The following is a 72,089-nucleotide window of genomic DNA, read 5'->3' as shown; positions in this document are numbered from 1 at the left end:
TGCTAAACTGATGTAAATAAATAAATAAAACGAAGAAAAAGCTCTTCTTTAGAGTAGAAGCTAACTAATAAATGTAGATGTTATGATGATGTAAAACAAATCAATGAAACCTCACCCTTTTGTAGCCATCTCATCAGTAACTGATTCAAGAAAAAAGTTTTCTTTTCTTTTTTTTTTTTTTTGTTTTCAGACAGAGTCCTGCTCTAACGCCCAGGCTGGAGTGCAGCAGCTCAATCTCAGCTCTCTGCAACCTTCCCTCCCAGGTTCAGGTGATTCCATGTGCACCTCTCCAAAGGGTGGCTTGAGTATCCTCACGACATGACCGCCGGCTTCTCCATTGCAAGCACTCCAAGACAAGGAGGAAGACAACTGAGCCTCAAAAGTCAGACGGCATCATATCCTCTACATCTTATTGGTTATGTAAGCCATTCCTGATCGACGTGGGAGGGGACCACACAGACACGTATCAGGAGATGGGATCACTGGGGCCATTTCGGAGGATGGCTGGTGAGGAGGGAGACCTAGGCATCTCGAATCACCTCCCCGTTGACCTCCACACTGCATTTCAATAGAAGAAAAGGCTGGCCCACTGGCGCCTCCTAAATCACCTTCCTGTAAACAGCAGGTGTAGTGTGGGAGAATCTCTCGGGAAGACATTGTTTTTACTTAAACAAGATCAAACGCCCACCCCACTCCTACATCAACTAAGACCCTTTCATATGTGATTTCTAGAACTATGAACCCAAGACCCTTTCATATGTGATTTCTAAAACTGTAAACCCAAGACCCTTTCATATGTGATTTCTAAGGCTGTGAACATATAATTCTTTCATTCGTAATATCTAGAGTGTAAACACATATAAAGGCAGAGCTTTTCTTTGTTAGGGGAGCTTGGTGGTTGGACAAATTGTTGCCTCTATCCTGGGCCATAATAAAATATCTTCCTTTTTTTTTTTTTTTTTTTTGAGGCGGAGTTTCGCTCTTGTTACCCAGGCTGGAGGGCAATGGCGCAGTCTTGGCTCACTGCAACCTCCGCCTCCTGGGTTCAAGCAATTCTCCTGCCTCCGCCTCCCAAATAGCTGAGACTAAAGGTGCATGCCACCATGCCCAGCTAATTTTTGTATTTTTAGTAGAGACGGGGTTTCACCATGTTGACCAGGATGGTCTCGATCTCTTGACCTCATGATCCACCCGCCTCGGCCTCCCAAAGTGTTGGGATTATGAGCCACCGCGCTCTGCCTAAATCTCTTCCTTCTTAGCTCGGTGTCTGAGAGGTCTGTTTCTTGGGGCCGCTCCTGCTTTACTACCAGATGCTAAAATTGATGGAGAAAAGTTTGATGAGGGAGAGATATTTGTGTAGTCTCAAAGTATCTCCCCATAAGCTACATACTAATTACAAAGAGGAAATAACAGTTTTACAATGGAAAAACCTCACACACACCACTTAACTAAGTGGCCAAAATTCGTATCACCAATAACAGGACAACTGACATCATGTGCTTTTTTCATGGAAGCTTCATGACGTCAGCATTCCTTCCCTGAGTGTGTAGGGCAGGACCCTCTCTGAAGAGTCTTAAGCCCCACAGTCAGAAAGGTGGGAGGAAAGATGAGTCCTGCCTTGGGGCAACTGAAAGGAGGGCAGGAGAGAGATTCTGTTTCTTCAGGCCTGCCCCTGTGGCCTAACACACCCCGCGTTTTAAAAAAAGACTGTAGCAAGGGCTATGGGAGTTATGAACCAAAGTAAAATATCACACATGGGAACAGCAAGTGTTACAAATCAGCTTTTCTCTTCCTCCCTTTCTCCCTGGACGGTGCACCAGCTTGCCACTTGGTGACAGTATTGTAACAATGCTATCTTCTGATTTAGGTAAGTGTATTGTCTGGAGCAATGGTCTTACTCTTAGGAAGACATGGTAAAGTGTTTAAGGGTAAGGGGATCTGATATCTACAACTTAATCCCAAATAATTCAAGATAGATAGGTCAATAAACTGAAAGAGAAACTGGCCAGGCGCGGTGGCTCAAGCCTGTAATCCCAGCACTTTGGGAGGCCGAGGCGGGTGGATCATGAGGTCAAGAGATCGAGACCATCCTGGTCAACATGGTGAAACCCCGTCTCTACTAAAAATACAAAAAATTAGCTGGGCATGGTGGCGCATGCCTGTAATCCCAGCTACTCAGGAGGCTGAGGCAGGAGAATTGCCTGAACCCAGGAGGCGGAGGTTGCGGTGAGCCGAGATCACGCCGTTGCACTCCAGCCTGGGTAAGAAGAGTGACACTCCGTCTCAAAAAAAAAAAAAAAAAAAAAAAAAGAAGAAAGAGAAACTGATCAGTAGATAAAGTGAATATGGCAAAATTGTGACAACTGGTATATCTGAATAAATAGGTCTTTGTATTATTCTTGCCATTTTTCCTGTAAGTTTGAAGATTTTTCAAAACAAAACTTTTTGTTTTGTTTTGTTTTGTTGAGACGGAGTCTCACTCTTTGCCTAGGCTAGAGTGCAGTGGCACAATCTTGGCTCACTGCCCGCTCTGCCTCCTGGGTTTAAGCGGTTCTCTGCCTTAGCCTTCCAAGTAACTGGGATTACAGGCATGTACCACCATGCCTAATTATTTATTTATTTATTTATTTATTTTTAGTAGAGACGGGGTTTCACCATCTTGGCCAGGCTGGTCTTGAACTCCTGATCTCGTGATCCACCTACCTTGGCCTCCCAAAGTGCTGGGATTACAGGCATGAGCCATTGCGCCTGGCCAATGAAACATTTTTTTTAAAACCCTCCAACAATTAAGGTTTCTTGGGTTATTAAGTCTAGTAAACATGACTGACTTGCCTTAAAGTCACATAGAACATTAACGTTTGGTTCAAAGCTATCATGACATCTTGAAGTGGCCTTTTCTGAAAATTTTTAAATTTCTTTAAAATTTCTTGTGATCAAATTGCTGTGTGAATTTTTTTTATATCTAAAAAATGTTACATGTAAACTTTGCGATTAAAAACTAGCTTGGTATTTTGTTTGACAGTTTGGGCCTGATAATTCCTTGCTGTAGGGGCTGTTCTGGGCAGTGTAGGCTGTTTGGCAGTATCTCTGGACTCTGCCCAATAGATGCCAGTAGCAGAGCATCCCTCCCACTGCCCACAACCAACATGTCCCCAGACCTTGTCAGATGTACCAGGCAAGGGCAAAATTGCCTCAACAAAGAAGCACAGTTCTAGAGTCAGTGTGAAATAACAAAGTCAAAAGGAAAAAGAAATTTGGGCACAGTGGCTAAGATGGGAGGGTTGCTTAAGGCCAGGAGCTCAAAGCTGCAGGGAGCTGTGTGTGCACTACTGTGCTGCAGCCAGGTGACAGAGGAAGACTGCTTCTCAAAAACAAACAAACAAAAATAAAACAAAAAAAAAGAAAAAGAGGTAAAGAGGTTGGGATTACATGCAATATACACACATACGAAAAAAATGTAAAGAGACCAGGGTTTTTTCCAATGGGTATATCCCAAACTTTGTGTTGTGTGTGTGTGTGTGTTTAATCTTCTTGTGCTTTTAGATTCATCAATTAAATCAGTCCAATGTTCTATTTCACACATATTTTAGAGAATGAATTTATAACTATTTTTGGAATTAAAATAGTACTGCCATCTTAATGGCATTAATAAATTAATTTCAGTCCAGATATACTGGCCATTCAGATTCTGAGCCTGAATGTCAGATATTGAAGTAATGATGTAGCAGAATGGCCGTGGGAAACAGATTTCCCAAACACTGAATACAGGAGGAAAGAGTTTATTTGGCCGGAAGCCTGAGCATAATTTGTCCAAAGCCCAGCTCATCTCACAAAGGAAGGTTCTGCCTCTATATAGGCTTATACTTTAGATATTACATGTGGAAGAATCTTAGGTTTATAGCTTTAGAAATCACATATGTGAGGAGGGAGACCCAGGCATTTGGGATTCCCTCCCGCTCTGTCATCCACTGTGCATCTCAGTAGAAGAGAGAGAGCAGGCCAGCTGGCGCCTCCTGAATCTCTTTCCTGAAAACAACAGGCTGGGCCTTGGGGAAACTCTCCAGAAGGCATTATTTTTACTTAAAACAAGATCAAACCAGAAATCTTTTTACATGTGAGTCCTAAAACTGTAAACTGGAACCCTTTCATATGTAATTCCTGAAACTGTAAACAGAGACCTTTTCACATGTGAGTCCTAAAACTATGAACCTAAGATTCTTCTATGTGTAATATCTAAAGTATAAGCCTACATAAAGGCTGAACCTCCCTTTGTTAGACGAGCTTGGCTGTTAGGCATCTATGCCACCTGGCTCCCAGCTGAAATAAATTCCTTCTTCCTGTATTCAGTGTCTGAGAGATCCTTTCCCATGGCTGCTCTGCTTACAGCTTCAGGAATCACATATGAAAGGGTTCCAGTTTACAGTTTTAGGACTCACATGTGAAAAGGTTTCTGATTTGATCTTGTTTTAAGTAAAAATAGTGTTTTCCAGAGAGTTTCCCCAAGACTAAGCACTATTTTCAGGAAGGAGATTCAGGAGGCGCCAGCTGGCCTGCTCTCTCTTCTATTGAGATGCACAGTGGATGACAGAGGGGGAGGGAATCTCAGATGCCTGGGTCTCCTTCCTCACTGGGAGTTAAAATGGTGAGTCAAAACAGTACATTAACCACAATTCAAAGTAGTTCTTCAAGAGGGAGCAGTAAGTACATAGCTTCTGAAACACTGAGAATGTGCATTTCCAAGGTTTGAATGTACTATATATGGCTATGGTACCAGGCCTATGGCTTTTGAACCAATCAATTTTTTATAGACATGCACTTAGCAAAATTAAATTTATAAAGAGGGCTAGGCTGTGTAAAGCTAAATAAATAAATAACAAAACCCTCAGAAAATTAGTAGAAGAAAAACACGTTCATATTGTTCTTGGCACTTAGTTTAAAACATCTAATTTGAAGGTATCAATTAACAGACAGCCAATTAACTGATATTAGCTATCTATTTTTCCTCTAAAGCAGCCTCCTTGTCTGGGATAGCACCTGAGGTTCTTTGTCTCATGACCATAGAAAATCAGGAATGACACACAAAGGGTGAAGTTAGAGAAGTTTAATAGGCAAAAGGAAAAGAACAGCTCTCTCTCACAGAGAAGTCTCAAATCGGTTGCTGTGCTGCAGTAAAATGTAAGCATTTTATAAGTGAGCTACTGGGGAGTGGGTATCTTATCTACACATGAAAAACTGGTTAGGACCAGGTGTGTCATCTGCATAGAGTAGAATCTCTGGTAGCCACTACGCCATTCTTTTATCATGCAGGCAGGCTCTTAGCTTGGGTTACTCACACTTCTTATCTCCTTCCACCTTGAATGTGCTAACAAGAGGGGGAGTTTCCATGCCTGGTTCCAGGCACCTCCTTGCAGCTGCAGGCATCTGCACCCCACCATGCAAACTTCTACCTAAGTGTGCCCCCCATATGAGGGGAATGTGCTCATTAAAGCCTATTGTTTTTACTGCAACCCATCTATGTACATGAAATGTGGTGATTACCCAGGAAACTCTTCCTCTGTGCCAGAGGTGCTTATCAGCCAGATCTTCCAGGCTGCTCTTTGTTAGAAGTGATTTATTTGAACTGCCTGTGATTAGAAAGGAAGTAATTTCTGAGTAATTGCCGGGGACTGGGGACTCTTTCACCCTATCTACCTACTTAAATAATTTCTTTCTATCTCCTGTATCACCTCTACCCACCTTAGTTCTCTGGCTGAGGGCCTGTAAATGAGACTGGCCAAAGACAAGTTAACAAGAGAAAAACAAACAGAAGTTATTCACACTTGCATCCCACATACACACAGGAGCGCTTAGCCATGAGTAACTCCAAGGGGTTGCTAGAAGTTGGGATTATATAGCATTTTAAGAAAAGACCAATACATTTTAGAGAAGTAAGTAGGACGAGGAAAATGACTGAGTTTCTAGGGCAGCAAACTGTGAGAAGGTAAGTATGTGGGTGATACAGTTTGGCTGTGTTCCCATCCAAATATTTGGAATTGTAACCCCCATTTTAAAATTTTATTTTATTAATTAATTTTTTTAAAAAAGATGAGGTTTCACCATGATGGCCAGGCTGGTCTTGAACTCCTGACCTCAGGTGATCCACCTACCTTGGCCTCCCAAAGTGCTAGAATTACAGGCGTGAGCCACTGCACCCAACTTGTAACCCCCATTTTTAAACCCCATTATCCTCATGCATCATGGGAGGTAATTGAATCATGGGGCAGTTTACTCCATGCTGTTCTCCTGATTGATGGTGAGTTCTTGTGATATCTGATGGTTTTATAAGCATCTGGCATTTCTCCTGCTGGAACGCATTCTCTCTCCTGCCGTTCTGTGAAGAAGTACCTTTCACCATGATTGTAAGTTTCCTGAGGCCTCCCCAGCCATGTGGAACTGTGAGTCAATTAAACCTCTTTTCTTTATGAAATACCCAGTCTTGGGTATTTCCTCATAGCAGCCTGAAAACGGACTAATACAATGGGAAACTAATGGAAGATGAAGGCTAGTTAGTAACGTTTGTTGTGTGGTGTTCTGGTGCCTTCTCCAGGTTGATATGGGATCTAGCATTGTCTCTGGTGATTTACTTCTGTCCTTCCCATGCGGGTGAGTGGTGAATTTTTATCAGTTTATGTCTTGCCTCTAGGCAAAGGGGAAGGCAGAGAGTTTTTCTTCTATTTGGTTTCTCTTCAGTTGTCTTCAGCTCAAAATAATCTGTATGCCAAAAAGGCATATGTTAGGGTGACATATTCTGGTGTAACAACTCTGTCTCAGCAGATAAGGAAAAATAATTTTAAAAGCCACCTTCTCTGCCCATTGTCCTGCTGCTGCACACTGCCCCCTGGTGGCCTTTGTTTTGACTGTCTTTGGTAAAGTAAGGTAAAATGATCCTTTCTTTTTTCTTTCTTTCTTTTTTTTTCTTCTTTTTTTTTTTTCAGATGCAGTTTTGCTCTTGTCACCCAAGCTAGAGTGCAAAGGTTGCGATCTTGGCTGACTGCAACCTCTGCCTCCTGAGTTCAAGTGATTCTCCTGCCTCAGCCTCCCAAGTAGCTGGGATTACAAACGTCCACCACCACACCCAGCTAATTTTTGTATTTTTAGTAGATAGGGGGTTTCACCATGTTGGCCAGGGTGGTCTTGAACTCCCAAGCTCAGGAGATCCACCTGTCTAGACCTCTCAAAGTGCTGTGATTACAGGCATGAGCCACCATGTCCAGCCCAGAATAACCTTTTCTATCTCTTGCCTTCTGCATCTCTTCATTCAATTATTTTCTCCTAGTTTATTTAATTATAGACAATTAAATTCTATAAATATTGAAAGCAAAATATCATGGAAAGAGCATGAATTGAAAACCAAATAGATTTGGGTGGTTCATCTCAGCTGCTAGCTGTGTGTATGTGGGCATATTACCTAGCTTATCGGAACATTAACTGTCTCATCTGTGAAATGGAGTTGGTTTAAAAAACTCAACATGCTCAGATCATGAAGAAAATGAAATTAGGTTGTATATTCAAAACAGCTAATAATAGTTAACATTTTTATTGTTACAATTGAGACATTGACTACAGCCTACTATCTAGCTATACACATTCACATCTACAGTGGTTTTTATCCTAATTTACAAACAGAAAACTGAGGCAGAGAGATGTTAGCTAACTTGCTATGGTTAACATAACTAGTAAGTGGATTTGAACCCATGTAATATGGCTCTAAAGTCCATGCTTTTAACCACTACACAAAACCTGGCAAATCCTTGTTGAAATAAGAAAGCAATTTCAGTAAGTTGTGATGAATACTGTAACAAAAGAAACGTGGAATTCATCTCTTGGAAACAACAACTCTGTCTTTTGAACAATCTATAAGACATTTAAGAAAACGAATAGGCCATTGAGAACCTTATTTATTCTCCACCTCTACCTAAACTATCCTGATCTTTATAAAACCAGATAGATGACATCGATGAGAAAGCATTAATATTACTGAGTGCAGACTGAAAGACTGTCTTGATGATTCAAGACACATTTTTAATTTTTAACATTTAAGAAAAAGTGACATTCCAAGAATATGCAAGTGGAAAGCCAGAAGGCATTTCCCCTATCCTATCCTGAGTTTATTCTCATAACAATCTAGTTATTTAAGGCTGGGTGTGGTGACTCATGTCTGTAATCCTAGCACTTTGGGAGGCTGAGACAGGCAGATCACCTGAGGTCAGGAGTTTGAGACTGGCCTGACCAACATGAAGAAACCGCATCTTTACTAAAGATACAAAACGTTAGCTGGGCATGGTGGTGCATGACTGTAATCCCAGCTACTTGGGAGGCTGAGGCAGGAGAATTGCTTCTACCTGGGAGGCAGAGGTTGCAGTGAGCAGAGCCATTGCACTCCAGCCTGGGCTACAAGAGTGAAACTCCATCTCAAAAAAAAACAACAAAAAAAAAGAATCTAGTTATTTAAAAACTAAGTTACTGGAACATATTTGTGATTAATTTTATGTGTTACCTTGACTGGGTCATAGGGTGCCCAGATACTTGCTGAAACATTATCCTGGGTGTGTGTGTGTGAGGGTGTTTTTGGATGAGATTAACATTTAAATCGATAGTTTAAGTAAAGCAAATTGCCCTCCCTAACATACCAGTCAGTCTCATCCAATCAGTTGGAGGCCTGAATAAAACAAAAAGACTGAGTAAGAGAGAATTCCTCCTGCTTTCTGGTAGTTAGACTAGGACATCAGCTTGTTTTTTGCCATCAGACTCAGATTGAAACATTGACTCTTCCTGGATTTCAAGCCTGCTAGCCTTTGGAGAGGAACTATGCCATCAGTTCTCCTGCATCTCCAGCTTGCCAGCTCATTCTGTAGGCTTGCCAGTCTCAATTATCTTGTGAGTCAATTACATATATAAATCTCCCTATACACACACACACACACACACACACACACACACACACACACATACATAAATACACAGACACGTACATACATACACACACACACACACACACACACACACACACACACATATTCTGTTTCTTTGGTAAACCCTAATACAGTATTTATATTTGTTTTGTTTTTAGACAGAGTATCACCCTAACAGGTGGGAGTGCAGTGGCAAGATCACGGCTCACTGCATCCTCAACCTCCCAGGCTCAAGTGATCCTCCCACCTCGGCCTCCTGAATAGGTGGGACTACAGGCCACGACATCACACTTGGCTAATTTTTGTATATTTTGTAGAGAGGGGTTTTGCCATGTTATCCAGGCTGGTTTCAAACTCCTGAGCTCAAGCAATCTGCCCACCTCAGCCTCCCAGTGTTGGGATTACAGGTGTGAGTCATTGTGCCTGCTCAATATATTTCTCAAATGCATCCTCTTCTTTCCATGTTCACTTGTGTGATCTTAGTTGATGTTCTTCTTCTTTCCTGGACTACTGGAATAATTTCCTTATTCCAATGTCAGTACATCTAATTCATCCGTCCCTTTCTTGCTTTTGGAGTGTTCTTCCTAAATACAAATAGGCTAATGACATACTGCTTTTAAACTTGTTTAGCAAGCTATTTCACACCTTCAGGATGAAAGTCAAATTTATTAGATTGGTGGATAAAGCCCTTCCCAATCCAGTAATTTCTTCATCTCCAGCCACACCACACTACCTGCCACTTCTTGCACAGAGAAATCTGCCTTAGCCTCTTGATCTTGCACTCTTGTATGTTTGGTTAGTTCTGCCTGGAATGCCTCTTTCTTCTTCGGTCATCTGACATTGTCACCTCCTTAGAACACACCTTGGAGTTACCTTCCTGAACTCCAGGGGTGAAGGATTTGGGAGTCTTTTTCTATTCATTGCCTTCAGTTGAACTCCTTGGCACTTCAGGTCTTCCCAAAACCCAGGCAGAGCAGGCTCTGGTGGACAAAGAAATCTGATAGGCAAATAACTTCCAGATGCTGGCAGTTAAGAGTTAGCCCAATGTGCAGAAAGTCTGTTCAGGGGCATATGGGCTTAGTCTAACAGATCTGTTATAGGCCTAATATTCTGAATGCTGTTTTTCAATCAGTGCACAAAGTTGGAAAGATACAAAGCTGACCCTGAACAACAAAGGTCTGAACCAGTGTGGGTCCACTTACATGCAATTTTTAAAATATATATATACAGTTGGCCCTCCATATCAGTGGGGTCCACAACTGAAACCAAGAGTAGGTGGAAAAGACAGTATTCTTGGGATGCCAATGGTCATATCCAGAGGTTCCACAGAGCCAACTGTAGGTCTTGAGTATGTATGGATTTTGGCGTACATGGGAAGTGCCGGAATCAATCCCCCACGGATATCAAGGAATGTCTGTAATTTTACTTACAGAAAAGAATGCAAATTCTTGACAGAATAAAAATAAGAATGAAACTAACAAAATTAGGAGGGGAAGGAGAAAAGGCAAGAGAAAGTAAGAATGTACTATTTCCTCAACTCTCCTAGCAGAGAGCCAATACACAGTGTGTAAAATTCATAAATAATGATTTAGGTAAACAACTTAAAGTCATTAAAGTTTGTAGCAAACCTAAAAGTAATACAGATTTTTAAATTAGGAGTTAAGAGTTGATAGTTTGTCCCTTCAAAGGATTTTCAGTTGGTAAATCAAGATGTATATGTATTTAAGTTTATAATGAAAAGAACCAGAAGAACTAAAGCCAGAAATTGTTAATTGTATTGGGTGCAGGATATGGTAACAGGTAAGGTAGGTGGGTAGGTAGGAAGGTTGGGAGGGAAACTTTTCTTTTAATATGTTTTTAATATGTTCTGCCTTTCGTTTGGATTTTTAACCATTAGTATGCATTATTTCCATAACAAACAAATGCAAATAAACTGTAGCTTAATTATAAAAAGTAACTTTTAGAACCCTTAAGAAATATTTTACAGGAGTCAAATCAAATGAGGTAGGATGTAGGATCTATACAGTATGCATGAACAACAAAGATGATCAGGACTTCCTACGTTAGTAAACTAAAAGACAACAGGCATAGGATCCAAATTATGGAGGGGGAAAAAGTATGTGTGTATTTAACGTTATCTATGTACAGTAGACCCTTATGCAACATGAGGTTAGGGGCACCGACTCCCACAGTCAAAATTCCACATATTATTTTTGACACTCCTAAAACTGTACTAATAGCTTACTGTTGATTGGAAGTCTTACCAACAATATAAACACTTTTTTTGAGATGGATTCTTGCTCTGTCACCCAGGCGGGATTGCAGTGGTGCAATCTCAGTCACTGCATCTTCTGCCTCTCAGGTTCAAGAGATTCTCTTGCCTTAGCCTCCCAAGTAGCTGGGTTTATAGGCATGAAACATCACACCCATATAATTTTTCTATTTTTAGTAGAGATGGGGTTTTGCCATGTTGGCCAGGCTGGTCTCAAACCCCTGGCCTCAAGTGATCCACCAGCTTGAGCCTCCCAAAGTGCTGAGATTACAGATGTGAGCCACCGTGCCCGGCAATTTTGTATGTTACATGTATTACATACTGTATTCTTATAATAAAGTAAGCTAAAGAAAACATTTTAAGGAAATCATAAGGAGAAAATATACTTACTATTCATTAAATGTAAGTGAATCATCATAAATGCCTCCATCCTCATAATTTTAACATTTAATAGGCTAAGGACAAGGAGGGGTTTGTTTTGCTGTCCCAGGGGTGGCAGAAGTAAAATAAGTGGAAGTGGAGGCAGGAGAGAAAGGCACACTAAGGGTAACTTGATGTAGATATATCATAATTTCTGTTGGACTTTTTGCTTTTCCATTTTTCTAAACCTGTTTCCATTTGGCACCCATCTTTCTTCCATCATTTGCTTTAGATTCAGTGCCTGTTTCATAGAAGAGTCCATGTTATGAGAAGTCAAAAGCCATCTTGAATAAGTGGAACCCTTCTGCCAGACAGTCTAATGTCAATTTGTTTTCTGGCACTGCTTCATCTTCTTCCTCATCGTCTGGCACTGGGTTCAGAAGGAGTCATCTCCGTAAGCGGTCTTCTGTTAATTCCTCTGGTATGGTGTCTCTTAGTTCTTGAATTTCTGCAACATACGTATCTTTAAACCTTTTTTGCCATATCCACAATCTCTTTCATGATTTCCTTGATTGGCTCTGTCATAAATCCCATGAAGTAATGCACAACATCTAGAGTTTTCCCAGGCAGGAATTTGTTTGGGTTCGATGGCTTTTCATGGCTTTTTGTAAAACAATGGCATCTTTAATGGTGTAGTACTTTCAGACTTTCATGATATTCTCTCAATTGGGGTTCTCTTCCATGGAGTACTGTGTGTAATGATCCTTAAAGGGTCCTTATGACTCCCTGATCTAGAGGTTGAATTAGAGACGTTGGGTTTAGGGGCAAGTAGACCATTTCAATGTGTTTGGTATTAAACTCATAAGGTTCTGGGTGGCCAGAGGCATTGTCCAATACCAAAAGAATTTTAAATTCAATCCCTACTGGCAAGGTACTTCCTGACAGTAGAAACAAAGCATTTATATAACTAATCCAGAAAAAGCGTTGCTGTTCAGCCTTCTTGCTGTATAACCAAAAGACTGGTAGGTGGTGTTTATCTTTTCCCTTCAAGGTTCAATTTTATAGATAAGGGCAGTCCTGATCACAAATCTGGCTGCATTTGCACAAAACAGTGGAGTCAGCTCATCCTTTCCTGCCTTGGATCCTGATGTTTGCTTCTCTTCCTAATAAATGTCCTATTTGGCACTATTTCCCCCAGAATAGGGCACTTTCGTTTGCCTGAAAAACCTGTTCAGGAAGGTATATTTTATCCTCAGTGATTTCCTTTCTTTTCTTTTCTTTCTTTCTTTTTCTTTTTCTTTTTTTTTTTTTTTTTGAGACAGAGTCTCATTCTGTCTCCCAGGCTGGAGTGCAATGGCGAAATCTCACTGTAACCTCTGCATACCAGGTTCAAGTGATTCTCAAGCCTTAGCCTCCTCAGTAGCTGGGATTACAGACATGCACCACCACACCAGGCTAAATTTTGTATTTTTAGAAGAGATGGGGTTTTGCCAATTGGCCAGGCTGGTCTCAAACTCCTGGCTTCAAGCAGTCCAACCACCTCAGCCTCCCAAAGTGCTGGGATTACAGGCAAAAGCCAACAAGTCTGGTCTTTTGTCCTCAGTCATTTTCTTAATGGTGTCTGGGAACTCGTCTGCTGCATCTGGTTCAGCAGAAGCTGCTTCTCCTGTTATCTTGGACATTTTTTAAAAGCCAAACTTCTTTTTAAAATTGTCATACCATCCTTCATCTTCCTTTTGCTTTGTCAGATAATGACTTCACTTTTTCTTGAATCATATTAGAGTATATAGGTATGCCTTTCTCACAGCAATCCTGCATCCACTAAAAGCTGCATTTACAATGAGATAAAAAGGTATTTCCCAAAAAGTGCAAGGTTTTCATGCCTGATGGTGTAGCTGAAGTGATGGCTTCATAGACTTTCTTTTTATACAACAGTCCTTATGCTGGATTCACTTATCATAAAATGGCAGGCAACTTTAGCTGCAGACCTTAATACGTAGCAAGCAATTCAACTTTTTCATAATGTCATAACTTTTCTCTGCTTCTCGGGAGCATTTCCAGCATTAACAGTGGCACTTTATAAGGGTCCCATGGTGTTATCCAAGGTTTACAGCACTGCACTAAGCACAATGAGAAATGTGTGGGAATCTCAAGAGCTTACCTTTTACTGTGATATGCAATGTACTGAAGAGATCAACTGCTCACTTAGAGATGATTATGTTACTTGGCATTTTTAGCCAAGACCAGCAACACTTATGCTCACTGCAATAGCAATAGGAGGTGGCTACAAAAACATTACAGTAGTACACTTTGTACTACAGGAATTTGATACAGTTATGATTTAATATTACTTCTTTACCATTGTTTACATTTCTCTTCAACCTAATGGGTGCCATGTAACTGTATGCATAAGTTTTGATAAATTTTAACTTTTTATAACAGATTTGTATATACTTTATGATAGTAAATAATAAAATAGCCTAGTACCTACATATATTTTATTAATTCACGGCATATCTAGCTTTTTCTTGTTTTTTTCCCCTCCCATATTTCTTGGCTAAGGGAGTCATCTGAGGTTTTTCACAAAACTGTTGCCATCACGAAAAAATTTCCATTTACTGAAAAAAAACCACATATAAGTGTACCCAAGCAGTTGAAACTAATGTTCAAGAGTCAACTGTATAAAAGGTATTAGTATGTCTGGAAAGAGATACCTTTCCAATTTAACAGACACTACCAATGAGGAAAAGAATTGGGGAAGGCAGGAAATTTCAGATTTTCCCGTTTTACCTTATATATTCTATTTGTATATCAAATTATAACCTGCAGACTACATATATTAGAAGAAAATGTGGATTCCTGACTTTCTGCAGACCCCATGAGTGACAATCTCAGGGGGATGATTACAAAATCTTTTGTTCATAGATGTTTTCTTGTCATTTCTGTATATACTGAATTTCAGTCACACTGTTCATCAGCTGTTTGGGCTGCTCCCTCCTTCACCAACATATTCTTGCAAAACCAACCCAACACACACAAAGTGCAAACAGTACAGCAGTGCACTGCACCTTCATGAACCTTACCCCTTCCAGCCTCTTCCACATGTGACACGTGTTTGGAAGCCAGTGTGGATGTCCTGTCATCTGTGTGTATATATACGACACGTGCATGCACACCCACATACAGGAACAGAGAAAATCTGGAAGCCAGTGTGGATACCCTGTGATTTGTGTATACACACATGATACATGCATGCACACCTACATACAGGAACATGGAGACACATTTGGAAGCTGATGTGGATTCCCTGTGATCTGTGCACACACATGTGACATGTACGTATACACCCACATACAGGAACACAGAGACACATTTGGAAGCCATTGTGGATGCCCTGTCATCTGTGTGTACACATGTGACACGTGCATACACACCCACAGACAGGAACACAGAGCCATATTTGGAAGCCAGTGTGGATGCCCTGTGATCTGTGTGTACACACCTGATACGTGTGTGCACACCCAATAACAAGAACATGAAGACAGGCCAGGCACAGTGGCTCATGCCTATAATCCCAGCACTTTGGGAAGCCGAAGCGGGCGGATCACCTGAGATTGGGAGTTTGAGACGAGCCTGACCAACATGGAGAAACTCCGTCTCTACTGAAAATAAAAAATTAGCCAGGCGTGGTGGCCCATGCCTGTAATCCCAGCTACTTGGGAGGCTGAGGCAGGAGAATCGCTTGAACCAGGGAGATGGAGGTTGCAGTGAGCCAAGATTGCGCCATTGCACTCGAGCCTGGGCAATAAGAGCAAAGGATCCGTCTCAAACAAACAAAAGAATAAAAGAAAAAACACGGAGATGCATTTGTAAGCCAGTGTTGATGCCCTGTTTGTTCACATGTGACAGGTACGTGCACAGCCACAACCAGGAACACAGCGGGGGGTTTGGAAGCCAGTGTGGGCACCCGGGCCCTACCCCAAAGCGGGCAGCAGGCATCTCCTAAGAATGGTTCTTGGACACATGCCAGAGAAAGGAAAGTAGAACTCGGGACCGCAACTGACTGACGCTGAAAGCTGAATTCTGCCCGAAGCAGCCTTTCCGTTGGCGCCTGAGCTCAGGGCTTCAAGGAGAGGGTCGCGCACCCCAGCGCCGAGCCCCGAAGGCCGTGGCTCCCGCGGCTCCTTTCCGCCGGCCACGTGGGTCGCACCGCCCTCTCCGAGGCGCGGAGGCCCTGGACGCCGTACCCGGGAAAGGCGCGGCCCCGCCCCTGTCCGGGTCCCGGCTCCTTCCTCGGGGCGCGTCCGTCACCGCGGCCACATCAGCTTCTCAACGGCCGGAGCCCGGCCTCGGACACTTCTCGGCCTACGGCCCCGCACGGTGGCGCCCCCCGAAAGCCCGGCCTTGCGTGCCCTCACTCTCCGGGGCAGGGCTGGGTCCGGGGAGCTGATGTGCCAAGGCGAGGGGCGCCGGGCGGCCCAGGCGGCAGGACGGAGGCCTCGAGAGCGCGTCGGCTCCGGCTGCACGGAGCTTCCGGGGCCCGGGGGCGTCCTGCCGGCGGAGGGCCGCGGCCCCAGCTCGGCCAGCGCGGGGCCCACCCCACGCCCTCCTCGGCCCCCGGCTCTTCCTGGGGCCGTGCCGCCCCTGCACCCGGGCCCGGGCGCCCTTCCGGGGAGCCTCGGAGGCGGTGGGCGAGCGGGGTCCCTCAGCCCGGTGCGGGGGCCTCCGAACGTGATTTCTGGGTGACGGCCGGCAGGGCCTTCCGCCCTCGCGGCCTCTCGGGAGTCCCCGACGCCCGCGGGGCCGCAGTTGGGCCTCGGGGCCTCCTTCCCCGCGGTCCGCGCGGCTCCAGGCTGGTGTGCTTTAATTCCGTCAATCCTGCGACTCCCGCGACCCCGTGAGGCGGTGGGACGCGGCCGCGGCCGGCGGAGTCCGCGCTCCAGGCGCGAGGGCGCTCCCTCCTCGGCACCCGCCCGCTTCAAAGCTCGCGCCTCAGGCGACTGCGGCCAATGGGCTTCGCAGCTGAGGTTCCGCCCCGCGCCCGAGCCGACGCCCCGCCCCCACGCCGCGACGCCCCGCCCCTTTCGTGCCCGCCCCCGCCCTGCAGCCCCGCCCCCAGCGCCCACCCTGAGTTTCGGCACTGGATGGTCCGCTGCTCCCCAAGGCCGGGTGCCCCGCGTCAACCCCGAGGTCTCCACGCCCCGCCTCCCGACGCCAGTGGGCGGGGCTCGCGCGCTGGGCGTCGGGGCGGGGCCTCGGTCGTGTGGGGCGGGGCCTCGGTCGCGTCGGCCGTGTAGCCGGCGCGCGGAGCGGACCTGCGGCAGCCGTCGGCCGTTAGCGCGTCTTGGGCGGTTGTCTTGGAGAAGTAAGATGGCGGCGACGGCGGCCGCAGTGGTGGCCGAGGAGGACACGGAGCTGCGGGACCTGCTGGTGCAGACGCTGGAGAACAGCGGGGTACTGAACCGCATCAAGGTGAGGGCGGAGGCCGGGGCCGGGCCTGGCGGGGCCGCAGGGCCTGCGTGGACAGCGGGCGTCATAACGGTCGCGGGGACGAGGCCGGCTCCTCGGCGAGGGGCCGGGGCCGGTGGGCGCTGGGGGCGCGCCCCGGCGGGGCCTGCGTTCCGCCTGCCCCGCGGAGGGCGCGGCTCGTTAGCTCGTGTGGTCCCGGAGCGCGGCGCGGGCTGGAGGCGCCGGGCCGGTCCCCTGCAGCGTCGCGCGGGCGCGGGGCGGGGGGCCGCGGGGGCGAGCCGCGGCGTGGGCGGGGAGCGGGCCCCGGCGTCTCTGCCTCGGGCTCGGGCGTGATCCGCGGAGGGAAAGCAGCGCGTGCAGCCGGAGCGTGGGGGTTGCAGAGCTCGCGTGGCTGAGCACGGTTCGGAGCGCGTTTCTCACCTCTGCACCTGCCGGCCCAGCTCGTTGGCTTGCTGGTGTTTGTTGTGGGCTAAATGTAAGCGTGTGAAAATCGTCTTGAAATGATCGTTTCTTGTTTCTTAACTGTTTTTTCAAGGCGGAACTCCGAGCAGCCGTGTTTTTAGCACTAGAGGAGCAAGAAAAAGTAGAGGTATGAAGTTTCCAGGTTCTAACATGGCTGTATTCGTTAGTCCTGAATTTCTCATTCATTGTATTACTATTGAGAGAAAGCCAAAATTAATCTTTTTTCGTGTAGCTTTTGAATTTGGGGGTAAGCTTAAGGTAGTCCAGTAACTCCGATACCAATGCTAGATCTGAAACAAAAGGTCTTAGGAGTTTCTTGAAGAAATGGTTCCATTGCCAATGTTAAGTGCAGGTTCACTCAGAACCTTTAATTAGCTAATATACGTTATTAATCCCTATGAGATGGGGGTATATAGTATGCGACTTTTCCCCAGATTATCTGACCGCTTAGTTATTTTGACAATAAAAAGGACAGTGATTATTTTAAAACTTCAACCACGCCTCTGAACTTTGTAATTCAGAGTAATTCAGAGTAATTTAACTTTTTCCAACTCCCACCAACTATCCTGAGTAAGTATTATGGAATTTGTCAACAGGAATGGAACTAACATCAAAGTCTTAAACTCTTGCTCTATGACAAATTAGTTTCCTTTTCTCTCACTTCTTTAGACCTGTATACCTAATCTTTAATTTCATCAAACTCTTGAGTTCTTTGCCGTTTCCATGTCTGTGCAAGCATCTTGGTCTTCTCTTGATAACATTTTGCTCTGGACCTCTGATTACCTTGCCTTGCAGTCAGTCATACTTGGTCTGGAAGAAATCTCAATGGTCATTTAACCCAGCAAACTAACTCTCTTCCCAGTTTGCACGTGTGTGCTGCTGGAGAAAACTCACTCAACCATGTGCTAGGTCCTGAGCAGGCAGCAGTTCTATTTTTCACCCTGGCTGGGCAGTAGCCCCCTACATCACCCCTGCTTCCTTCTCTCTGAAAGCATGATCTTGTTACTGCCTCCACAGGGAAAATCAAAGCCTTCAGATCCTAACTTTATGTCCTCCTATTCCCCAATCTATTGCTCACCTGTGAAAAAGCTTATCTGTGTCTGTATTGATCTGTACCTCCTTCCTGCTTTAGAAGAATAGGCTTTGTCTTGTCCAGGGCTGAGGGCCCCACAGGATCGTCAGGTGAGCCTTATGCTGTGCTGAGGTGCAGGATCCGAGAAATAAAGAGACAGGACACAGAAGTACAAAGAAAACGCAGCTGGGCTCAGGGGGCCGTGCCACCTATAAGCGGAGTCAGGCGAGGCCCCGAATGTCCAGAAGCATGGGTATTTATTGTGTATAGGTTAGGGGGCAGGGCAGTGAGTGAAATCATCTTTAAGGATAGTGATAGGGTTGTGAGCAATAAAACGTGGGGTCCCTATTAGGTCACCTAGGCCAGGAGATGGATAGTGCGTAGCAAGGGGCCCGTTCCCATGGGCCATGTGCAGTAAGGGGTCCAGCCCCATTAGGTCACCCAGGCTTGAAGGTGGGCTGTGCGCAATGAAGAGGGTGCAGTGTGCAATACTTCTATCTATGGGCAGACTGCTTCTAAGAAGATTTCTAGGAGGATGATTTAAGTCACATAACAGTGACAGCTGTCAAGGTTACCGCCACCTTCTGGCAGCTTCCAATAGCTTCTATGGGAAGATGCTTTTCAAACAGCACAGTAGCAAGAGCTGATAAAGTTCACAGTAACCAAGGTGGACTGCCGTTCTGAGGGCAGCCTTCCACAAGAACTGGAGCAAGGTCCTAAAACTCCTTTATCAGGAGGAGTGGCTCTTGCCCCAAGCCTGCCTTACAGCGGGTATCTTTACGATACTGAACGCTGCCGCCTGGGCCATGGAGTCTTGTCCTGGTGTAACTGTTCTTCCCTTAAACCATGCTCTGCACTGTGTCTGCTCTAGGCATTCCTCCGACTATAAGCTGCTTATCCCTTAATTCATGCTCTGTACTGTGTCCACTCTAGGCATTCCTCCAATTATGAACTAAGATATAATTTTAGGTATATATGTAGGGAAATATTCTTTAGGCACTCATACTATCAACTATTATATCATTATATATAGAGGATTATATAAAGGGATTCTTCAAGTCCTATTTCTATAAACTAAATATGATTATGTAAAGGAAATAGCTGAGTAGTAACACTATAAAGTGAGATATTCCTCAAGCCCTAACTGTGTCAGGGTTCTGCTTAGCACTCATTCCTCGGTGCCTATATGAGGGGTTACCCACAGCTCACTGCAGTCTCAACTCCCTGGGCTGGATTTTTCCACCTCAGCCTCTGGAGTAGCTGGGACTACAGGTGTGCACAGCCATGTTTGAAAAGAATGTGCATGCTTATTCCATTTCTTAGGTTCTGCGCTCCCCTTAATCCCTTAAAATCTTAAATCTACCTCTACCACCCTAAGTAATTTCTTTTGCTACAAAAGAGTATATTTTAGTTCTTACCTATCTTAGTTGGTCATTGTGGCGTTTGACATTCTTTTTTTTGATACAAAGTCTCTTGCCCTGTCACCCAGACTGATGTGCAGTGGCACGATCATGGCTCACTGTAACCGTAACTTTGTGCCTTAGCCTTCTGAGTAACTGGAACTACAGGCATGTTCCACAACTCCCAGCTAGTTTTTGTTTTTAAAAAAACATGTTGTAGAGACGGGTTCTCTCCGTATTACCCAGGCTGGTCTCAAACTCCGGAGCTCAAGCATTCCTCCCACGAGAGCCTCCGAAAGTGCTAGGATTATGGGTGTAAGCCACCATTGCTAGGCCTATAATTGACATTCTTGATTCCTCCTTCCTTGAAAATCTCCTTGACATTTGAGATCTTTTTCTATTCTGTTTTTTTTTTTTTCCTTTTGACCACTCCTTGGTTTCTTGCATGATCTTTTTCCTGTACACCTGACTGAGACTTATCCCACAGATGTCATTCTGTACTCTCACAGGCTGACCTTATTCATCTAGAAACTCCAGTCCTGTATCTTTCATGCATTTCTCTCCTGAGTTTCAGACCTGTATGTTAAACTGCCCACTATATTGCCCTTAATGGGACCATCATTTATCTGGTAAGCAGTCTAAGCATTTCTTAGGCCTTGCTCTTCTTTCCACCTGCTCAGTTATCATCTGGCTCTGTCAGGTTTGTATCTGAAGTGTCCCTGAGGGAGTGCTCTGCTGCCTGCTTTGTGCTTGTTTTTTTCTTTTCCAGATTGCTCTATCCCCTTCCTGCTCAGTAGTCCCCCTTTACGCGTTATCCCTCGCTGTCTCCCCAGAGTCCTTTTTCCACATCGCTCCTAGATTGGCTTTTTATAGTACACATCTGATCTTGTCCCTCCATTTTCTTTAAATATTTCAGTTGACTCAGTATTTTAGAATTCCCTGAACCACCCTACCAAGTACCTTGATGATCTCTCCTTTCCTTGTCTTTTAACAACTTTATTGAGGTATAATTGACCTACAGTGAATTTCAAGTGTTTAATAAACTTCAAGTGTACAATTTGATTTTTTAATAATTTATGCATCTGTGAAATGATCACCACAATCAAGGTAGTGGACATATCCATGACCTTCAAAAGTTTTCCTTGTGCCCCTTTTATAACCCTCTTCCCCACCCCAAACCTTTTTAAGAATTATATAAATGGAATCATGGAGTATGTACTCTTTTTTTTTTTTTTTTGGTCTAGTTTCTTTAACATAGTGCATTTGGAATTCTTTCATATTGTAGTATGTATTAATAAATCATTAATATGTTGTATGGATATAAGAGTTTAGCCATTACCTGTTGATAGACATTTAGGCTGTTTCCAGTTTTTGAGTATTATAAATAAGGCCTCTGTGATTTCTCTTGAGAAAATAATGTAGGGGTGAAGTGACTAGGTCACATGCTGGGAATGTTTGTGACTTTTTAAAAACACTACCAAATTGCTTTCCAAACTGGTCATGCCATTTTGCATTCCCGTTAGCAGTGTCTATATGAGGCTGTCACTGTAGTAGTAATTAATGTGGTCTTTAGGAAGCTTATCATGTGCTACCTACCCTAGCCTGTTCTCAGCAACAGCCACAGACTTGATGGCTAGAAGTGTTTTCTCCATACTTCTTCAAATAAATGTATAATTACAAAAATAAGTCGGTCTATGGACCACATAAGATCATCTCACATTTCATGGATAAACTGGGAATTTCAAGTGTATAATTAAATTCCTGTTCATAGTAAGCTATAAATGGCAGGTATCTGAGATGACAGAATATCAAACTTCATATATTTGAAATAATAAACAGCTGTTTGCATTTAATTTTACTTCACACAAGTATTTGAAAATATCTAGCTTCAGCCAGGTGCAGTGGCTCAGCCTGTAATCCCAGCACTTTGGGAGGCCGGGGCAGGTGGATCAGGAGGTCAAGAGATCAAGACCATCCTGGCCAACATGGTGAAAACCTGTCTGTACTTAAAACACAAGAATTAGGTGGGCATGGTGGCTGTAGTCGTAGCTACTCAAGAGGCTGAGGCAGGAGAATCATTTGAACCCGGGAGGTGGAGGTTGTAGTGAGCCAAGATTGCGCCACAGCACTCCAGCCTGGCCACAGAACAAGACTCCATCTTAAAAAGAAAAAAGAAAAAATATCTAGCTTCAAAAGCCATTTAATAAACAGTTTATAAAACATTTAAAAAGTAAAAATAAATACAAATCTTCATATATAGTTTTGCTATGTTAACTTTGAGAAATTACCAAATAGCACAAAATAAGTCCTGTTGTAATCAACTGTTGTAGAATGGATTTTGTAAAACCATAATTTTATGGATGAAAGCTTTAAGTTGATATTTTGTAGTTGTTTTTAGGGTAAACACGTGACACTTAAAATTTTTTTTTTTTTTTAACAGAACAAAACTCCTTTAGTCAATGAGAGCCTGAAAAAGTTTTTAAATACCAAAGACGGTAAGAAATTCAGCTTATTCTTGTTTATCTGTCTCTGAGTTTTTGAATCTTGATACCATTTGGGAGAAATCAGGAATTTCAGGGTTTTTTTTTTTTTTTTTTAGTCTGCAATTCTTATAGGTCCTCATTTTAAAATAGTATTTCGTTGTACAACAATCATGTTGCTATTACATATTTTTGGTCTTGGGATGTTGGTTAAAGCTAATTTTAGTATAGAAAGCCAATATTAACTATTAAAAAGTGAAACACTGAAATCTAGGAGATGATAGTCTTGCAGTTAATTACAGACTGATGATCCCAGTGAAAAAATTGGGAGATTAAGATTTGCATTACTTGATCATATTATTCAAAGAAGAAATTTGTAACTTAAAAAATTTAGAAACCTTTTTTTCATTAATTTAGTGTATCTTATTCATTTCATAATGTTAATTTAAAAAATTAGTTTTTAAAGGTTTGCTTACCTACCTTTTTCTTGATCTTTATAGGTCGTTTAGTGGCTAGTCTTGTTGCAGAATTTCTTCAGTTTTTTAACCTTGACTTTACCTTGGCTGTTTTTCAACCTGAAACTAGCACAGTAAGAGTAATGATTTTTACATCTATCTTTTGAAACCTTCTTTGATACAAATGAGTTAATATTAAGCTGAAAGTTAATAAAATTTGACAACTGATAGTGTTTTACATTTAGATTATTTTTGGTAGTTGATTGTCTGTTTTTCTTAAAAGCTGTATGAACTTTCGGATAGCTGGCACCAGTGTTGCTGCTTTGTGTAACTTGAAAGTTTGCTAATAAATATGTTACTGTAGAGTTAATTTTTATATGATGTTAGATTATACCTGGTGATGGAAACTTTGAAGCAGAGGCTCTGTAAAGGAAATCGGCATAATTTATTTAAATGGACATTTCATTCATTAGTAAGACAGTTTCTCTGACTTTAGAGATGTCTTTAAACTCTGAAAATGTTTTCTTTACTTTTTGAAAATAACTTCTGCTATTTTTTGTGCACTTGTATCTTACTTCTTTTCTAGCTGCAAGGTCTTGAAGGTCGAGAAAATTTAGCCCGAGATTTAGGTATAATTGAAGCAGAAGGTACTGTGGGTGGACCTTTATTATTAGAAGTGATCAGACGCTGTCAACAGAAAGAAAGAGGGCCAACCACCGGGGAAGTAAGTGTAATCCTGTGTTACCTTTTTCTGTTTTAATTATTGGCTGCTTAGTTTAGCCATGCATATTAGCGTATATATAGTAAATTAAGTTTTCATACTAGAAGATACTCTTTAAAAAGAAAATGAAATGCATTCAGATTGTATCAATGCAAATTTTAATGAAAATTAGAAATGTGCTAACTCTGATTCTGTGGCATATCTGTTCTGATTTATGATCCTCAGGAGGGTTGGGTCATGAGCCAAACTGTCTGGAACAAATCCCAACTCCTCATTGCTTTGCTTGATCCTCCATTTATTCCATACTGCATGAAGTGGGCTCTGCCAGGCCCTACCTTGGTGTTCTGTGGCTTCTCTGCATAAGCTAACAGAAGTACTCAACTTAGAAACAGCTCAGACTTAACACTTTTTTTTTAAATTTTTCTTCTTTTTTTTTTTTTTTTTTAAGACGGGGTTTCACCATGTTGATCGGGCTGGTCTTGAACTCCCTACCTCAGGTGATCCGCCCACCTTGGCCTCCAGAGTGCTTGGATTACAGGCATGAGCCACTGCGCCCGGCCCAGACTTACACTTTTTTGATTAGTAGTACTTTTCGTGCTCTTAACCTTTTTTAAAGAACTTGTGCTAATGAGATTAATGATCTAATTTTTATTTTCATATATCAATTTTACGTTAAGATACTGTTTTATAAACATAGATAATATCTGTACCTGTTCCAGATATTTGATTAAATGTGTACTTTTAGTCAGAAATTTATAGGTAAGAATATGGAGGGCTGTATAGGTTTCCTACTTAATTATCTTTGGTGAGTCTCGGAGGATATTTTCTGTTAGAATCTTTGAAAATTGATAAAGCTTGCCTGAGTACTAATTATATGTAAGGCATGATAAATAGACTTTATGGGTACTGTAAAGTAAAATATAAGAAAAGAAACATCTGTGTCCCTGAAGAGCACAAAGCTATTTAAGATAAAATGTACTCAAATAAGGAAATTAACATTTAAGTAACAGTTTAAGATTATGGAGGAATTGTCATGTAACACATTATTTCCAAACATATTATGCATAATTAGTTTAGAGGAGGAAGTGATTGTTGTATGCCAAAATTCTGTTAGAGTCAGTTTTAAAGTGAGAGTTGGACGTCAGTTGTGGGGACGAGGATGGGGAAGGGTGTTCTGAGAAGGTGCCAGCCAAGTGTGGAAGCAGGAGAGCATAGCCAGATCCCAGGCTGGCTGGGAGTGAGGTAGCCTGCCCAGAGCACAAGTTATCACTTCAGCTTGTGCATTCTAATTTCATTCATTCCTTTATCACTATTCAGTAAGCTTTTTATCGTGTGCTTATTTGATAGATACTGTGCTGAGTACTAGGCAATCAAAAACAAACTAAAGAACCGTAGTGACCTTGGGCCAGCAGTCTGTAGGTGGCGGTGACCTCTCTATGTTGGCGACCTCTCTATGTGGGCTCTCCTCTCTCTGCTTCTGTGGCCTGAAGAACTCTCTTCTCTTTTTAGCTGTCCTTTCATTGTCTTTTCTATTTGGTAGTTGTGCTTTGGCTCACCTCATTGCAGTGGTGTTTATGCACATTTTTCTGTCTAGATTGATCTTTCTTCCTTAACATACAGCTAGCATGGACTCTGGAACCAGGTTACTTAGGTGAAACCTCAGCTCTGCTACATTCTAGCTGTGTGAGCCTGTGGTCACTCAGCCTCCATGTGCCCTGGTTTCTTATCTGCCACATGGAGGCTACGGGGCTGGAGGGGGTATAAGGAAGCAAGATATGTGAAGCTTTGAGCACAGTGCTTGGCACAGACTCTGTGTGCCACTGTAGCTGGCGTCAGTGGATTCAATTAACTGCAAATTGAAAATATTCAGATAGGCTGGGCATAGTGGCTCACGCCTGTAATCCCAGTACTTTGGGAGGCTGAGGCAGGTGGATCATGAGGTCAAGAGATCGAGAGTATCCTGGCCAACATGGAGAAATCCTGTCTCTACTAAAAATATAAAAATCAACTGGGTGTGGTGGTGCACACCTGTAGTCCCAGCTACTTGGGAGGCTGAGGCAAGAGAATCGCTTGAACCTGGAAGGTGGAGGTTGCAGTGAGCTGAGATTGCACAACTGTACTCCAGCCTGGCAACAGAGTGAGACTTGGTCTCAAAAAAAAAAAAAGTGTTTGGGTAAAATACAACAAAAGAATACAAATACAGTATAAAACTATTTACATAGCATTTACATTATATTAGATATAAGTTATTTAGAGATAATTTGAAGTACATAAATTATATGCAAGTGTACCATTTCACATAAGGGACTTGAGCATCCTTGGATTTTGGTATTCACATGGGAGTCCTATAGCTACTCCCCTGTGGATACTGAGGAAAGACTGTGTTAGTATTACTGTTTCTTGTTATTGTATGGATGACTCCTTAAGTTTAGTCTGCCTAAGTCCAGCTCAGTCCTTTATCCTAGCTCCAGACTAGATTTTCCAGCTCTTCACAAAACATACCTCCCAGAATAAACCAATAGTACATTCAAATCTTGTGTAGAAAAAACCATACTTCATTCTCTTTACCTTTAAAAAAGTAAAAACATAAAGACTAAAGCAAATCCCACCTTACTCCCCCCGGATAACCCTCTTCCAGCTCTTCTTGCTTACATCTCTTGTTTTGATTGATTCTATTCTTGTGACTCCTTGGTTTCATCCCCATGAGTCGCTTCTTCAGATGTGCTCTAGATTCAGTTGTTCTGTCAGGAAAGATTGCCGTTCCACCCTGCACCCAGTAGCTTTGGTAACAGGCTGTGGAAGAAAGAGTAATTGCTGGAGGGCTTTCTGTTCTCTGTTGGATAGGATGTGTGCCTCAAAATGAGACCCAGTAGCAGCTTTCCTGTGTAGTGGGTGTGATGTAAAAATGGAAAGAGAATCACTGTTCTTCAGTACTCCATTCTGACTTGTGGATTTGAGGCCTCTCCTGAAGTTTGCCCTGACTTTTTCATAGCTGTGATTCTGTCACATAGACCCAGGCTAAGAATTCTGTATCCTCAAAAGGTAATTGTTTTACTCTCTCAGGTTGCTGAACCACTAAGTTGAGCATTTATTCTCCATTTTTTGCTAGTTTCCCCTTTCTAATATCTGGGTATTTAATTTTAATAGTTTGTGTATATGTATGTAAACAAATAGATAAAATAATATTTAAAATAGAGACCTCAGAGATGTATGTTTTGGCTCTTCATTATTAGTGTTTTCTATTACTTTGGAAGGAAACCTGTCGTTTATGATGAAATAAAAAATTAGAGCTTTTATTGACTTTTGACTTTGACTGTAAAAAACTAGCTACAGGTTAAGCTCACTGAACTAAATCACTGATGCTTTTTACCAAAACTGCATTTTAACCATCTCAAGAATAAGGTTGTGGGCCCCACTTGCTTTAATAAGACTCTGAATGGGTTTGACTGGCTGCTCCCCGGCTGTGGGTGACTAAACCCCTTGCTTGTTTTCTGAGCCCCTCAGTGGATCATTTTCATCTCCTTCAGCACCTCTGCCATGCAGGTCCTTCTGTCTGTCTAGGATCATTTCCTTCTTAAGGTTCTCATGCTTTCAGTCTGTCATTCACTGCTGCAGAATTCTTGTTAAACTTCAGCCCTTCCTCTGTTCCTTTCTTCTGCACAATTGTAGAGACTGTGCAGTGGCAACTCAGGAGTCCCAGATTCTTCAGGCCTTCTGAAATGTTCCGTTTGATGTGGCCTTAACCCGTCTTTCTAGCCTTAGGCTTTTTTTTTTTTTTTTTTTTTTTTTTTAATATGGAGCCTTGTACTTAAACCAGATTAAACTTTGGACTTACTCCTTGAAAGTGGCTTGTGCTTTTTTGCCTTCTCTCTCTCTCTTTTTTTTTTTAAATGCTATTCTTCACCTGGAATTAGACCTGTTTTGTCTTCCTTAGCTGTGGAATTTTGTCATTCATGTTGTCTTCTTAGCTGCAACTCTTGTTCTTCCTCTCTCTTTACTGGAGACTGCACGTAATTTAGTGCCTCATTGTGTCAAGTTGTAGTAATGATCGGCATGTGTCTCTGCCCTATTACTAGATCATAAATATATTGAGGACAAGAGCTTTATTTTCTTATCTCCTACACAGTCTAAGGCAGGCGTCCCCAAACTTTTTACACAGGGGGCCAGTTCACTGTCCCTCAGACTGTTGGAGGGCTGCCACATACTGTGCTCCTCTCACTGACCACCAATGAAAGAGGTGCCCCTTCCTGAAGTGCGGCTGGGGGCCGGATAAATGGCCTCAGGGGGCTGCATGCGGCCCGCGGGCCGTGGTTTGGGGACGCCTGGTCTAAGGCCTAGTGATTTTTAACGTACCGTTCACAGTCAATGGGAAGCCTTTGAAGATTCAAACAGGAGTACCTGTTTGGAAGATTTGTGAAGGTTAGATGGGTGAAATATGGAGGAGTTAGCAGATTAGAAGGAAGTAAAACCCTAAGAAGGCAAATCTAGACAAGAATGTAGCAGTAATAATAGAAATAAGTGGACATACAGTCTGGGCATGGTGTCTCACGCCTGTAAGCTCGGCACTTTGGGAGGCCGAGGCAGGCAGATCACTTGAGGCCAGGAGTTTGAGACCAGCCTGGCCAACATGGCAAAACCCTGTCTCTATTAGAAATACAAGAATTAAGGTCTGGCACAGTGGCTCATGCTGGTAATCCCAGCACTTTGGGAGGCTGAGGTGGATCGATCACCTGAGGTCAGGAGTTTGAGACCAGCCTGGCCAACTGATGAAACCCCAGCTCTACTAAAAATACAAAAAAATTGGCCGGGTGTGGTGGCTCACACCTGTAATCCCAGCACTTTGGGAAGCCGAGGTGTCCAGATCACAAGGTCAGGAGTTCAGGACCAGCCTGACAACCCTGCTTCTACTAAAAAATGCAAAAATTAGCAAGGTGTGGTGGGGCGTGCCTGTAGACCCAGGTGCTCAGGAGGCTGAGGCAGGAGAATCACTTGAACCCGGGAGGCAAAGGTTGTGGTGAGCTGAGATTGCACAGCTGCACTCCAGCCTGGGGCAATGGAGTGAGACTCTATTTCAAAAAAATGAAACTAAACAAGAAATTAACTGGGCATGGTGGTGGGCTGAGGTGAGAGAATCACCTGAACCCACGAGTTGGAGGTTGCAGTGAGCTGAGATCTCTCCATTGTACTCCAGCCTGGGCAACAAGAGCAAGACTCTATATCTGAAAACAAACAAACAAACAAACAGAAATTAGTTGGGTGTGGTGGTATATTCCTGTAATCTCAGCTACTTGGAAGGCTGAGGTGGGAGGATCACTTAAACCTGGGAGTCAGAGGTTGCAGTGAGCCGAGATCACAGCACTGCACTCCAGCCTGAGTGACAGAGTGAGATCCTGTTTCAAAGAAATGGACAGATAAAGATGACCTTTTAAGAATCAACAAGACTTGGCCGGGCGTGGTGGCTCACGCCTGTAATCCAAGCACTTTGGAGGCCAAGGCGAGCAGATCACCTGAGGTCGGGAGTTCAAGACCAGCCTGACTAACATGGTGAAACCCCGTCTTAAAAAAAAAAAAAGAATCAACAAGACTTAGTAAATTAATATTTTGGCATGTGGCAGGGGTTATAGAAGGCAATATGAGAAAAGAAAAGCTCTCAAAGGCGAGTTTAAGGATTTTAGCATAGAAGATACTGTCACCACCAGATACAGTGGGACTGCAGAGGGAGAACCGAAGTTATGAAGAGCAGCACGTTTTCATACTTAAAAAGGTATAGTTGTTAAAGGAGTTTTGTAACAGCCAATCTTTAATATGTACACGGTGTCATAGAGCTTGTGCTGCTAGTGGATGAATTATAGGAAGTGATTTTCGTCCAAGAAACATTTTTAAAACTTCCTCTTTTGAGTTTACCACAGTGATCAGAACCTTGTGGGGACAGGGCATTGGGCAGCAGACGCAGATAACTCCTGTGGATGCTGGGCTAGAACAGGTGCTTTCAAAAATGGGAAAAAAATGTGTGGAAGTAGAAAACTGGAAAAGTGACTAGTATTTGAAAGGGGGTAAAGTATTTTTAATGAAAGTTGTTATTTGGTGTTTTTTCTTGAGATAAAATGAAGTAGGGAAGCAAATTCAAGGAGGGCAAAAAGTAGATCTTAGAGAAATACAGGATAATATTTGTCTGGAGAGAAGGGAGAAGGGGAGTGAGGAGGTAAATGTTGGCATGTTAGGTTGGGAACAGATTTCAGTGCAGACAGCAGCCTATTCAGTGTGAATGAATGAAATATTTTGCAGGTAATTAGAATCTAGGGATATGTAGAAGGTTTTTGAGGGGGTAAAATTAGAGGAAAATCTAAAAAGGATGGTTACATTAGTAAGGAAAAAATAAAATACCAACATTGTATAGTGTTTTTAAATGCTAAAATGCTATTGGAGTGTAATTGGTATATTTGTGTTTTATTTTTAAATGTATTTTAATTTTAAACTAAAATATTTTAGGGTGCTCTAGATCTGTCTGATGTGCATTCTCCACCAAAGTCACCAGAAGGAAAAACAGGTGCACAGACAACACCAAGTAAGGTGAGTTAGCTACAGACAGAGTCATGCCCGGACTCAACTCCAGAGGGCTTTGCTTTTCTCTCTCTAGTCTTTCTTGTTACAAGTTATGTTGTTTTATAACATATAGGCTCTTTAGTTTCCCATTAAGTATACATTAAAAAAACATGCTGCTTTGTTGGTAATAGTTGGACATTTGTATCATAGAAAGGAATGTGCTGTTGAGTAACAGAATCATAGAATATTTGGATTCATTTGGTACTTTGGACATTTTTTTCTCCTATTGACAAGGAGATTTACTTTTGATTTATAAATTCCTAGCTTAAGAATATTAAACTAGGAATATAATATGTATTGTAGGATATATTGATTATTTTAGACTTCTGGATGGGTGATCAGATTTATAATTGTAAATCATGATGGCTTTTAATATACCTGGGCTGTTTTGATAGAATTTCTAAGAAAATATATGTACTCTGGTTACATTTGTGTGTGTATGCATGTGTGTGTCTTTGTTGTGTTTATGAATTGTTAAAGGTAAGACTTGATTTCAGAGATGAAGCATAATGGAAAAAAATGAGCTGTACACTTTGAATTTAAGATTAAGGATATGTAGGAATGGAGAGAAAGACGATTGTCAGGAAGTTTGTTTTCTCAGGTGACTGGTTAGAGTATGGCATCAATTGTTAGTCCCAGATGGTCTTATCAAAGGATAGGTTTGGGTCTCTCTTAGTCTGTTCAGGCTGCCATAACAAAGTCCCATAGATTGGGCAGCTTACAAACAACACATTTTTTCCTCAGTTCTGGAGTCCGAAAGTCCAAGATCATGGCATCACTGTGGTCAGGTTCTGGTGAGGTCCCTCTTACAGGTTGTAGAGAGCTATGTCCTCACATGGTAGGAAGAGGGTGAGAGAGCTCTCGGGTCCGAGCCCCAGTCCCATTCACAGAGGCTTCACCCTCACGATCTGCTGACCCTTCAAAGCCTCCGTCTTCTAATACCATCACACTGAGGATTAGGATTTCAACATAGGACCCCGGGGGACACAAACCTGCAGTCTGTGACTGGTCAGGTTTGTAATCTTTGACTGTCCCTTTGATTTTTGTCCTATAGGAATAGAGTGATGCTTTGGAGTCCATTCCAAAAGTTGATGTCCTGTGTGGGTTCATGGTGGTGGATTGACTCTCAGATATAGTTGTATCTTTTTAAATAGATGAACTTCCAGAACATAGTGATTGTACTACAAGATTTCTTTCTGTTTTCAGTGGGTAGGCACAGAACATTGCTGAACAATTGCTGTTATTTATTTCTTGTTCTTGGATGTTGTTGCTCCTTTTTGTTTAAGTTTGGAAAACTAAAGGAATTTTATACTTTATTTCTAACCAAGGAAACAACTATTGTATTGTTTATCTTTGCTTCTTCTGAGAAATCTAGTTGGTGTAGGGAAGGCCTTTTTTTAAAAATATTTTTTTCCTTAATACTCATAGGAGGCTATAACCCCAATGACAGAATAAGGCCATGAGTAAGTTTTTAAAATTTCTTTAAATTAATTGCAGATAAAATAGCCTATGTAAGAAAGCTTTACTTTTCATGAAAATATCTGGCTTTAGAAAAATTAAAATTAATGAATATTCCAAAATACTTATCAGTACCTATAGCATTTCACTATTTGGAAACTCTTTTTAGCAAATTATTGTTTTTAAAGCAAATTAGCAATCTTACCTTCTACATATAAGGTATGTCTTCAGGATAAAATATTTAAGTCCATTTTACATACTCTTATTCTCTCTACATACATTTAAGCTATCAGAATTATAATGATAATCTCAATGTTTTAAGTCAGTCAGGAAATGATACTGTGAGTTTTTCCAGAGAAGTGGGGACTGTCCCGAGGCTGTTTTAGAGAACAGCATTTGTCCTAACAGCTGTCTGCTTCTCCTGCCGCCATCCCGTTATTCCAGTTTAGTCCCCATTTCTCAGCTGGCCTCATAAACCCGCTTCAGAAATACCCTAGATAGATCTTGTTTAGGGTTGCATTTGTTCTAAGATAAACCCTTATTTTGGCCACTTAAAATGCAATTTCTCTAGTCCTAAAGGACCTGGATTTGGGATCCAGTACTTTCCCTACTCTCTTCCTGCTGGCTACCTTCTAGTGGCACCTGGCAATGCTAGGAACTCTCTAAGAGTAGGGTCCACCCAACCTTTAGGAATCAGCTTTGTGTGCTCCTGAGAAGGGTCAGATGAGGTCAGGACAAGTCTTCAAGGAAGTTGCCTAGGAACTCAAGGAGGCTGATTTAGAATGCTGCTAACTGGTAGCATGAATGAGATGATTTTCCATGCAGTAGAAGCTGAGCAGGTGAAGGCTACAGTATCTGTGTTTGACCTAGTAACTATTGGAAACAGTAGTTAAACATGGGGTAGACCACTTTAGGAGCACAGTTAAGAAAGGACCAAAGAAATTAGGCCTCACAGAACCTGTTAACTAGATGTCCCACTTCTAAGACATTTTTCCGTAGACATCTTTCTTTAATAATGAGTTAGTTTATTTTTAAAGATTTCTATTTTGTGGTAAAATGTCATTTTGTTCTCATGCTCAGATACCAAGGTATAAAGGACAAGGTAAGAAGAAGACAAGCGGGCAGAAGGCTGGTGACAAGGTAACATGCATGAGGGCAGAGGACAAAAGCAGCCTGTGGGCAGCAGGCCTCGACTCTGGGGCCTCCTGGAGCACTGGGCTCCGGTCAGGTTGGGTTCTCAGTTTTCTTATGAAATGTCACTGGAGGCCAGGCATGGTAGCTCACGCCTGTAATCCCAGCACTTTGGGAGGCCGAGGCGGGCGGATCCCTTGAGGTCAGGAATTCTAGACCAGCCTGGCCAGCATGGTGAAACCCTGCCTCTACTAAAATACAAAAATTAGCTGGCCGTGGTGGCACGCGCCTGTAATCCCAGCTACTCGGGAGGCCGAGGCAGGAAAATTGCTTTAACCCAGGAGGCAGAGGTTGCAGTGAGCTGAAATTGTGCCATTGCATTCCAGCCTAGGTGACAGACTGAGACTCTGTCTCAAAAAAAACAGAAAGTAATGATGGCATGAAACAAAAAGTAAATTTCACTGTCAGTTTTTATCCAGGTGAAAATTATACTGTTGAATCTTAAAACCATGCTCTCAGTTTTATTTCATAATTAACTCATGCTCTCAGTTTTAGCTGAAATTTGAAAATTCCTGTTTTGGCAATTAAAAAAGAGTTGAAAATACCTATTTTTCTTTTGAATGGATGACTACATATTATTAACATGATCTATATCTGAGGAAAATAGAACGTCAGACTACTTTTTGGATAAGTTCCCATTGATAAATTAAAAATTAAGCTTACTTTGTCCAGGACATTTTTGCGTTCTGTCATTTTTCAGACAATTACACATGGATGAACCTTTACTCAGGGCCCTTGCTCACAGTGGGCTGCTGGGGGCCAGTGCTGCATACTGTCAAGGCCTTGGCTGCTTTTTCTTCCTCCGCTAAAGATCACAAACATTTACTAATCTGATAGATTAGCTGCTTATGAAATTTCAATATTAGAAGCTTTAGAAACATTATCAGTACAGTTTTTACATCTACTTAGGATAAAATATTTGTCAGTTCTGTGAAATTTATTAGTCCTAAGTTGAACCTTGGTTATGCATAGATTTTTTTTCACTTGGTTGAAAATCTTTAAAATTAAAGCTTTTTCAAAATTCAACCTGATGTGTTAGCTGGCTTTAGTTCTAGTAGTTTCGAAGATAAATTCTTGTTTTTTTTTTTTTGTTGTTGTTGTTCATACTGTTCTTTATGCGTTATTAAAGAAGATGCTTTAAAATAATGATTTAGTAAGTTTTGTTTTTAACATTTACATAGTGAAAGTCATTGTATGTTAATGCTTTGAGCAACACATTTAACACAGTTCTCACTTAAGGAGTTTACATTTAATTGAAGAGATGAGACATACCTTAAGTAAGATAATTAAGAATATAAAACTTCTTAATAGATTTTAAAAATTAGTTTCTTGGACTTTTCTAAAAATTTAAAGCATATTTTATAGTATTAAGCTTTTATAATCTTATTGCTGTTGTGTGTTTTAAACAACTTAAACATTTTCAAGAAGTTTATGCATATAACCAAGCAAACTAAGAGATGTGGTTTTCACTTTGTGTGATGTGATATAACTGTGGCGGGCCCAGACTTTAGGTTTCTCTGTACTTTGGGCAGAGCATAGTGTACTCCTTGATTTGACTGGGGATTGAAGAACCTAGATGGGCCCATATTCCAGAATTTAGTCTGTGATTTGGGCCTCTTCTATTTCATTGTTGTGTTCCTAAGCCCAAGTTGCTTCCTCAATTACATGGAAAGGTTTTTCCCGGTACATTTTTGAACTTGTTTCTGAATTGCCTTGTGAGAAGTCTGTATTGTACCCTGTGTGGCCTATTGCCAGCCTTCCTTATATGGGTAAGCCCTTAGCTCTTTGTTTCTCTGCCTTTCTGCTTTGCCTTGTGCATATATTAAGTTCCCAGCAGCCTTAACATTCTAAACATCTTCATCATCCAGATGCTATGTTGCATGTGGTGGTTGAGGTTGTACACAGCAAGACTCCAGAGGGAGCCATCCACATGGTAGGTGAGTGGCATCTCCTAAGGTGTGTAAAGCCGTTGTGGGAGCCCGCCTGTCCTGCAGACGTGCACTGGGGCGTGCGATACAGGAAGGCCCAGGGTACTGCTGGTCCTGGAGCTCTGGAGCACTGATCAGAAGTGTTGCATGTGGTCCGGTTGCTTTTGAATGCAGGAGGGGAAAAGTACTAGTGGCTCATTCAGAGACCTTGGCACTTTGTACAGGGAAGCTATATTCATATTATGAATAAACTTAAAATCATTCATGTATATAGTTAGAATTGATTTGTAAGGTTTTTGAACTGATGTAACTTGGGCAAAACTGAAGTTCTTATTTTTGTTGTTGCTGAGAGACAATAAAGATAAAGATTAAAGATAAAAGATTTGATGTAGAAGAAGTATAAATTTGAAATGGGAGAGCATTTTAAAATTGAATTAATAATTTTGAAATACATGTTAACACTTGCTGACTTCCAAAGTATTATATGTGATAATTTATTTCATTGCATACCATTTTGTTGTACCAAACATTCTAATTGTTTGAAAAAAAAATGTAATAGAATTATAATATATTTTGGTTAGGCCCTACAAGCTTAGCTTTTTACCATTTAGTTGGAAAGGTTGAGTAAGATAGTAGATTCTTTTTTTGTTTTTTAATATTTAGAATTAGGTGTTCTTTATCATTACGTTAAATGTAATATGAAAGATCATCCTTTCTCCTTACAAATAGTATTCAGGTGTCTTTTTCTTTTTAGAGACAAAGTCTCGCTCTGTCGCCTAGGCTGGAGTGCAGTGGTGCGATCATGGCTCACCACAGTCTTGTCCTCCTGGGGTCAAGTGTCCACCTCAGCCTCTTGAGTAGCAAGGACAATAGGTGCATGCTACCACATATACCTAATTTTTAAAAAAAATTTTTTGTAGAGGTGGGGTCTTGGTATGTTGCCCCTTCTGATCCCCAACTGCTGGGCTCAAGTGATCCTCCTGCCCCAGCATCCTGAAGTGCTAGAATTACAGGTATGAGCCACCATGCCTAGCCCAGTTTTCAGGTGTTTTAAAACTAATATGCATTGAGATACTTTTTCACATTGCATGTGAGTTTTGGGGCATATGTTTTTTTTATCTTTGGCAGTCACCTCAGGATTTTCCAAACCAGGCATTAACATTCCCTGTCACACTCCCACACCGACCTGAATGGATACATGGTTGCATGAATGTTTTAGCACTTAGCCCTTCCGTTTGTGCCTGCTCAGCTCCGTGATCCTAGCCATTCGGGATTCTCGCCTTAACATCTTGACATCACTTGTTTGCTGAACTCCATGAGCTGCTGATTGGGTAGGGTGGGAAGGCTCAGGTTGTAGAAAGTAGAAAATCTATTTACAGGGTCCTCTTTCAGTCTTACTCGTAAAGCTGGAAGATGAAGTTTCTATTGTGATCTCTAGGAATTACAGATTGCTTATAGGTGGAAGGGATAGAGTTTCTCTAGAAACAGTTGAGTTTTTAGAAAGGTTTTTCTTGTGGTTCTGGAATTCTAGAGTATTTACTTTTCCTGGTGAGCAAATTAAACTTTCAAAATATATGTCTGTTAGAACTGTAATAAAATTACTTCTCTAAATAATTCATTAGTCATGGATCAGAAACTGTCTTTGCCAGGGAAGGTGGGGGCAGAGGCATGGGTGGGGAAAACAATTCAATACAGTCAGTCCTCATATCGGCAGGTTTCGTAAACATTGGTTTTACAACTGCAGATTCAATCATCTGCAGATGGAAAATGGTTAAAAAATAATACAGATTTCAAAATATGGTATACAACTGTTTACATAGCATTACATTGTATTAGGTATTACAGGTAATCTAGAGATGATTTAAAGCATATGGGAGGATGTGTGTAGGCTACATGCAAATACTACAGCATTTTATATCAGGGACTTGAGCATCCTCAGACTTTGGTGTCTGCAGGGGTCCTGGGTACTGAGGGGCAACTATATTTCATGAATTTTTTGAATACTTTTGCAAAACCATAGTATTTCTTTGATGTCGATTTTTCTCCTACTGTGAACGGTTTGGGAAAAGTTCCTTTTTTTTCAGGTTCTTAACACTGGTGATAAAATAAAGTTTTTTGCTGTGAAACTTTTCTAGTGCTAATGTTTTGTTAATCTATACATGATTGGCTTCTTGAGTATACGAGTGTACTATTGGATAATTAAATATATACTAAAGCTTTCTTGTAGCTGTACTATAATTTACCATAGAGCTTATTATTAGTCTTGAGCCCCAGCCGAGAGAGCTTAATGACCGTTGTAGTGCTGTGCAATAGGACCTTCACTTTTATGAAAAGGCAAAACTTGTTTTAGTTCTTTGTTATAAATAACTCGATTCGTTTCCTAGGGCTGGTGTAATGTAAGTACCAACATACTTAAAACAACACATGTATTGTCACAGTTCTAGAGGCTTAAAAATGTGAAATCAAGGTGCCAGCAGGACTGTGGCTCCTTTTCTGGCTTCTGGTGGCTGCTGGAAATCCCAGATCCTGTTTGGCTTGTAGATGGATTACCCAGTCTTTGCCTCCATCTTCACATGAGCTTCTCCCTGTGTTTCTCTGTGTCTCTTCCCCCAACAATGATAGCTGTCATTGGGTTAGCACCCTGGCCCATCCTACTTCTGAATGGGCTAGGCTTAACTAAGTATGTCTGCACTGATACTGTTTCCAAATAAGGTCATACTCTGAAGTGCTGGGAATTAGGGACTTCAGCATATTTCATTTGTGGGATACAATTTGACCCATAACAATTTCTGTGCTTGTCCAGAGAATGAATTCTAAGGCATTGCCGTGGGGGTGTATGTGTGTGTGTGTGTGTGTATTTTTTTTTTTGAGATTGGGTCTTGCTCTGTTGCCAGGCTGGAGTGCAGTGGCGTGATCTTGGTTCACTGCAACCTCTGCTCCCAGGTTCAGGGGATTTTCCTGTCTCAGCCTCCTGAATAGCTGAGATTACAGGCATGCGCCACCATACCCAGCTAATTTTTGTATTTTTAGTAGAGATGGGGTTTCACTATGTTGGCCGGGATGGTCTCAATCTCCTGACCTCATAATCCACTCACCTCGGCCTCCCAAAGTGCTGGTATTACAGGCATGAGCCACCCCGCCTACCCGGTGTATATATTTTTTATTTATTTGGAGATGGAGTCTCGCTCTGTCTCCAGGCTGGAGTGCAATGGCATGATTTCGGCTCACTGCAGCCTCCGCCTCCTGGGTTCAAGCGATTCTCCTGCCTCAGCCTCCCGAGTAGCTGGGACTACAGGTGTGCACCACCATGCCCAGCTAATTCTTTTTGTATTTTTAGTAGAGATGGGGTTTTATCATGTTGGCCAGGATGGTCTTGATTTCTTGACTTCGTAATCTGCCCACCTCAGCCTCCCAAAGTGCTGGGATTACAGGCATGAGCTACCGCACCCAGCCTTTTATTTTTTAAATCATACTTTTTAGTTTTAAACAATATTTAACCTTACTTATTTACCTTCATTTTGAATCTTAACTTCAACTTAGCCAAATCCAAGTGATACAAAATCCAGGTAACTGAAGTTTATATACGTAACATAAGTTCATCTGAAGCCATGATAAGGGTTTTTAAAGCAGATTCCTGGGTGTACACACATATACAGATGGTCCCCAATGTTACAACAGTTTGATTATGCTTTTTTGACTTTATGATGGTACAAAAGGGATCTACATTCGGTAGATACTATACTTTGAATTTTGATATTTTCTTAGGATAGTAATCTGTGGTACCATTCTCTAGCGGGGCCAGGCACTGACCTCAAGCCACAGCTCCCAGGCAGCCACATGGTCACAAGGCACTCTGATACCAGCGGCCTGAGTAGCCAGCATTTTTTGGATATTGTGTTTCTGCACTTCATCATGTATACAAAGTGCCCATTTTCAACTTTGTCATATTTTCACTTGATGGTGGGTTTACCAGGTGAAGTGCTGTTGTGAGCTGAGCATCTGTATACATGCATTCATCTGCGTGTATACATGGAGGAACTATTGAAACTGCTCTAAAAGCTTTCAGTACTTTTGCTTTAATCTGCAGAATGTTTTGATGACAGATGTTTCTCCTCCTAGTATAGATTTTTTTAATAGTGAAGTTTATTTGGAGTTAAGTTTAGTGAATTCATTAATAACCTAGTTGGGTCATGGTCTTTTGGCAAAAATGAGCCATAGTTATAAAGTCGTAACATGTTCCTGTGTGGTTTAGAAGTTGATTTTGAGAGCAGTTCTAAAGCAGATGGTTTCATAATTTATTTTTGCTCCATGGATTAAGAGAACTATATTTTTAAAACAAAATAATTGTTATGCTTACAAGTATGTGATGTGTAACATAATAATGCCCTTCTTCATAAAACTTGTCTTCCTAAAACTCGTCTTTCTGCATAGGAGTATTGGTGAAACCTGTCAAAAAACAATCATGGATACATATTAGTTGCTCAGATTTAAGTTATGTTGGCCATGTGAATTCTTGGGAAAGGAAAACTTTATTAGAATAATGGTTGTTTCTCATAACGTTGCTTTACATTTATGTTTTTCAGTTTTCTTTCATGACAGTTACCTTGTGGCACTTTCTTGTGAATGTTTAGAATCTGGAGAAAATCTGTCATGACCACAGCCTCTGTAATTGTAAATGTGTTTAAATATCACATCAGAGTATTTATTTCCAAATGCATATTCTTTTAAAAATATATAAATCAGCCGGGCGCGGTGGCTCACGCCTGTAATCCCAGCACTTTGGGAGGCTGAGGCGGGTGGATCACGAGGTCAAGAGATCGAGACCATCCTGGTAATCCTGGTGAAACCCCGTCTCTACTAAAAATACAAAAAGTTAGCTGGGCATGGTGGCGCATGCCTGTAATCCCAGCTACTCAGGAGGCTGAGGCAGGAGAATTGCTTGAACCCAGGAGGCGGAGGTTGCGGTGAGCCGAGATCGCGCCATTGCACTCCAGCCTGGGTAACAAAAGCGAAACTCCATCTCAAAAAAAAAAAAAAAAGAAAAATATATAAATCCATTATTAAAACATTTAAAAATCAGAAATTACAACTGGTGTTAATCTAATTAAGAAATACAAAAGTACATAATACTTTTCTATATTTGATAATACCAGGAAAATGGCGACAAAGTTGTTAGGAAATTTTTAAGTTTCTGCCTCTTAGAAAATATGCTCTCTGAAATTAGAACTTGGTATTTATTTTTTCGGACATCTCTTTGTAATCATTAATTTATATTAATAACATGGAATGTATAGCTCTGTAGAAGGCAATAAAATTTGAATTGCATATATCTTGCCTACTGTCAACTAGCCAAGGCTTCTACTTGGTATAAAAATGTAAACAAACATATAAGGCATGCATAATGCATTCTATGTTGTTTTTTGTTTTTTTTTTTTTTTTGAGATGGAGTCTCGCACTGTCACCCAGGCTGTAGTGCAATGGCACGATCTCGGCTCACTGCAACCTCTGCCTCCAGGTTCAAGTGATTCTCCTGCCTCAGCCTCCCAAGTAGCTGGGATTACAGGCACCTGCCACCATACGCAGCTAATTTTTTGTGTTTTAAGTAGAGATCGGGTTTCACTATGTTGGCCAGGCTGGTCTCAAACTTCTGATTTTGTGATCTGCCCTCCTCAGCCTCCCAAAGTGCTGGGATTACAGGTGTGGGCCACCTCGTTCTGCCTGTACACATATTAAAAGTGAAACCATCCTTTAAGAACATCTTGTTCGGTAATGTCTAACCCAGACTTTGGTCACCATGCTTCAGTAGTTACTATTCTTTGCCATCATCCCTACTTTAACTCCTAGATATAATTTGATCTGAAGAATACGAATCTAGTTCAATTCTTGAGGAAACTCATGCCTAGGAAATTAATTTACTTAAGATTATACAGGTTAGGCATGGTGGCTTAAGTCTGTAATCTCAGCACTTTGGGAGGCCAAGGTGGGTGGATTGCTTGAGGTCAGGAGTTCGAGAGCCTGGCCGACATAGTGAAACTCCATTTCTACTAAACATACAAAAGTTAGCTGGGCATGGTGGCATGTGCCTATAATCCCAGCTACTTGGGAGGCTGAGGCAGGAGAATCACTTGAACCCAGGAGGCAGGAGTTGTCATGAGCCGAGATTGTACCACTGTACTCCAGCCTGGGCGACAGAGCGAGACTCCATCTAAAAAAAAAAAAAAAAAAAAAATTATACAACTGGGTTTGGTTTGTGCCTGTAATCCTAGCTACTTAGGAGACTGAGGCAGGAGGATTGCTTGAGCCAGGGAGTTTCAAGACCAGCCTCAGTGACATATTGAGACCCTGTTTCTTTAAAAAAAAAAAAAAAGAAAAAAAAAAGAAAAGTGCAATTAATAATTTTGAACTACATTCCAGATTCCTTGTTTGAGTTGAGTGCTTTTTCTGGTACTCCATAGGTATTTTACACAGTATTGCTCTCTAGTATGAAGGCTTAATTTTGGGAATTTGCCATTTTAACCCATAAGGCCCACAAATTAATTATAATTTAGCCTAATAGCATAAGTAGTGAGTTTACCTCTGGAATCAGGCTTTGACTTTGATATTGACCTTACCACTTAACTACCTGGAGACTTTGACAAGTGACATAAATGTCTGTCTCTGTGTCTCCTTATTTATATCCACAGAGCTAAAGCTACCTCCAGATCATAAGGTCATTTTGAAGATTAAATGAGATAAAGTGAAGCATTTGAATGTTCTTGATGTTAGCTGCTTTTATTATTACTAGCATTATTTTTTGTTTTCATTATTATTATTAATATATACCTAAGGGCAGAAAGAAATCTGACCAAGAATGGAATAAAAGTGGGCCGTGAAGGTTAGGACTAACTGAAAAGAAAATAAAAGTGTGATATTTTGTGCTAACATCACTCTATATACAAGGGCATGGATAAGGATGATTCAGAATTTTTTATAACATTGGTGTTAAAATACATAGAAAACTACACACACACACCCCCCCTACACACACACCCACCCCACCCCCTGTCCATGGACATCAAAATGAGGTATAGGTTAGGAAGTTACCGTGGAAGTCAGAATTAAGATAATTATTTTCCTTAGCAAATGTTTATGTTAGAAACACAAGTGGTTGAAGGCAGCGTCTTTCACCTTGATGTCTGTTGTGTTTAGCACAGGATGGAAAGTTGCTGTTTTTACTGATGACTACTTTAGTGCTTGGTTCATTCATGTGAAATAATCTTCCTTTTCTCTTCAATAGTTGTTTTCAAGTTGAAAATGTATTAATTTAAGATAATTTATGAAGCAATGATATATGGAAGGGGAGATGGGAAATTGTTTATAAAAGGGAAAGTGTTTATAAATGAGAGAGGTATATTAAAGGTATTTACATTTAGGGAAAGAGGACAGGAATGGTATTAATATATTTTTAAAAATTTTCCCCCTTTGAAAGTTTGCCATGTTAGGAATCCTGGGGTTGGAGTGATGAATCCTGGCATTGCTCTGCAGTTCATGCTGCTGGGAGCTGCCCCTCACCCTTCCTACCCCACCCCCCACAAACACAAGTTTGCTTATGCTCTCGAGACTTTTATTATTTAAAATATCAAGGAGACCTTTTCTCTTTCCCTCTCTTTCCAGAAGGCCAACAGTGAGGCCAATCAGAGTGATTCAAGTGTCTCATTGTCAGAACCCAAGAGCAAAAGCAGCCTTCACTTACTGTCCCATGAAACAAAAATGGGATCTTTTCTAAGCAACAAAACTTTAGATGGCAAAGACAAAGCCGGTCTTTGTCCAGATGAAGATGATATGGAAGGAGATTCTTTCTTTGATGATCCCATTCCTAAGCCAGAGAAAACTTACGGTTTGTGAGTAAACGGTTTTTGAACTATGAGACTAGGGGTTTAAAAATAAGATAAGTGCTTTCATTTTTTGGTTAAAAAATAATGAACTATGGATGGTTTATAATTATTGGATCCATAAATCTGATTATGTGTTGCTAATGCCTTTCATGTTATAAAACAATCCCAGGTTTTATAAAAACCTAGACATGATTTATTCTTACCTGTTAGATTGAGTGTCTGCCACATGCCAGGGACTGTCCCAGGGTGGGTTGTAGCAATGATGGAGGAGGGAAGACGCCTGCCTCCAGGAAGCTCATGCTCTGGTGTTGGAGTCAGACAGGCAGTGAGAGTTACACTGCGGTGTGTGGGGTGACGAGAGCAGAGCAGTGATGGGAGCCCAAGTGTGTGGTTAGGGCAGCTGCTTGTCAGCTATCCAAACTGGGGGGACCTCACTTGGAGGTGCCCTGTGAGCAAAGAGCTAGAGGAGTTAAGGGAGTTCCCATGGGTTGATAGAGCTCTGGGGAGAGGAAACAGCAGACAGCAGGGAGGTGAGTGTGAGTGTAGCAGAGAGAGTGAGACCGGGACCAGATGAGGTGGACTCAGAGATGGCGGCGGGGTGCTTTTCCTTTGAGACTGGAAACCCTGGGGATCTTGATCCAGCATACATTACAGAACCTGAGGTTGCTAGGCAAAGTTGGACTTGGGGTTTCCAGGTAGGAGGCCTTTAATGATTATTTGGTGAGAAGTGATAGAAGCGGTGGGAGAAATAGGTGGGTTTTGGAAGTATTTTGAGTTTAGATGGGAAAGGATTTGCCAGTAAGTGCTAGAGAAAAAAGCAATAGCCAGAGTGACAGCATGGTTTTTAGCCTGCATAAGTCGAAGGTTGGAAACACTTTAGATAAAGAGTGGAAAGAGCAAGAGCAGATGCACAGACAGGTGGCGTGACAGCCTGGCACTCCCTGTCATTGTGCTAAGTTAGAGAAGATTGCTGGTGGAAATCTGAAGAAGGCTATTGGGTATATGAATTGGAATTGATGGAGAGATCTTGGCTGGAGATGTAAATTAGGAGTCATCAATTTGTAGATAATGTGGGGTGTGGGAGACTGCAGAGGATCACCCAGGAAGCAGGTCCTGTGCACCTTGAGGCCAGAGGACACGGAACCAGGAAAGTGGTGTCTTTGGAGAAGGTAGTAGGGAAGCGTAGCTGTATGAAGCCATTGGATTTAGCCATCTGGAGGTCGGTGATGACCTCGACACAGTTTTGTTGGAATGAAGGTGTGAGGCAGGTTAAAAAATTAGAGTGCATTCAAGACAGAGAGGAAAGGATTGTAGATGGCAAATAGTTTTCTGATGAGTTGTAAAAGTATGCAGAGGACCAGGGTGGTGGCTGGAGGGGCAGGATGTAGGGTTGAGAACGTCTTTAAGTGGGAGAAATACAGCATATATGCTGACGAGAGCTGTTCAGCGTTAAAGGTGGAAGAATTAATGATGTAAGGAAGTAAGAGAAGAACTCATGGAGGGCTGTGCAGCAATGGAATTCCATGTAGGGGCTTGTGTTTGCTAGAAAAGTAGAGTGTGTGGGTCCCGTTGCAGGCAGAGGGTAGATATGATGGTAGCGCCTGTGTAGGCTCTAATCTGAGTTAGTAGTTGAGTGAGGATGCAGGATGGAGGTTAGAGATTGAAGGAGAGTGGAGAAAGTGTGAAATCATTCTGTAAGAAAGTAAGGCAAGAAGAGACTGTGGAAACCTGCAGGGTTATTGGGCAGAATTAAAGGTGGTCTTGAGGTTAGTAGTCATGACTTTAAGGGGATTTCACCAGCATGACGGTTTGTGTCTTCTGTAAATGATGTTTAATTGGAGAGACGGCACTTACTTGCTAGTAAACTCCTATATTGTCCCTTGGCTGCATGTCTGGGTGATGGAAAAGGGCTTTTGAAAAAAATCACAGTCAAGAGGATTCTAAAGAGAGGTGAGCTGATTTCTTACACACTGGCTGTGTTGATTGTGGTTGATCTGTAGTTTGGTATAGTTTTGGTAAACCGTAAAGTTTGGTATACTTGGTGTATCCTTGGTATACTTTATGGTTTTGAATCTGTAAAGTGTGTATTCTTGATTTCCAGCAACTGTGCATATAAAATATCTTTAAGTTGCTTTTGTTTTAGTGGCAGAATAAAAGTGTTTAGTGGCAGAACATCAGAGCACTGTTTAACTGTCACTTGTTTCCTACTAGGAGGAATGAACCAAGGAAGCAGGCAGGAAGCCCGGCCTCGCTGTCGGATGCACCCCCCTTAAAAAGTGGACTCAGCTCCCTGGCGGGAGCCCCTTCCTTAAAAGACTCTGAGAGTAAGTGCCCAAAGATGTGGGCGTGATTACTCAGGATATTTTTTTCTCTAATTAAGCACCATATGATTAGTGTTGATTTATAATTTTATCATTCAGAGATATTTCTTGTTAATATTTTGTTCTATTTTGTTTTTAATGTGGTCATATTTTATATGTTATTTTGTATTCAGCTTCTTTCTATACCTTCACTATAGCATCAGAATACTTTTGGGAAGTTGAGTTTTTAGCTGATTTTTAGTGTCTATAGAAATAGAATTTTTAAATTCTCTCTCCTTTTTTGGACATTAACAGTGACTTGAGTTGGATTTACTTTAAAAAAAATTTGTTCGCTGATACCACAGTATCATAAAATGTTAAATAAAAATGATTCTGCATATCATTTTCAAGCAGAATGATCTAACATGTCAGCTTAAAGGCAGCAGAGATAAAGAGCATTGGTTAGACATGGAATAGTCTAGCTACTGTACCAATTACTTTCCCACATCTCTCCACACACAGTGATAGGAATTTAAAAAGCATAGGCCTGAACACGTTGGACGGGCAGAGTCCCTTTGTAAACCATATGATAGTAAATGTTAGATTTATTTAGCATAGTGTTTCAGACCTTGTGTACCTCTTTTGAGAAAGTTTCCTAACGTAGAGTCACTAAGAATTTGCAGTATGAGTTTTGCATAATTGTCCAGTACTTCCGAATCTTTTTGTAGTACTCGATATACTGTGGGACTTTCTGGGGTACATAAGAGAGCTTGGACTGTTGATTCTCTTAAACATCTGGTAAACCAGCCCTGTGTTTATAGAGTCCACATCCCTTCCCATTTGCTTCTTTCCCGTGGTTAACTGTCACCTTTAAGAAAGAAATACAGGAAGGACATCATGAACGTGTCATTCTGATACTGATTAGAGAAGGACAATTTAGAGGACCTTGAGAATGAAGGACTAACCAGTGAGGATGTCACTTTAGTATATGAAATAGCAGTTGAATTGAAGAAAAATTTAGAAGTTCAAAGAGAAAATAAAATTGATGAAAATAATTAACTGTAGTCTATGAATTCATACCTAATGGGGCTTCTTATGGAAAGTGATGTCTTATAATTAGGCAAAAACATTTTTTGGGGGGTTGTGTTCCAATAAAGTAGTATTGTTTATGGCAGGCGTCCCCAAACTATGGCCCGCGGGCCGCTTGCGGCCCCCTGAGGTCCTTTATCTGCGCCCCCCCCCCCCCCCGCACTTCAGGAAGGGGCACCTCTTTCATTGGTGGTCAGTGAGAGGAGCACAGTATGTGGCAGCCCTCCAACGGTCTGAGGGACAGTGAACAGGCCCCCTGTTTAAAAAGTTTGGGGACACCTGGTTTATGATTTAAAAAGGGTTGTGGCCAGGCATGGTGGCTCATGCTTGTAATCCCAGCACTTCGGGAGGCCAAGGTGGACAGATCACGAGGTCAGCAGTTTGAGACCAGCGTGGCCAACATAGTCTTTACTAAAAATACAAAAATTAGCTGGGTGTGGTGACACGTGGCTATAGTCCCAGCTACTCCAGAGGCTGAGGTGGGAGAATTGCTTGAACCCAGGAGGTGGATGTTGCAGTGAGCTGAGACTGCACCATTGTACTCCAGCCTGGGTGACAGAACAAGATTCCATCTTAAAAGAGTTGTAATACATAATTTAAGCATTCATTAATCATAGTTTATTTTTTCCTTAGTTTTAGGTTATTATGCTCCTGCCATATTGAACAACAACAGAAATTAATGTGATTTAGAGACTGTTGTATTCCAAAAGTCACTCTAATAATACTTTCTCCTGTTCACAGGTAAAAGGGGGAATATAGTTTTGAAAGATCTGAAATTGATCAGTGATAAAATTGGATCCCTTGGATTAGGTAACTAGATTTCCAGTTTTTTTGTGTTGATTGTTTTAAAGTGATTATTTTTAAGGTAAGGTTGTGATAGAAGTGACTCAGTCTGCCTCCACTGAGCACCTTCCTGCTGCTGTTCATTCAGCAGGTGTTGGGTGGCTTTCATATGTTCAGGATTACACCCTATGCCAGCAACAGCCATCATGTCCTCGTGAACCTCTGTCTTCATGGAGTTGAAATTCTGGTCAGGTATATGGACATTGAACAGGCATCTATAGATATTTTGAGTGTAAAAGGGTCAGTATATATGGTTGTAGAGATGGCAAGTAGGTTACCTTGGCCCAGTCTTGACATTCAGGGAAGACCTCTTAGAGGAAGTGACGTCTGTGCAGAGTCTTGATAAGGTTAAATAGATGCATAAGAGAGAAGGGAAGATATTTCTATTCAATTTCAGACTGAGAAAAACTTGCGCAGAGGCAAAGCCATTTGCTAGATGCTGGTAGTACATGGCCGAGGCCTCAAAGATTTCAGTCTAATGGGAAAACAGACTTATTGAAGGAAAAATTGTGAGATGTGTTCAGTTCTGTTCAATGGAGCAGAAGTTGGTGAGACTGCCATGTAAGTACATTCGTTCTTATGGAGGTAAGAGTGTCAGTGTGGATATTACCAAGCCCTGGGCCATACATTGAGAGCACTGTTCTCAAACAGTGCTCTGTTCTGTTGCAAGATTGTAGCAGGGTGACAGGCATGCATCTGGCAAACTCAGGTACTGACCTGAAGGAAGTGGTGTAGCCAGGTTCTCAGTGGCCACTTCCTATGCTCTCTGTGGATGTGCTGGGATCGCTTCCTGGTCTGTAGTCACTTAGACATGGAAGCATTGGAACACAGCTACCCAAGCAGGTTGGGGAAAAAATAAAGCTTTGTCCCCATGTGCTTTTAGAACCCAGGCCTGTCTGAGGGGTAGCACTGAGAATGCCCTTCCCTCTTCACGAGAGACATTCTGGATAGGGCAGAGAACTTGGGCTTGGAGTTGGATAGAAGTAACATCTCAGATGTGGCACTGATTGATGGGGTAGCATAGGGAGATAAACTAAACTGCTATTTCCTCATCTGTTAAGTGGAACTAATAACATCTGCCTAGTTTTAAAGAGCAAATAGGATTTAAATACCTTTTCATATGTAAATTAAGGTACAGTACCTGGCATGGTAGGTGCCTAGTACATGTTAGTTTCCTTTTTATGTTACTTTGTTCCCCCATTTGCAGAAGAATAAATGTCCGCTGAGCTGCCTGGATTCTTGTTCCACACAAGAATCCAGCCCTGGAGTCCTGCTAACAGCTGACTTGCTGGTTATGCCACCCTGTGCTCTTTGTGTGTCCTGGTTGCTGGCTGGCCAGCTAGGTGGGCCTGCCCTCTCTCCTTCCCTTGTGCTTTTCCTGTGAGCGGGAGTTCTGGTTGCCATTAGATGTTCTTTTCCACTTGACCTCAATAGCTAACTGCCACCAGAGACTTTACTCCCCACCTCTGCACTGTGATGGCTGCACTGTCCCCTTCGTGTTCTGTTTTTTTTCGCTTTTGTGGTGTTTCACTCTGTTGCCAAACCTTTGAGCATTTCACTCTGACTGCTCTATTACCAAAGTGAAGGTTTTCCCACCAGCTTCTGAGGGGGAGCTGCTGAGAATTCTCATCCTTAGGAGGGAAGGTGATCGCTGTCGCTGCAGAGTTGCTGGGTACAGGCAGGAAGGTGGTGTGCCCCTTCACTTCGCTTTTTCTTGGGACTTAGGTATACTTCGGGTTAGAATTTGGATAGTTACGCAGGTGAGAACTACCGGTTTACTAGCCGGATGTTTGTCATTTGGCTAGGCATTAGGATTCAGTAGAAATAAAGTTTTATTTTGTTTTGTCGAATGTTTAATTGGTATTGCAACAATGTTGTTTTCTGTTTGGGTTTTTTACATTTTAAATATACAGTCCTCTAGGTGTTTTGAGTAATATATAGACAGATGTTAGTAGACTACCCTAGGATAATAATGATGTTAGTGATAAATTCCTGACACTGTACCAAGGAATTATTTTATTTAATTCATATCCTATGAGGTAGGTTTTATTATTATCTCCATTTCTACAGATGAAGAACCTAGGTTAAATAACTTGCCCAAGGTCATGCTGCTTTTAGAGTCCTGATGCATCACCACGAAGCCCTTACCACTGTGTTTTACTATCTGTATGTTACTTAGACAGGGTTTAAATAATCATTTCAGTGGGAAAATACATTCTGAGCTCCAAAGAAATCATCTACAAATAAAGCTTTAGAGCACAAACTGTTTTAGTTTGGCAGACAAATATTAATTAAAGGTGCCCAAATGGAGTGTTTATAAATAGGTACTTTGTGGCCAGGCGCGGTGGCTCATGCCTATAATCCGAGCACTTTGGGAGGCCGAGGCAGGTGGATCATGAGGTCAGGAGATCTAGACCATCCTGGCTAACACGGTGAAACCCATCTCTACTAAAAATACAAAACAAATTAGCCGGGTGTGGTGGCATGCACCTGTAATCCTGGCTACTCGGGAGGCTGAGGTAGGAGAGTCACTTGAACTCAGGAAGATCACGCCACTGCACTCCAGCCTGAGCGACAGAGCAAGACTCCTTCTCAAAAATAAAATAAATAGGTACTTTGCATATTTGAAGCAAGAGTTGATAAGCCTTTTCTGTAAAGAGCCACATAGTCTATATTTTGGGCTTTGCAGATGACATGTACTGTCTCTCACATAGTCTTTGTTTTTTTAACAATCTTTAAAAATGTAGAAGCCATTCGTAGTTCACAGGCTGAACAAAAGCAGGTCATCAGCCAGAGGCAAGAATGACAGTAAGGAAAGCATAAGGCTGTGGGGAAGTCTGGGCCAAAGATGACAGGGGTAAGGGCAGATAAGGCAGAGGGTATGGGATGGGGAGGAGAGACTGTCAAAAAATGAAGAAAACAGTCCTTGGCCCGAGGGCCAAAATTTGCTGACCTTAAAGTAATGCCATACAGATTGAGTATCCCTTGATGCAAATACTTGAGACCAGTAGTGTTTCAGAGTCTGATTTTTTTTGGATTTTGAAATGTTTGCATATTCTTACCAGATGAGCACCCCAAATCCAAAATTCTGAAAATCCAAAAGGCTCCAATGAATAGTTTCTTTGAGCATCATGTTGGCACTGAAAAAGTTTTGGATTTTGTTCAGGTTTGGATTTCACAGTTTTGAATTTGGGGTGCTCAACCTATATATATTCTGTTAATTGTTTGGACACTGGCTTAAACTACTGTAATAGTATATAATACATAAGAAGTCAGAATCTAATGTGTTATAGCACATTATTCAGTAAATATCTTGTGTTTTTTATTGGTCACAAATGCTGAAAGGTGGGGAATATAGTTAGCTTCCTCTAAATCCACATTGCAGCCATAGCTGACCTCACTGTCTTAGCTCAGTTTCCATCTCTGCTCTCCTCACTGGTGTTCACACATAGTAACACCACAATGGGTCCTTGGAGGCTGACGTTTTAGTAGCTGCCACTGCTGGTTTTATGTAGCACTTGCAAACCAGCCACCTATGTGGTGATTTGTTTAATTGGATTTCCACCTCTCCTTCTCGGCCCTGACAGGGCCTGCTTTCTGTCAAGCATGTGCAGCCCTTTAACCTATGAGGCTACAGTGGAGACAGGCTCTTTATTCTCGAGAGCAGAGGAACCTGGGAACGACTCCTGACTGCTTAGGGTCAGGGATTTCTGATTCATTACGGGCAAGGTTTGGATGTACCAGTAACAAGATTCATGTTTTCTTCATTTGCTGATATTTTCCCCACCCAATATCATCCACCTGTCTGTCTTATCTGTAGGACACCTGCCTTGACCCAAGCCCTTACCCCTGTTATGTCTGGCCTGGACTTTCTGATAGCCTTCTGCTTTCCTTACTTTGATTCTTGCCTCCTGTAAACATGTTTCTGGTAGTGGTGAGATTATCTCTGGGAAAACAGAAATGAGATAGTGCTTCCCTGGACTTTTTCACTCTTGTCTTTCCCCAACCCACCCCAGACGAACTTCCCTCTGTATTCAGGCTAAGATCCTTATTGCCACCAACCAAGCCCTAATGATCTGGCTTCTGCCAGCTCCTCTGATGGCTGCTCCTTTTTTCTCCCTCCACCCATTCGGACCCCTAAATTCATTGTTTTATGGTTATATGGCATCCTTGCTGGTGGTTTGATTTATTTATATTTTTGAGATGGTATTTTTAAACTTTAAAAATTAAAGATTACAAAAATAAAAAAATTAATTTTGGGGGAGTCTTACAATGTTGCCCAGGCTGGTCTTGAACTCTTGGGTGCAAGTGATCCTCCTGCCTTGGCCTCCCAAGTCGCTAGATTACAGACGTGCATCACTGCTCTGGGCTGCACTGGTGGGTTTTCAAACCACCACACTCTCCCCCACCTCAGGGCTTTCCACGTTTCCTCTTCTTGGAGCACACTGTCCCCAGGAATTCGTACCTCTGCAACCTAGGTTTCCTCTCAGTTGCTGCCTTGGAGTTCTTCCCAGTTGCATCAGCAGTATTTAGTTTGTTTCACTGCTTCTCTTCACTAGAGAATTCGCTCCTTGAGATCAGAGATAATCATCTTAGTAATTGCTATACCTCTAGGGGACCTAGTCATCACTCACCTGCTTGATAAATTAATCGCAGGATTTGCCTTGTCTAACTGTCTGGACAGAACTTGAATCCCCTCAGCAGTCTGACCGATTTAGGGACAGTCCAGCCTTATTTAAGGGAGAATTCAGAGCCTTTGAATAGCTTTCTGTCATGCCAGGTCTTCTCTTCATGATCCGCATCTTCTGCATGTGGTGATACGTAATCCTTGTCTTTCATAGGCCATCCATTCACTTTTTAAGTCGACTCTCACGTGCCTCCAAGTCTGTTTTGAGACTGACAGCCCTTTTTCCTTATCTAGCCCTCAGGAGGCCTGGGAGGGAAGGGCTGCTGATTTGCAAATTTGTCATTTATAGCCTTAAGTTGATCTGAAGGTGCCCACTCTGTCAGAGGTTCATGGTACACTTTGAGCAACTGGTAACACTGCCTCACTAATCGCCATCCCTCCTTCATTGAGTTGACATTTATTAAGATCTTACTGTGGACCAAAGTCTCTGTTGGACTCATCATGTACCTGAATCCTTGTGTTAACTCGGATTGGTGTAGGTTTGGCCATTTGTCAGAGCAGAGGACATGGCCAAGAAAGGCCACCTCATGTTCCCAGGTCACAGAGATGTTTAGTGGCAGGTCCGAGGCCTGAGCCCAGCTCTGTCTGACTGAAGGTGCCATTACTTGCTGTGCTCTGTGGCCTCTTTGCACTTCGTGAGCGTTTTTAAGTTTTATAACAAAACAGTTCACATGTTGAAACTCTCAGCAGTTCCTCTAGTTCCTAGAGGGGGTTCATGATGACTTGTTATATGCTATTAAGTCAAGGGACCTTATTAACAATGAGTGTGTCCCATGTTAATCGCCTTAGAGTACCTGGAATAAAGGTGAGGTGTTACCCACATTTTATAGTCACTTATAACAGTTTATTCTTTCTTAGATATTTAATTTTATCATTTGCCTTCATATTATATCTGGTAAAAATATTATTTCTGATCTTTGGAACTTTTTAAATGAAGCAATATGATTAACTTTTTTTAAGGAAATGTGTGTTCAATTGTAAGTTGTGACGTGTGTTAGATATAACATGTTTTCTTAAACTTATCAGGAACTGGAGAAGACGATGACTATGTTGATGATTTTAACAGGTAAGAAAAACTGTTGGGCAAATATATAAATGTATACATATTTGTAAACAATTTTCGAACACAGACAAGACAAAATTACATTTAGTGCTTATTTTGGTGTATTTGATTCTGTTGTTCATACTGATTGAAGGTGAAGAAAAGATAGTTAATCCAAAATTAAATATTTAACTTTGGAGCATGTTTTTGATTTTCCATTAGAATATAGTCAGTCACATTATGTTCAGGAAACTTGGTAAGAATAAGATGAAAAGAAACATTGAAAAATTAACTGAGAAGTCATTTAGAAGCAATTCAATTGTCATGTCATAAGTGCTTATTTTCTCTTCCTTCCATACCTGTTTGTGGTGGGAATTGTCTCCATTTGACTTGAAATAATTATGCTTTCAAATTAGTTTTTGGATTCAGATTACATTTCCTGATACGTGGTCTGGCCTAGTGAGATTCCCATTCTTTTTTTTTTCTTTGAGAGAGAGTCTCACTCTGTCACCCAGGCTGGAGTGCAGTGGTGCATTCTCAGCTTACTGCAACCTCCTCCTGGGTTCAAGTGATTCTCCTGCCTCAGACTCCCACGAAGCTGGGGTTATAGGTGTGTGCTACTATACTTGGCTGATTTTTGTATTTTTAGTAGAGACAGGGTTTCGCCATATTGGCCAGGCTGGTCTTGAACTCCTGACCTCAAGTGATCCACCCACCTGGGCCTCCCAAAGTGCTGGGATTGCAGGTGAGAGCCACCGTGCCCAGTCAATGCCTTTCTTATATATAGAAAGATAATATGTATATGTGTGTTGGCTAGTAATGTAGAAGTAATGTTTGTTGTGGATGTGATTTGAAATTTTAAATTAGATGCCTGAGAATTTTATTTAATTGACAGGTTATCTTTCCAACTGGAAGTCTGTATTTATTTTTTGTAATGTAGTATACAGTTTTTGAGAGAGAGCATGATGTAGTAGATGAAATTGTAAAAATCTGGGTTTGTTTCTTTCTTGTTCTTCTCACTAAAGTCCCCACTTTGAACCTTCATCTCCTCATCTTTTACATTGACTTGACTGCTGCTGCTCCTTCCTATGTTATTTTAAGAGTCAAGTGAGACAATATGTATGAAATTAATTATAGTTAATACTATATTTTACTTAAAGTATTAAAAGAAATATCTGAATGTTTAAAGAATGATAATCTTTTGAAATGTTTACTCTCAGAGTTCTTACCTTTTCCCCCTCTCCTAAAATTAGTACCAGCCATCGCTCAGAGAAAAGTGAGATAAGTATTGGTGAAGAGATTGAAGAAGACCTTTCTGTGGAAATAGACGACATCAATACCAGTGAAAAGGTATAGTATTCTGCATTTCCCATACAGTGCCTTTTTTTTTTTTTTTAACCTATTTGTTGATTTACTGTGAAGCTTCAAAAATGTTTACTAATTAGTAGAAAAACAGTTGCAGATTGTGAAAAGTCATGACAGAGACCTGGCTTGAGTTTATAAAGAATGTCTTTGATGAATGTGTAAGATTGGTTTTGGTTGTCACTTCATTTGTTACCTCAGTCTCGCTGCCGAAATGCCTAAGGATTATTCCTGGGGCACTGGGATTGCTGTGGATTAAGAGGGGTCACGGTGGATCAGGCCTAGTGAGAATTGACCACCTGGTGTCATAGATAAAAGTCAGTATAGGGGACTGTGATCACAGGATGAAGCTGAGCCTGGAGTGCAGAGTGTATGGTCATCTTGGCCAGTTGTAACATCTGAACATGCAAGCCAGGCTGGGCTAGAAAACCACAGGATACAAGACAGCAGTCCATAAAGTTAGAATCTATGTTTGAGATCCAAACTTGACCTTTTTATGTGGGCAGAGAACAGAAGATCCTTAGGCAGTGAACTGTAGTATTGCGGGGTTGTCTGTCAGCACCCGCATCAAGCTGCCCACAGGTCAGGCGAGTCTGACAGTCAGGTTGGCGGTTGCCATGGCTGGGAGGGGCTTGCTTTCCAGAACGAGGCGAGATTCTCCACGTGTTGTGGTCATCATACAGAGAGAGGTAGTGTTTACAGTGCAGCCACACAATCTAAGTCAGCAACATCCATGTTTGCATTCTTATTCATATAGTTTCTTAGTTAAGCTTTAACCTTTGACCCTCAGTTTCTTTACTTATACGATGGAAGTACTAGTATCTATGTAATAGGACTATTTTGAAGGTTAAATGATAATATGTAAAGCACTTTTTAAATTCCTGATGTATTATAACTTCATAATTATAAATTTGTCTTTTCTTTTCACCCTGCATCATCTTGAAGAGGCCTGAAAAATGTTGCTTTAAAGTTATACCAAGGAAACTGTAGAAGGATTCTTTAAATGTGTGGTAAAGGACTCGAATAGATGACTGTTAAGCTAGGATTTGTGAAATGACATGGGTCGAAAGGGAGGTGTAGGCATTGCTCTGCCATTGGGGGCCTTGGATGGCTCACTGGGTCCTACTTACTGGGTTTGGGACATCATATGTTCCTAGGAATTTTCACTTAAAAGCATCAATTTAGATAATTGTGCCATTTATTAGCAGCCTTTTACACAGAATGGATTTTGGTGGTCAGTGTACTTCATCAGTAAGCGTTTTCTAATGGCTTCTATGCAGAGAATTGATAGTGGGCACCTGGGGACCACAAAAGCATTTGTATTTGCAGTAAGAATACAGCAGAGAATTCGGTCACCTTTTAGCTAAGGTGACCAAAACCAGTGTCCATTAAGCACCTACTATTTTATAAAGCACAAGGCTGGGGATATGAGTGGAGAAAGGAGACATCAGTGGAATGGCCAGGTTCTGTAGGTTCATCACATCTGGATTTGAGTCCTGAGCTGCTCCATACCACTCACAAATTTGGCCAAGTTATTTAACTTTTGGGGCCTTGGGTCTCTCATCTGTTTTGCAAGAGAGATGGTGGCTGTGAAAATATTAGAGATAAGTGTGTAAAGCATATAGCTCAGTGCTTAGCAGAGTAGGCATTCAATAAATGGTATCTAATGCCATTATTGATTATAGTCACAATAAACATTTCTGTCGTAGGCACAGATATAGACTGCTCCCCTGAAATTTATGCAGGATCAGGGACAGAAAAGCCATGTATACAAACATGAAAATCAAGTTAGAAAGTGACAAGTGCCATAAAAGGCCAGTCATTCATGGGCTGTGAAAACTCAGAAGCAAGAAGTAATATTTGACCTGGATTTTGAAAGATGACTCTGACTTGGTTCTGCAAGGGCTGAGGAGGAGCATGGTAAGTGCCGTGAGAACAGAAGGGCGATCCTGGGACGTGTCAGTGCAGCTCTGATTCCAGGGACTCCATTGGAGGGCGCTGTGTCAAGAGACAGACTGTTGGGAGGAGGAGGGTTGTTAGAAGATGACTTTGAACCAGAAATGACAGAGGATGAACCAGGAGCAGGCCCTAGGGAGGGCAGTCTGCACAGGAGCCAGCACGAGCAAAGACATAGGTAGATGTTGGAGGAAGAGGGCCACGTGTGAAGGCACAGAACATCAGTGTGCATCCCAGGTTTCTGTTAATGCACAGTGTCTAATTCAGCAAATGTGAACATTTACACTTCATAAAGCTTTTTGGAATCTTACAAAAAGTTTTTGTTGGTTTGTATGAAGCTTGCTATCACAGGGATCCTTGGTTTCCTTTTCAAGGCTTAAAATGTACCTTTTAGATATTTTTATTTTGTGACATAGAATCTCTTTTTATAGTTTTGAACCAAGATGGCCACTTTGAATTCTAATTTTAAAACTAATGAGGCATGAGTGTCTTTTTTTTTTTTTTTTTTTTCTTTTTAGACAGAGTCTTGCTCTGTTGCCCAGGCTGGGGTGCAATGGCTGGATCTTGGCTCCCTGCAGCCTCTGCCTCCTGGGTTCAGGCAGTTCTCCTACCTTAGCCTTTTGAGTAGCTAGGACTACAGACGCGTCCCGCCACACCTGGCTAATTTTTGTATTTTTAGTACACCTGGCTAATTTTTGTATTTTTAGTACAGATGGGGTTTTAACCGCGTTAGCCAGGCTGGTCTCAAACTCCTGGCCTCATGTGATCCCCCCACCTTGGCCTCTCAAAGTGCTGAGATTACAGGCTTGAGTCACCATGTCCAGCCAAAAGCCTTTATTGAATAGCCATTTATTTCTAGTTAGCTTTTGTTCATTCAGTTTTCTTTCTTGGTAACTACTTTAAATTAAGCTCTTCTTCTTGGAAGTTTCTGGTGGTTCTGTGTTTTTTTCTTTGCCTTAAAGGAAAACTAAATTAATGACTCCAATAACTGAATTATCTAGATTAAGATTCTTTTCAATCCTTGATTTTTCCTCTGTTCACTCTTGTCTGTAGTTTAGCATTCATGGTAATACAGCACTCAATTACTTTGTAAGCAAAATGGAATACTTCACTGATTTCACTCTTTAATGATGGGAGGAGAAAATACAGTTCCAAGATATTAGAGTCTGTTTTACAATCTGTCTTCAAGCTTTTCTGACTTTTCAGTTTTTGTGTAAACTGGGTTTGAATTGAATGCATAAGAAATGTAATTAAGATTTTCCAGTAATTTTCTTTGTGAGATCATTTTACAGCAAGACTACGTCTGGACCAAGAGGAAGAGCAAGGACTTATTTGTTGAAAAGGATTTTGCTTATAACTTAAATTTCTGGATATCCAAAGAATAACAAAATGGGAGGATATGTGGGGGGCAGATGAACAGACAAATAAGAACATCTCATAGTGTGTCAGGATGGAACTGTTGCATCTCTACAAGATGTTCCTACTCTTGTGTGTTATTATCTAGCCCAGGTATGGGCACACTTGCTCTCTAAAAGGCCAGTATTTTAGGCTTTGCAGGCCATCATTACTCCACTTTGCCATTGTATGGAGAAGACAGCCGTAGATGATGCCTAAGAGTGTGGCTGTGGCTGTCCCCTGGTCTGTCGCCACAACAATGAGTCTAGGTGGGGCTGGGAAGGTTGGGTTTTGTCCTTCCTCAGCTGTCAGTGGGACCTGCCCAGCTCTATGTTCTATATTCTGAAGCCTGTATCTTCAACCATGGTTTTTTCCTTACTTAAGAAATAATGTTTTATCAGCCTGCATTATGCTTAAATATCTATTAATATTTCCTTTCTCCATCATCATAAGTTGTTTATACAAATGAGTATGTATAGTTTGGCTAATAGGTTAACTTTCTAGTTTATAAGTAGTTTAAACAGAAATAAAAATCAGTCACTTCTTCCAACACTTCGTGAACCCAGGGCTGGGAGTCTCAGACTCAATGGGCTGTCCTGTCTGCCGTTCTGTTTCACTTCAGCGTCCAGAAGGATTCATGGCTTCAGGTGGTACAGTATCAATAAAGTCAATAAAGTGTGTCACACGGTGTTGAGTTAGATATTATAAACTTAATGTTCTATGCCATCATATGAAAACATAGAAAGGGATAGTTTTCAAATGAGGATATTATACAATTAATGAATTTTAGTGAATTTAACATGGGTAAATTATGGTTTTAGAGTTAGCAATTCATAGAGTGATACTGTGAACAGAATTACACATTGGGACTATGCTCAAGTAAAGAGGTTTAATACAATTTTTCATAAGTTTCTGAGATTAAATTGGAATAATGTCTAAGTTGTGTTTTATTTTTAATTTTCTCTTGAAATAATTGAGAGTAGTCAGTGTAAAACATTGAACTCAAAAGATTTTACTAACTTATTGGGTGTGATTTTAGGCAAATCACTTCTCAATACAGGTTTAAATAGGAGGTGGTTTATGAAGTATAAAGTAATATTTTAATTACAGCAACAGTTTTTTAAATTTTTAATTCTTATTTCCATAGGTTTTGGGGGAACATGTGGTGTTTGGTTGGTGAATAAGTTCTTTAGTGGTAATCAGTGAGATTTTGATGCACCCATCACCTGATCAGTATACATTGAGCCCAATTGGTAGCCTTTTATCCCTCACCCTCCTCCCACTCTTTCCCCAGAATCCTCAAAGTCCATTGTATCATTCTTATACCATTGTATCCTTATAACTTAGCTCCTGCTTATAAATGAGAAATAGGTTCAGCTTTCCATTCCTAAGTTACTTCACTTAGAATAATGACCTCCAGTTAGTTTCATCCAGGTTACTGCAAATACCATTATTTTGTTCCTTTTTTTTTCTTTTGAGACGAAGTCTCGCTCTGTCGCCCAGGCCGGAGTGCAGTGGCGCGATTTAGGCTGACTGCAACCTTTGCCTCCCGGGTTCAAGCAGTTCTCCCACATTCAAGTGATTCTCCCTCCTCAGCCTCCCGAGTAGCTGGGATTACAGGCACATGCCATTGTGCCTGGCTAATTTTTGTATTTTTGTAGAGACAGGGTTTCACCATGATGGCCAGGCTGGTCTTGAACTCCTGACCTCAGGTGATCCACCCGCCTCAGCTTCGGAAAGTTCTGGGATTGCAGGCGTGAGCCACTGTGTCTGGCCTATTTAGTCCCTTTTTAGGGTTGGGTAGTATTCGATGGTATGTATATGCCACAATTTTTTTATTCACTTGTTGATTGATGGGCATTTGGGCTGGTTTCATATTTTTGCAATTGTGAATTGTGCTGCTGTAAACATGCGTGTGCAAGTATCTTTTTCATGTCGTGACTTATTTTCCTCTGGGTAAATACCCAGTAGTGGGATTGGTGGATCATACAGTAGGTCTACTTCTAATTCTTTAAGGAATCTCCACACTGTTAACCTAATTTACATTCCCACCAAGAGTAAAAATGTTCTCTTTTCACCACATTCTCACCAACATTTATATTATTTTTATGTTTTTTTGATTATGGCCATTCTTGCAGGAGTAAGGTGGCATCTCATTGTGGTTTTGATTTTTAAAATAACTTAAGACTCTACTCACATTCTGACACTAATTGTTTTCTTTGTTTAACAACAAAGCTTGATGACCTCACACAAGACCTGACTGTATCCCAGCTCAGTGATGTTGCAGATTATCTGGAAGATGTTGCATAGACATGAAGAAGGAAGTATTCTAATTAACAAAGGACAAAGGACTGGTCAGTTCCATGTTTTTCTCCAGACAATCACTCTGCTGGAATGTCTGCTCTCTGTTGGTGCCTTGCGTTTCAAAAAGACTGCAGATATTTTTTAAAAGTAACTTTTCATTTTACTAAACAAAATACTTCCTATTTGAGCCCATGTGTGGAAGATTTAATATTTTTAATTTAATTGTACATTTCTTTATGGAAATTGATTATCTACACTCAGTTTCATTACCGGGGGGGGGGAACCTATGAAAATACCAGTGTTAAGAGCCTGATGAAAGGTGTCAGTGAAGCGGTAGGATCACACGACCCTTTGTGTGTGTGGCTGCTGGTACCTGTGATCTTTGAAAACCTTGGCTTTAGACCTCTGGAATCAGAGCTTACCCACCATAGTATATTTTAATATTAGGTGGTTCTACACATAGTTGGCAAAATGGCTTGGTAAAGTTATAATACCTGAAGTATATTAGTATGTTAAATTTGATGTGTCAACTTTATTTTGTATTTCCTTCCATTTGGAAGGTTTGTTAGACCATTAAGGTTATATTAAAGTACTCTTGTGTGCGCTACTTAGTTTTGCTTGTTTTAAAAAATCTAGAAGTGGTTATGAGTTTTAATTGATAGAATTGTCAATAACAGATAACATTTGCAATCTCCATTCCTCCTGTTGTCCACATAAGCAGCTTTAGTTGCAAGTTCTCTTCATTATAATTTATTATTTGTAAAGATTCCTTGAAACATATTCAATACCAAAATGCATCTGAAACCATTAAGCAGTGCTTTTATTTCAGATCTGTAAGTTAATTGTATTAAAATCCAAATTGGAATGAAATAGTAGTAATGGCCTAAGACCATGTTCAGTTTGACAAGCTTTATATACTGTACATAATTTCATTGTGGCCTTTAAACATAGAGCCAATAATAGAATTTCCAGTCTCATTTATACAGTTAAAGCATTACTGCTCTGATGTAGGTCACAGATGTGTATAATACGAAAGTATTTTTAAAATGTGCAAGTAGAAAAAAAAACAATAGAAAGTGATGCATGCATATTTATATATAAGTCAAGCTAGGATTGCGCTGTTTTTGTACTTTGTAATTTCATTAAATTATGGCTTTGTCCTAAAAGTTACCTTTATTAGTAAAAGGAGCAAATTAGACATAATTCGTTGATCTCGGTAAGTGAGCAGATTGCATGACCTGTGTAATGCCAGTTTCTCATTTTGTATTAGCCTAAATATTGCAGAAATACTTCTTGGGCTCTAAAATGTAGAGGAAATGAAAATATAAGGATTAAGGCTGTGTTATAGAATCTGGCTTTTTAAAATTTAAGTGAAACTAAGCTGTAAACATCAAGAGGAAGTAGGACATAAAGGGCTGGGCAGCCTGGAAGCCTGTGCATTTCTGCCCTCCGCCTGTGAGCTGCCATCTCAGTCGCCTTCAGGTTCTTCATGTCTTAGTGAGTAAACAGCACCATGTGCAGATGTAATCTTGTTGCAGTCACCCAGTGTGCCTATTACAAAACGCATTTCTTTGTAAGTCATCTCTGAGAAAAGTCACTTTCTAGAAGTGCTGTAGTTGTGTTCTGGCCTCTGAAATCTGGATCACATGTGTGATTTATTTTAATATTATTTGATAGGAGCTAGGTTTCAGTGAAATGATTTGAAAGCATAACAGGATGTGGCTTTTTAAATTTATGAAACTGTTGAACAGTAGCAACTGATATATGTCACTTTTGTTACCCAGAGAGTCAGACCTTTCGATAATATTTGGGAGGGTAAGAGAAAAATGCCAAATATGAAACTTTTTTGTTAGCACTACATACTTTTTTTTTTTTTTGAGACAGTCTCACTCTGTCGCCCAGGCTGGAGTGCAGTGGTGCGATCTCTGCTCAACCTCCACCTCCCAGGTTCAACTGATTGTCCTGCCTCAGCCTCCCAAGTAGCTGGCATTACAGGCACGTGCCACCACACCCGGCTAACTTTTGTATTTTTAGTAGAGACGGGTTTCACCATGTTGGTCAGGCTGGTCTTGAAGTCCTAATCTCGTGATCCACTTGCCTCAACCTCTCAAAGTGCTGGGATTACAGGTGTGAACCACTGCACCCGGCCAGCACTACATACATCTTATGGAATAATTTTTAATGACTTAAAGTTCAACTATGGAAAAGTTTTGTTTTCACATACACTTTTTGATTAGGTATGATCAACTTATTAAAATTGAAGATGTGAAGTGACAGGTTTTGCATGTGACACATGTTTTCTGTTAAATATTGAAATATTAACCCATGAAATACATTTTTATAGTAACCTATGTTTTACAGTGGAGTTTAAAAAATCCTAGGTCTTTTATTGGTAACTGCAAATGAATAAAAATCATTTTTCTCTCTGTTGATACTCAGTTGTGCTTTTATACTTCATCATGGATAACAACCAGTGGGCAGTTGTATAGATGCTGTCATTAGTCCCTGCCCCCACTTGCCTCCAGCTCTCCCTCCCCTCCTCTCACCCTTCTCCTGCCCATGCGCCAGAGCTGGGCCAGCCCACTGCCTCACAGCTTCTGCACCTGAGCCTGCCAAAGCCATTCCTGTCTCAAGATGTCGTATTTGCCCCTCCTTGTCTGAATGTCCTTCCCCTAGAACTGTAGGAAACTGGTTTGTTTTGGTCTCATGTTCAAAGAAGCTTCCAGACCTAAGGTAGATGTCCATTTTCCTCCCTGTCCCTGCCTCACCACTTACATTTACCCATTTTATTTTATTAATCTCGGCATACTCTGAAATGTACTTGCTTTTTTTTTTTTTTTTTTTTCATTATTAACTATGAGCTCTGTGAGAACAGGGATATTCTTTTAAACCACTGTATACCTGGCACTGCTCTTGTCCCCTAGTATGTGCTCACTATCTGTGGGGCTGTAAAAAGGCTTGAGCACTGACATGGGCCCTGGGGAATGTGGTTTCTGGCTAGGCAGCTGGGACAATCTACAAAATTTGGGGGGACAGTTATCCTTACCCTAAACCTGAGAGACCCCTAGATTAAAGTCTGCAGGAGGGGTATCTGGTTCAGGAGAAGGCCGTCCTGTGAAGCTGACCCACCCACCAGACCAGCTGGAGCAGGGTCTCTGAAGGTGGTGCCCTCTGTGCAGCTCTGCTGTGGTAGTGGTTCATGAAGTACACGGGCAGAGGGCAGGACAGGCAGGAAGAGGCAGCTCTTCTGGAGAAAAATGTACCCAGCCCAAGTTGGAGCCCTCCTGTTTGGCATAGAGTGGTGAGGGATTCCCCAACAGTTTTCTGTTCGTGCACACTAATCTCACACCTACCCTTTGAGCAGTCCATGCTCCTAGTCACCCCCCGCTTTTTTTTTTTTTTTTTTTTTTTTTTTTGGTGGTGGAGTTTTGCTTTTGTTTCCCAGAGTGTAGTACAATGGCACAGTCTTGGCTCACTTCAACCCCCGCCTCCTGGATTCAAGTGATTGTCCTGCCACAGCCTCCTAAGTTGCTGGGATTACAAGTGCCTGCCACCATACCCAGCTAATTTTTGTATTTTTAGTGGAGATAGGGTTTCGCCATGTTGGCCAGGCTGGTCTTGAACTCCTGACCTCAGGTGATCCACCTGCCTTCACCTCCCCAAGTGTTGGGATTACAGGTGTCAGCCACCACACCCAGCCTAGTATCTCCGCTCTAGGAAGGGATATGTCCCGAGGAAATCCAGGGCAGCTACCTTTGTGAGTTGTCCTAATGCTGTGTTCAGAGTTCTACACAGTCAACAAAGATATCTGGCATTTAAGGAAAGTGAATAGCATGTCATGAAAGAAAACTGATCTTGGAGAAAATGTAATCAGAGAAGGTAATTCAAGAACAAAAACCTGTGAAGGACTGAATGTGTCCGCCTATGCATTGAAACCCAATCCCACATGGGATGGAATTAGATGGGAGCTCTGGACGTTGATGAGGTCACTGGCACCCTTATAGGAGGCCCTGGAGAGCTGCTTTGCCCCTTTCAGTGTGTGAAGACACACTGAGGAGGTGCTGCCTGTGAGGAAACAGACAGATGCTGAACCTGCTGGTGCCTTGACCTTGGACTTCAGCCATCTGAGCTGTGAGCACCACACTTCTGTTCTTTACAAAGGATCCAGTCCAGGGTACTTTAGAAACCTGAGTGGAATAAGACAAACCTGATTATGCCACTCAGAGATTTGAGGTAAACTTGTACCTAAAAGAGGCTATATGAAAGAGGTTGTGATCAAAACTATCTTTAATTAAAACCATTGTTGGCCCAAGGTAATTCAATGGCAGGGCTGAATAATGGGATGACTCAATCAGTAACCTCAAAGGTAATTTTAAAGAACTCTGTGTTTAGCAAGAAGACCAAGATGACAAGATCAGCCGAGAGACTTGTCCAGAGGATCTCTAGGCTGACCAAGTTTCCCCGAGGAAGTCAGACTGGAAAAGTGTCCTCAGGTTCAAGGAAACCTGGGTGTGTGCTGGGTGAATGAGAATGGCAGACAGAAGCAAAGAGCAAGGCCCTCAAGGTAGGAGGGACAGCATTTTTGAATGTGAAATTTATGCCATGATATATTTTTTTTTTAAAAAAGGAATTTTGCTGCCCTTAGAAAATGAACGAGGTACTAACTGGCCCCTCATGTGTCATCAAACTTTGCGTTGTGACCCTGCCTGCAGCCCTGTGTGCTCTGCTATGGCCCTGCGAGGAGGGGCGAACTCCTGACTCCTTCCCACCCTCTTCTAGCACACACTGCTTGGCCACATCTCTGCCTGCTGGTGGAACAGCTGCATTGGGTGAGGTTTGCCTTCTGCACACCAGACCGGCTTCCCAAGAACCAGGAAAGAGGAGACAGCATGGCCAGGGCCTGAGCCCAGTGGGCCGGGTGGAGGCAAGAGGTACCGCCATGGAGGAGCCTGGACGGTGGCACACAGGAGGCCTGTTCTGCGATTTTAGCTGGAGGTTTGTTTTTGGTAATTTATAGAATCATCAGATTTGATGATGAAATTGTTTTTTCCGTAAGTGTTTAATTTTCAGATATTTGTACTCTTTTCTTTTCTTTTTTTGAGACTGAGTTACTCTGTTGCCTAGGCCGGAGTACAATGGTTGCTCACTGCAACGTCTGCCTCCTGGGTTCAAGCTATTCTCCTGCCTCAGCCTCTTGAGTAGCTGGGATTACAGTCATGCTTCACCACGCCTGGCTAATTTTTTGGTATTTTTAATAGACATGGTGGTTTCACCATGTTGTCCAGTATGGTCTTGAACTCCTGACTTCAGGTAATCTGCCACCTCAGCCTCCCAAAGTGCTGGGATTACAGGCGTGAGCCACCACATCCAGCCCTGTATTTTCTTAAAAACTAATGTTGGCGTGTTTTATGTGTTGCCAGACTATTGAATATAGATCTTAATCATACTTACTTTGTTTGAAATCCTTTGTGGTTTCTATAGCACTAGTAGCTTTCTGAAAGGAAGACTTTTACTGAATAAGTTCCCTTTTCACTTAATGCATTTCGCATTGTTCCCCCATCCTTCTCAATCCACCTGGTGTTGTCTTTTGATCCTTTTATCTTACTTAAGTTTTGAATTTTGATAGAGCAATATACTCCAGCCACACCGAATTGCACCTTGGGGTCCTGAAGATGCCATGTGCTTCGACAGGTCCTTGCACACGTCGCTGGGGCTTGGGACACCCCACTTTCCTCTATCCTCTTTACCCTTCCACCTATCGTTCCTGTCTAACCCAACCTGGGAAACTCCTCATCCATTTCTCTTTATCTCAAGGCCCAGGTTAGAGAAAGCCACTTGTCTTTGTTCCCAGGGTATGCCCAGTCGTCACTATGTGTTTCATTTGCTCCCTGCACATTCCTGTCGTGGGAGAAATGTTCCCAGTATTTTAAAAAATGTCCAGGGTGATGCATTGAAGGTGCCACATCAGGTGTGGATGCAGGACGAGGGGTGCTGGTCCCATCATGGTGTTCAGGTGTCGTGTGCAAGGAGCTGGTCCAGGTGCGGCTGTGCAGGACGAGGCGTGCTGGTCCCATCATGGTGTTCAGGTGTCGTGTGCAAGGAGCTGGTCCAGGTGCGGATGTGCAGGACGAGGCGTGCTGGTCCCATCATGGTGTTCAGGTGTCGTGTGCAAGGAGCTGGTCCAGGTGCGGCTGTGCAGGACGAGGCGTGCTGGTCCCATCATGGTGTTCAGGTGTCGTGTGCAAGGAGCTGGTCCAGGTGCAGATGTGCAGGACGAGGCGTGCTGGTCCCATCATGGTGTTCAGGTGTCGTGTGCAAGGAACTGGTCCAGGTGCGGATGTGCAGGACGAGGCGTGCTGGTCCCATCATGGTGTTCAGGTGTCGTGTGCAAGGAGCTGGTCCAGGTGCGGATGTGCAGGACGAGGCGTGCTGGTCCCATCATGGTGTTCAGGTGTCCTGTGCAAGGAGCTGGTCCAGGTGTGGATGCAGGATGAGGCATGCTGACCTCTGCTTACTGTCAGCACTGTTCACAACAGGTTTCTTATGACCTGATTTGGGAGAAGGTTTTTTCAGGCACGTAACAGAGTTCACTCGTTCTTCCTTAGATAAAAGGACAGGCAAGCGGTGCATCTTCCTCTCCGTTGTCCTTCAGTGGGAAGTGGCCAAAGTGGAATAGGGTCAGAGGTGAAGGAACTGCCCCCGAGAGTTCCAAGAATTCGAGGTTTTGTATCATGTCTGGCCATTCTTGCAGGCAGTTACAGATTTGGAATATGCCTAATGGTAGAGCGCTTCCCTCTGGATTTGCTCTCCTGATAGAAGAGGAAGCAGTTGCACTAAACATTTAACACTTTCTTCCGGTTGTGCGGGGGGTCTCCTCCACATTCTGACTCGCTGGGCATTGGTCCCAGAGGCCTTGACCTCCCCCTGCCACCTGCTTACCTTGACCTTGCACTCGCCTCTGTGGTCTTCCCCGTGCTCTTACTCCTGCCCCAGCACCACACCTTTTCTAGCAGCTCCCATGGGTTCATCTCTGCTGCAGGCATTGCTCACCCCAGGGGCGGTGCTCCCCATGCAGGTAAGTGGAACTCCACGTTTCCCTCTAGTTTTCTCTTTGCATTTTAACATATACTATTACATGTAAATATATTAATTGCATATTAATTATGCTTATAGAAGTTAGATATATGTGGAAGATCATATCTGAGTGTGAATGACATTCTCCAATGTTTTTATTTATCAGGATTTATTGCAGGACTCATTTACTTGACCTACCCCAACTTACTTAACACACATTTCCAAGAAAATATCCATCACACCAAGAAGAAAGAAGGAAGGGAGGGAGGGAGGGAGGGAAGGAGAAGGGAAGAAAGGGAAGGAAGAAGAAATGGAGGAAGGGAAGAAGGGAGGAGGTAGGAAGGAAGGGAAAGAAAGAAGAAAGTCATTTATTCCTGCAAACCTAACCCTCTTTATAGTTATTCCTGGAGTTAAACTGCAGGCTTAGAAATGCAATTTCTTAGCCTAATTTCTAAATTAGAGTTGCTTATGCAAATTAAGACTCCATACATTTCTATAAGCATTTGCTGATTCCTTCTGTCCACTGCACCTCTGCTGTAGAGACCCATGTCCCCAAGGCCAGGCCTTCCCAGGAGGGCTCCGTGCAGCCAGTGTTCCACGTCAGGGTATGAGGCCTGTGGCCCTCTCAGCCTGGGACCATTCTGACTCCAGAGCTCCCTGAGAGCTTGCCTAGCAAGTTCCTCCTGCTGTTCTAGCTTCTGGCAGGCACTGATTTCTGGGGACCTTTTGATAAACTCCTGGCAGGAACAGTCTCTGAGGGTCAGAGTCCACTTCCTGAGGAGTCCAATCTGTGACCCCTCAGAGTGGTGACCACAGAAGCACTTGGCTCTCCAGCATGTGCTGAATGGGGGATGTCGCCTGCAGTGTCCATGGGGAAACCTGGCTGGGAGAATGCCTGCAGGCTCCCTGTGGGGCTGCAAAGGTGTGAGCAAACCTTCAGGGAGGGGATGTTCAATGTGACATTTGAACACTGGGACCTGGAAAACTGATGGGTTGACGGGGTCTGCCCCTGATTGGCAGCCCTCCCAGAATCACAGGGGACAAGCACAGGCTACCCCAGACAGGAGAGGTGCTCCCTACTGGCAGGGAGGTGCTGTGGGGGCAGCAGGCACATGCAGGGAGCAGAAAAGCAGAGGACTCGAGTATAAATCATGAAACTCCACTACAGAGGCCTGGATGGGCAACTTGGCTGAGTGATGTTGGGCACGTTATTTAATATCAATATTCTCAGGTTCTTCATCTGTAAAGGGGATCAAATGTTTCCTTCCCTTACGGGGCTGCCCTGGTATTAAATTAAATAATGCCTGCAGAGAGTTTAGCATTGTTCTTAGCAAATCACCAGTACTCAGTAAATACTATTTTTATTAAGAAGATAAGATTCACAGGACTTATCGTCTTAACTAGATGCTGAAAGTGAGAAGAGAGAATACTTCTTGGATGATTGCTCAGTTTCTGATGAATATCTCTTCCCCTTTCAAGACCTAATTCCGAAGTTACTTCCTCCTCAAAGGCTTCACCCTCTGAGCTACTGTGAGCATGATGTATTTTTATGACCTGGTAGCTTTTTTCTCATATCCCTATTAGTGGTATTGTGGTAAGAACATGGACACAGGATCAGAAAACATGGATTTCTGCTCTTGACTCCACTACCACTCAGAGGAGCCTCACGGTGGTTCCCGTACAAGTTTACATTGCAAAGGATTGTCACGAAAACCTGCATTGTAATTTCATTCCCAGGAGAATTATGGGATTAGAAAAACAATTCTTAGTACAACACAGACTGCTGCCCAAGAATAACACACAAGCTTTAACTCACATGATGGGCATCCTTATTTAGCTCTGCTTTTAGATATCTGTGTGATAAAGGTGAGTGATCCAACATTAGATATCATCTGGACATTAAAATGAATTGTAGGCGGGCATAATGGCTCGCACCTGTAATCCCAGCACTTAGGGAGGCCAAGACAGGCAGATCGCTTGAGCTCAGGAGTTTGAGACCAGCCTGGGCAACATGGCTAAGACACCATCTATACAAAAAATATAAATAGCTAGCCACTGTGGCTTGCACCTGTAGTCCTAGCTATTGAGGAGACTGAGGCAGGAGGATCACTTGAGCTCAGGAGTTTGAGACCATTCTGGGCAATATGGTGAAACCCTGTCTCTACAAAAAACTGCAAAGATTAGCTGGGCATGGTAGCACATGCCTGTGGTCTCAGCCACTCTGGAGGCTGAGGCAGGAGGATTGCTTGAGCTGGGGAGGTCGAGGCTGCAGTGAACTGAGATCACAGCACTGCACTCCAGCTTGGGTGACAGAGTAAGACTCTATCTCAAAAAAAAAGAACTAATTGTAACAAACGATCTTTCAGACTATATCAAACGCAGTAATTCAGAATTTCCATCTTGACTGGAGATTGTGAGGAGCTCTTCTATGATTTGACAATGCAGTTGTGAAGGGGAAGACACCATGCAAATGGTAAAAATATTCAAATTGTTACAAATTTGACACAAAATACTGACAAATAATATAAAACTAATATGCCATTATGATGACATTAATGAAAAGTTGGTTGGTGAATGTCATTGAAAGAGCATGTATATCACTAAAATTTTCTTAGTCACTGAAAGTGTGAAAAATCTGGTAAACTAGGTGGAAAAATAACTTGAAAAAGGTTTCCAGAAATACGACAATTCTAGCACTTTCATGACATTTTCAAAAAGGAACTGTAAAGATTGATGAGACCCTTAAAAGCTCTCAATAATTAAACATCATTTTTGATTAATCAGAGTAAAAGTACTTTTTATCTCTGTAGAAAGATATTTTTAAAATCATTTTATGGAAAGGTGATATCAAAGTTTGCTGTTAAAGCAGTGTAGCACAGATGTATCAAAAAGGCATGTCAGGCAGTTACAAATATCTTTGTTTTCTGGATTTTGTGATGTTTGCAGTATTTGTCAGATTTTTAAAATTTGTAATTTGTTGGGATTTGTTCCTCATTCACAGGTAGTTTTATATACTTTTGTATTCACTTTCTAAAAGAAGGCAACTCTAAATTATATGAACTTCAAGTGTATAAAACAATTACCACAGTAAATTTTGAAAAATTCATCCCAAAAAGAAGCCTCGTACCCATTGGCAGTAACTCCCAGTGTTCCGCCATCCCTCTCAGCTCCCTGTCTGGAAACCACTTCCTATCTTTATGGAGTTGCCTCTTCTGGACATTTCATGTAAATGGAATTATACACTATGGCCTTTTATGACTGGCTTCTTTCACTTAGCCTAATGTTTTCAAGATTCATCTGTGTTGTAGTGTTTTATCAGTATTTAATTTATTTTGGTTTCCTAACAGTGATTCATTGTAGGCATTGACCACACTTTGTTCGTTGTTGATGGACATTTGGATTGTTTCCACATTTTTTGCTGTTGTGAATGACGCTGCTAAGCACATTCATATACAATATTTTGTGTAGGTAGATTATATGTTTTATTTTCTCTATACAAAAGTGGAGCTTCTGGGTAATATAATAACTCTTATGTTTAGTATTTTGAAGAACTGCTAAATTGTTTTACAAAGCAGCCGCACCATTTTATATCCCTGCCGGCAGTGAGTGAAACTTCCAGTTTCTCCATATCTTCACCAGTACTCCTTATCATCTCTCTTTTTCAATACAGACATTCCGGCAGGTGTGACAGTGTATCTCCTTGTGGTTTAGATTTGCATTTGGAGCCTGTCTTATGTGCACTTAAAAAATATTAATATATATTCTGTTGTTGTTGGGTAAACTGTTCTATAGATGTTGATATGGTTTGGCTGTGTCCCCACCCAAAATCTCGTCTTTAATTGTAATCCCCATTATCCCCATGTGTCAAGGTGGGGCCAGGTGGAGGTAATTGGTTCATGGGGCTGTTATCATTTAAACTGTAAACTATTATCATTTCTCCCAAAGTTGGCTTGGCCCATGCCCAGGAATGACCAAGGGCAGTTTGGAGACTGAAGGCAAGATGGAGTTGGTTAGATCAGATCTCTTCCACTGTTATGATTTTCTCACTGTTAAAATTTTTACAAAGGCAGTTCCAAAATCTGAAGCTATTATTAAATTATTTATTTGTTCCATTAGTTCTGTCATTTTTTGCTTCTGGTATTTTGGAACTCTGTTAAGTGCATACATATTTGTAATTGCTGTATCTTCCTGATACATTGGTATTGGAATCACTTTAAAATACACTATTATTGCAGAATATTCCTTTTTATCTCTAGTATTTTTTTGTCTGATTTAAAGTCTATTTTGTTTGATATTAGCATAGCTATTCTTGCTCTTATTATGGCAACTTGTGTGATAACCTTTTTCTTTTACCCTATTTATGTCTTTGAATCTAAAATTTGTCTCCTGAAGATAGTATAAGGTTGGATAATGTTTAGTTCTTTTGATTGTTTAATTCATTCATTTTTCATGTTACTATTGATATGGCTGGATTTGTAACTGCAATTTTAATTTTGTTTTCTATATGTCTCATGTCTTTTTGTGCCTTTGTTCCTTCTTTATTGCTTTCCTTTGCATTAAGTCAGTATTTTCTGGTTAACTTAATTTCTTAAATTATTTTTGACAATAGTTTTACTTATTTCCATAGTGAATGCTTGAGGGCTCACAATCTCCTCAGTTTATCAGAATCTACTTAGGTTTATACTAACTTATGTCCAGTAAGATATGAACACATTTCTTCGCCCTCTTCACTTGTTTTTGTGCTATTACTATGATACTTACTACCTCTGTGTATGTTACAAGCCCAAGAATACCATTGTACTTATTTATGTAATTTTATGTTTTTCAAAGAACTTGAGACTGGAAGTGAGGGAAGTAGGGCACGCAGAAAGGAAGGAAGAGGAAGGAAAAGCGTATGAAAGCAAGGCTGCACCTCCTTGCGTGGATGCCCTGAGCTTATTTCCAGGGGACCTTTGTGAACTCCCACTGACAACTCTTTGGAGGTGAAATCCCCCTTTCCTGCATCATATTAGAACAGTGTATCCAGGCCTTCCCTTGCCTTTCACCAGGTGACCCTGTATCAGAGGCAGAACTTCTCGATTGTGAGGATTTCACAATGGCCCCAAGTACTCCTAGTTCTCATCACAGACTTTATCGGGATAGTCAAATACTGTTCCACTTACTGCAGTTTCTCACAGGCTGGGTTTTGTTCAGTTGAAATTAAATAAATTTTATGCACAAATCTTTCATGGCTCTCTGTGATTTTTTTTTTTTCTTTTTTTTTTGAGACAGAGTTTCGCTCTTGTTACCCAGGCTGGAGTGCAATGGCGCGATCTCGGCTCACCGCAACCTCCGCCTCCTG

The 72,089-nt window shown here is 41.7% G+C and overlaps 1 protein-coding gene across 2 annotated transcripts; it reads left to right on the top strand.

The window, feature by feature from the left end:
• The first annotated feature begins 16,856 nt into the window (after positions 1-16,856).
• Positions 16,857-59,775, top strand: CEP43 (centrosomal protein 43). Of its 2 annotated transcripts, XM_039467726.2 has the most exons (13): positions 16,857-17,055; positions 17,588-17,641; positions 22,427-22,481; positions 22,967-23,055; positions 23,508-23,645; positions 30,132-30,212; positions 32,784-32,843; positions 42,476-42,702; positions 44,908-45,020; positions 46,827-46,895; positions 52,642-52,681; positions 53,911-54,007; positions 59,606-59,775. In XM_039467726.2, the coding sequence occupies exons 1-13, from the start codon at positions 16,954-16,956 to the stop codon at positions 59,678-59,680; spliced, it is 1,200 nt and encodes a 399-aa protein (XP_039323660.1). In that variant the 5' UTR covers positions 16,857-16,953; the 3' UTR covers positions 59,681-59,775. The 2 variants fall into 2 exon arrangements, with proteins under 2 accessions (XP_039323660.1, XP_039323662.1); XM_039467728.2 differs by lacking the exon at positions 32,784-32,843.
• Positions 59,776-72,089: the final 12,314 nt, after the last annotated feature.

This window comes from Saimiri boliviensis, chromosome 4 (assembly GCF_048565385.1).
Source record: "Saimiri boliviensis isolate mSaiBol1 chromosome 4, mSaiBol1.pri, whole genome shotgun sequence".
Taxonomy (NCBI): domain Eukaryota; kingdom Metazoa; phylum Chordata; class Mammalia; order Primates; family Cebidae; genus Saimiri; species Saimiri boliviensis.
The sequence above is the reverse complement of the archived record's forward strand: the minus strand, read 5'-3'. Positions and strand labels throughout refer to the sequence as shown.

What these genes read in the sequence shown, in the direction of transcription:
- CEP43 (XM_039467726.2), top strand. Translation starts at nt 16,954, where the DNA reads ATGGCGGCGACGGCGGCCGCAGTGGTGGCCGAGGAGGACACGGAGCTG. An exon ending in GAGGGCCAACCACCGGGGAA is followed by an intron (nt 23,646 to 30,131) that starts GTAAGTGTAATC and finishes AAAATATTTTAG; the next exon opens with GGTGCTCTAGATCTGTCTGA. An exon ending in CACAGACAACACCAAGTAAG is followed by an intron (nt 30,213 to 32,783) that starts GTGAGTTAGCTA and finishes TCTCATGCTCAG; the next exon opens with ATACCAAGGTATAAAGGACA.